The following is a 72,089-nucleotide window of genomic DNA, read 5'->3' on the forward strand; positions in this document are numbered from 1 at the left end:
CTGTTTTTCCTCCGCTCTCCAAAACTCTTGCTTTTGCCCACCCAGCAGCAAGTAAAATCCCATTATTGCTGATTGCATTCATTTCACCTCCCTGAGCACATGTGTGAAGTTTCCATGTAGCAGGTGGTTGTAATTAGTCTGGATGCAGCTTGGCTGCCTAATTCCTTCCTGTTCATTGCAGAATTTTGCTGTTCCAGTCCCAAAACCAAGGTGGGTAATGGTGAGAGAAGTCTGGTAATTGTACATGCTCTGGTAAAAATCTTTGAGACTTTTCTCTAATGCAGCTGGTGCTCTGAAAGTTAAAACATCCAGGTTTTGGGATCATAGCTTAACCTAAGGATGGTTTCCATAAATATAATGAATAAAATACAAAATTCCTTGTTGATTTTGAGCTGGCTTGTATGATGAAAAGGAACATTTAAAAGTCAGTTGACATCTCTAGCTTTAAAGTGGGAATTAGCCAAACTTTTGTTGGTTTTGTCCTTGGTTTTGAGGCATGTTCTGTGTTGGTCCATATAGACTGAGAATATAGAAAAGAGAGATGCTTGGAATCAGGTGAAATTGTAACAGAAGTCATTCTGAAATCCCTTGTGGAGGAAACTTCCCATGAACAGCCATGTAGAAAAGATGTTTTACACTCCTGCACAGAGAGGTGTATGGGCATTGATGTTTTAGTCCTGAAAACTGATGAAAATTGGCCTGTCCTCAAGGAATACTTTGGAGGCTGTCCCAATTCGTTGACCTTGCCAAAGAACCAGTCATAAAATCACAGAAACTATAAGATGTAGAAGCAGTAGAAATTCAGGTTTCCTGAAAACTGAAATATTGGGTGACACAAAATCTGTGTTGTACTTCAAATCATCAGTTTGTTTATTAAAATATCTAGATGTTGTCAACTGTACAATTTTAGCATACTTTTAAAGCCTGAATTTTCAAGGGAAAATTGGTTTTTTTTAATATGATTGAGAAGTTCAGGTTAGTTACACCTTCGTTAGGTGGCTACATATCTACTAATAAAACCATAGCAAAATGCAGTATTAATTGAATTGGTGAACTGAAGAAATTCAATACTTTTCTCCTCTCATCCCCTAAACTATTCTGTGGGCTTTTTTACTTCTTTATTCCTAACCTGTAGATGTAAAACATGGAAATCTAAACTCAGAGATCAGCCATTCTAAAACTTTTTCTAAGAACTCTTGCAGTTTGTGTAGTCATGCATTGAAGTTACTTGTGTTGGGGTTTTATGTTCCAATAATTTCTCCTTATTGGTAGAAAAAAATCTAAAATATTAGGAATAATAATATTTAGCCATTTTAGCTTGGTTTGTAGTCTGAAATTGGCTTTCAAAAATAGATGTTGAGTTACCTCAGTGTTAATTGCCAAAGATACTTGTAGTGGTGATATTCAACCAGAGGAAAAAACCTAACCAAAAACCTTAGGGAAAATTATTTTCCTGACTTTTCTCTTAATTGGGCAATTTTATGGAGGTAAGGTCATTGAATTAGGTATCTCATGCCTTATTAATTAGTCTGAGGGTGTATTCAAAGCAAATGAATTTGGCGAGCTGGTTATAAGTTCATTTTTAAGTATTAAAGTAGGCACTTTTACTTAAACTTGGGAAGGGGAAAAGGCTTGCTTTTTGCTTAGAATCACAGAATTGGCTGGGTTGGAAGGGACCTCAGAGATCATCAAGTCCAACCCTTGATCCACTCCCGCTGCAGTTCCCAGCCCATGGCACTCAGTGCCACATCCAGGCTCTTTGGAAATATCTCCAGACACGGAGAATCCACTCCTTCCCTGGGCAGCCCATTCCAATGCCTGATCACCCTCTCCAGAAAGAAATTCTTTCTCATCTCCAACCTAAACCTCCCCTGGCACAACTTGAGACCCTGCCCTCTTGTCTTGCTGAGAGTTGCCTGGGAAAAGAGCCCAACCCCCCCCTGGCTCCAACCTCCTTTCAGGGAGTTGGAGACAGTGATGAGGTCTCCCCTGAGCCTCCTCTTCTCCAGCCTCAACACCCCCAGCTCCCTCAGCCTCTCCTCATAGGGTCTGTGCTTGAGTCCCTTCCCCAGCCCAGTTGCCTCCTTTGGACCTGCTCCAGGACCTCAATCTCCTTCCTGAGCTGAGGGGCCCAGAACTGGACACAGGACTCAAGCTGTGGCCTCCCCAGGGCTGAGCACAGGGGCAGAATCCCTTCCCTGGACCTGCTGGCCACGCTGTTCCTGAGCCAGCCCAGGATGCCATTGGCCTTCTTGGCCACCTGGGCACACTGCTGGCTCCTCTTCAGCTTCCTGGCAATCCAGACTCCCAGGTCCCTTAAAAGCTTGCTTTTTGCTTGCTTTTTTTTAGTATTTTTTGTGAGAGTGAGGTTCTTCTAAGTATCATTTCCAGAAAGTCAGAGTCACACAGCACTTGGAGAACAGGACAGAAAGGAAAATTGGTACTTCCCAAGCTTTGCTGATGACTTGCTCTGATAGCCAGGCTTTATATTTCTGTACTTAAATGTACCCATCTGTAGAGCTGTCATAATCTCCTTTTCAGGGGAAAAACATGAAAAGCAGATTTATAAAACTGCTTTTATACCTTCTGATGAGCCCTGTGTTGGGGCAAACATAGCTGCATCTTGGACACTTGTGAAGTATTTACCAGTTAGTTGCTTTTTTTTTTTTTTTTTTTGATAAAGCATTTCAGCAAACAAACATTTCACGTGGGGGTCATGGCATCATTTCTTCTTGGGGGGATGTGTAGGAATATTTTGTAGCTTCCCTGTTAGGATAACATGGTCATGCTGGGATAATTCTTTCTTGCTGTTTACAAATGGTTTACAACCAGCTGGTAAATCCTTGGCAGTGGGAACCTTTCTGGGTAAGAATTCATTGGAGTGAATAAAGATGTCAGTAGAGACACCTGTGCCTGGGATGATAATGCTGTGTTTTCTGTACAGGGCAGGCAGGGATCCAGGCACTTTTAGGGTACAACCTACCTGGGGTATCTGCAAGGAAAAGATGAATTATTCCCTGGAAGTGCCTGTCTGTTTCTGGGGACAACTGTGAAGAAACTGGGATTCCATCTGATGCAGACATCTGTACTGCACCTGCCTAAGGTTAGGTGAGGCAAATCCTGGCAAAAAAGAGTCATGAGAAAAGCTGTAATGTGATGTTTATTGCAAGCATTTATTTGCTTCAGTGTTCTTTGAAACCTCTGAGATAGCTGGAAATAAAAGTTCTTTTTGTAGACTTACTAGAAGCAGTACTATGGATGGGTTTTTTCTGGCAACGATACATCTTCCCTCCTACTTCAGAAATGTGTGGTTTGGGTTTTGTGCTACTTATTTGATTTCTTAGTCCCTAGAATGTTAATGTATTTATTGCAACAGCACCTGAGGGGCTGTGGTGAGGAATTAGGAGCCTTCTGTGCCTGTAACTTTGGAAGGGATAGAACACAAAAACCCCACATCCCAGCAATCACTGTCTCTTATTTATGAAGGAAAAGTTGCAGTAAGGGAAAACAGTAGAGGGAAAAGGTGATTTGAGAGACAAATGACAGTGAGCAAGCACACACTTGGAACAATTTGCTGAGTTCTGTGCAGTTTATTTATAACCCATGTGCTTGGATTTCAGGAGGTTTTTTTCATCTTGTCTTTTGTATTTAAGGAAATGCTTCCATTTCATATTTCCAACGTTATCTTTCTTTTTCTAGGAGATGAAATGTTTTCTTTCCTTCTTTTTGAAATTCATTTGCTGTTTGCTGTTCTCCCCAAGTCCTTTGGGGGGCATTGGCACCTTGAACATCCAAGTGTAGCTGTAAAAATAGCAATTTTGCACCCCATCTCTCTTTTGAGAGCACTGGTAGTTTGTGGCACAGCAGAGTGCTCAGTTGTGTTATGTTCTTAGATTTGTTTTTTAATTTGTCTGAAATAATACCAAGGAGATAAACACCCAGGTAAGGAGTTGCCAAATATAATAATACAAAGACTATTAGAAAGCTGAAGTTTTTTAGAAGAAATCAGTTTTTCTGGCAGAGTAGTGGGAAGGTCAGATGGAGCAGCAGCTGACAGTTGGATGTTGTAGTACTTGCAACTTTTTATATGACTTTTCATGGCAGTTTTGTCACCATACAAGGAGAAGGAAGTCTGGTTTTGCCAAAAAAGAAGTTCTGTCTGAAGTGCAGGCTTAAGGAGAGAAGGTTGCCAAGACTTTTTCCATAACACTGCTCCATGATGCAGACAAATAACTAAGGAAAAGAGGAGGCAAAAATGATGTGTGATTGATATGTGTGATGCCAATATGCATAAGTTTGCCTGCATGAAGTAAAATCCCTATATTAAAAATACCAATTGTGCACATAGAATTTGTCTCTATGCCATGGAAGATAAAATTTTGGCATCTACCAATTGCTGTGTTCCTTCCTTTTCTTCAGGGACAAGGCCAAATGAAAGCTGTTTTGTTTAGCTTCTGGAAAGAGGAATCCATGTGCTTGGTATATGCTTGATTTTGCTATTTAATATCTGTCTGTAATCATGATTCAGGGAATGGAACATGAAGAGAAATAACAAGCAGCATGGAGAAAGGAGGAAAGCAAAATAGGAGCTTAAACAGTTTCAGAACCATCAGTACATCTCGTTTAGTTGTTGCAGAAGTGGGTAGGAAAAATAAGAAAAAGGAGACAGATGAACTGGAAGAACTATTAGGTTATGATGTCCTTTCATCATAACCTATGGAGATAAACATATGGAGATAAACATTCAATTAAGGATAGTAGTGGTATTGTATCAAGACTTTGAGGATTTGTTTTTGAAAATACCTACCACTATCTTCTGTTTATTTAATAAACAAAAACCCCACAACCTCAATTTTAACCTGTAGACAAAGGATAATTTTAGGATCTGTTCCTGAAATCAAAGCTTGCTAATGAAAAGAAAGGTTATTTTCAGACAGATGTTCACACTTCCATGGGAAAACATTGAGAATGTCATAGAAGATGAAAAATGTTCCTTTTAGAATAATATATCTGCAACAAAGCCCCAGTAGAGCACTAAGTGAGCTAGCATGACCCTTACAGTTTGAGTTTGCCTGACTAAAGCAGTAGAACTACTTGCAGTAAAGAAATGTAGATTGTTTTTTAAGAGGAAATGTTGTTTCTGGACCTCAAGAACTGCACTGATCAGATATATCTTTTCTTTTGAAAAAGAATCCCAAATAATCTGAATTTTTATTGTCTATCAAGGTACCATTTGCTTTTTTAACTACATCCTATTGTCTTAGTAAATGATCCATCCTGTGGTCACAAACCTTTACAAACTATTGAGACCTTCCCTTCCAATCTGTATGATGGAATAGACTCTACACTCAGCTTATACTGAAGCAGAAAACTGCAGAAAACAGATCAGTAGGTGTTGGTTTACAGACAGTTCTGTATAATTTTATCTTGCACAAAAAGAGCTTGCTCACTCTCCCTCAATAAATAGTTTTTAACAACAATATAACCACAGGGTATCTCCAGTGGGCACTCTCCAGATGAAGTCCTCATTAGGTTAATGTAAGATCAGTGCCTTTAGCCTGCATTTTATTGTGTATAATGAGTTCTTTTTCATACAGTGAAACCTTATGAAGGAAGAAATTGTTGGCTGGTAGGGAAGAGATGGATGGATATAATAAGGCTTCTGTTGGAGGGATTTATGATGTATATTTAGCATTGCAGACAACACAGTAAATCACTGCCACAGCCAAGGTGAAAGATGCATTAGTTGCCATTTGTTTTTTACCAGCTTATCTAAGTCCTTTACAGTTGTCATGCTACAGATTTATAAATCAGGCTCATTTCATGTTATTAAAAAGTCTATTACACAGTATAATGCAGCTCTAAAACATGGCAAATTATTTTGCTTTCACTAGGCTTGTGCCATTACTATCTCCTCCTTATTTCAAGATACTTAACCTAGAAGGAAGAAGTTCTGGTGCCAGTATTATTAAAACAAGACAGTAATTGGAAAAGCAGATAAAAATTCTGGGAGAAACACAACAATCATAAGTTTTCCCCAGTTTCCTGAGATGTCTGTGTGAGGTGATACTACATTCTTTGGTCACATGCTGCTGTTGAAGTTAAAACACTGAAAATAAACTATTTATTGGGAAATAGCTGAGAAGAGCAGGTTCTGTATTGTGGTACCTGAGCTGTGCCCATGGTGTTGACTGCAGCAAGTTCTGGATCAGAGAAACGTGCAATTGGATTAGGATTTTTCTGGTGAAACTTGATAGGAACAGACAGGGAGGGGACCTTGGAGTTTGGATTGCCAGGAAGCAATCTTCTGGGGGGAAGTGTGGATCAGCTGGAAGGCAGGAGGGAGTATTTTATATAGATTTGTATAGTATCTAAATATATATACTAGCTATACTTATATGTATATACACGTATACATGTATATATTGAATATATATCCCATATAATGTATCTTTCAGCAATCTCAGAGGGCTGAATGTCAAGCAGTGGTTTCAGTCAAGGAAGAGGAGAGTCTGGATGAGACCAGGGTGTGTACTGAACTGACATGGCAAAAATGGATAAATACAAGTTTCTTTGTAGCTCTCAGCAAAAGGTGGAGAATCCCCATCAGTGCCAGGTTGGTGTTTTCTGCAGCAATGATATGCTTGGGCTCTCTCAGCTCACCTGGGATCTGTTTGCCTTCAGTGCATCAATATATAGATGGGCAGCTAATAACAGTGCAGGGTGTCTGCAATTCTTTTCCAGCCTGTTTGAACATGTTCTGCCTTGTTTTCTGCAAAATATTCCTCTTTGCAATGACTTCTTTTCTCTGGCCTGTCAGAGCATTCAGTGTGATTGGTTTGCCCTCTTTACTCCCTGTTTTTCAACATTCTTATTTTAGATTAGTTTCGTCACACCTTGTCTGTTATGTGACGTTATTGGACAACTGGAAATTTTGCCTGAATGAGGACAAAAATATTGGTTTGTTGTTAAAAGTTGTAGCTGTGTGAGGAGTGTATTCATACCCCTGAACTGTTTTGAAGTATTGCAGTTTGAGGAAAAAAAAGTGTTTTGCTTGTTTTGTTAGATTTAACTTAGTTGCTTGGCATTTAACTTAAAGAGTATTTTAAAAATTAAAATATTAGACTGTTTTTTTGTAGATTCTGTTTCATTATGTGTAGGAATATATCAATATCTATCTATATATGTGTGTGTGTATATATAGATAGATAGATAAATAGATATGTGTGTGTGTGTCTATTTACCAAAATAGGTTTCTCATGAAACTGTAACTACTGCTGGACAATTCCTTCTTTCTAATATCTTATATCTAATAATATCTTTCTAATATCTTATATCTAATAATATCTTTCTAATAGTATCTTTCTAATACCATCCTTTTTTATTTGTTGTCCCTTTGTAGGAAAAAAAAATAAATTCATTAGCTGCTATGTTAAATTCTGCATAACCTGGTCTTCAGATTCACAGGCTATGGAGTTCATAGATTTCAAATGTGGAAACCTGGGCATACATTTATAATCAAAATGAGGCAAGCTGGGCTTAAAAGGCATTAATTAATCCTTGTGATCAGAAACCTGTGACATCAGGAACCCTGATGGGGTTCTGGTTATTCCTTAAGGAAATATCTCAGGAGGCAGAGGAGCTCTCTGCAGTAAAACATGGAAAGCTTGGTGTCCTTGTCCATCATATTCAAAGGTCACTGAAACCTTCTAGGAAACTCCTGAAAGAGTTCAAGGAATCTGCCCCAGTTTCAGTGCACCCAAATGCAAGCATTAAATGAGATTTTATAAATGAGGAATTTATTGTCCTGAGTCTTTCCATAGATACACTGGCTTCTTCAGGAGTTACTCAGCATCTCCAAAGAAAGAATTGGTCAGATTTATCCATTTACCAGGTGGCTTCCAGATGTTTGTTTGTTCGTGGCATTTTTTTCCCATTTTAAATTAACCTTAGATAAAACAGGAGCTGTGTTAATTGCCCAAGGTAAATATTTGAAATGGCTGGCCAAAGAAACTTGTCACCATGGTGAAGAAACTTGAGGTCAAGAGCTGTTGTAAGAACAGATTTATTTGGTTTTTACTGTCACAGAGGAAAAATTAATGCTTTTGAAATGTGGATTCTTTTGAAGTTTCTGGTGCTTTTCTTTGGGAGGTCCAAGAGTATCTCTGTGGCCTTAAACATGGACATGAGTTTGAAACTCAGTGGAAATGCCAGAGAGTTTCTAGGCTGCTGAAAAAGGATGCCAAGCATCTTTTTTTTTTTAATCTGAGCATTCTGCACTGGGTGGTGTTAAATACTCCCAATACCCCAGGTCCATTTCCCATCTGAAGGGAAGGGAAGGGTCTCACCCTTTGGACTCTGAATTTCCTTGGAATGCTGAGGATAATTATGCAAGCATCATGGTAAAAGTGAAGGAGACCCAGCAGTCAGCCTTTCAGTCTGAAAACCCACTTTTTGTGTTTTTCTTTAAGTTTTGAAGAAGAGGTACAGTTGTTCTGGTAATGGGAGTTTTCTGGATATTTGCAGTATCATTACTGGTAGCTTCCTGCTTCCAGGAGGAGTTCCCTCTGAGGATGGAAATACTGCTTGGTCTTGATTGCCTGAGGACAAAAACCTCCAGGATAAGCAAGATAATAGGAATAAAATATCTCGAGTCCCATTAGCTCAGCCCATCATAAAGCATAACTAATGCCCACTCAAACCAATCATTATTTATAATGAATTCTGAAAATAGGATAGAAAGCCTGAAGCCAAGCTCAGATGAAAATCAGTGTGATGTCACATCAGTACTGATGTGGCTTTTGAAGTCAGCATGTGAAGCCAAAAGTGATCATTAGGAATATATTCATTATAATATCAGAATTTGTATTTTAAGAAAAACACTGATCTGGAATTGTGTTATGCAGAGAACATCAATGTTTGAGGCTGGTGATAAAACCTTTGAGCTCTGGTTTGCAATGTTACCAAGATTCATTGGGGGGAAAAAAAGCCAAAACACAGTTGCATCTTATAATATTTTCTTGAATAATTTCCAGCTAGATTAGTGTTTGAAGTAACTTTTTGGCAAAAATGATTGAGGGAAGTATTTCTTTCCCACAATAAGAGAAATACTACCATTTATCTGACAGAGGAAGGTGATGACATTGCCATGACCATTGTTGAGGGACAAGGTGTTGGTGCTGCCATCATGGGCAGCTCAGTTGAGATCAAATGGCTGAAATCATCTCTGCAGCCCTGCCAGAGTTCAGCAAGAGTCTGAGTGATGCTTTTAGTCATAGAGTTAATTTTAGGTAGTCCTGCAAAGAGCAGGGAGTTGGACTTGATCCTTATGAGTCCCTTCCAACTTGAGATATTCCATTTATCAGTTCTCAAGAAATCATCTTTCTAAAACTAAATACAGAATATTTGGTTTCTGAGCCAGGTACAGACTTGGAAAATACTGTGTATTTTAGTATATGTTCAGCATGGAGAATTTAAGAGAGTTGTGATTTGTTTCCTCTTGACTGGCAGCTGCTGGTTCTATCTTGTAATCAGTGATATTTTATATACCAGGTATTTAGTTTCCCCAAAGCTGTATTTGGGCATCTTCCTGGTAAGTTTTCATCATAACTGTATCAATGAAATAATAATCTCTCCCTTTGAAAAATATATTTTGTATATTCAGGGCCAAAGCATAATGCTCAGCAGTAATGAATCTATTTCTTAAAAAAAAAAAAAGCCAACAAAAAAAGGATGTAGCAGCGTTTAATTTGTTGCATTTATTTAGTTGTAGTATTGGGTTGTCCCATTTCTCTTCTTTGATAAATTTTGCTGTGTTTTCCTTTAAATTGAGAGTTAACTGCAGTGAGTGCAGTTACCCCAGTGCCTTGTTCAAGACTGCTGATTTGAACACTTTTCCTCTGGCAGTCAGAGGCTGCATGAGGTGCAGTTTAAAGGAAACATGGTTTAGACAGATGCATACAGAAATCTTTATTTTGTACCAGTCATTCTGGGAAACCACCAATATTAATTTTGTATGAAAATTATGCTGCCTCAGTATTTTGAGTAGAGAAAAATAAAAAAAGCAGGAGTGAAAAAAAAATCATACTTTATGCCTCAGCCCAGTAATGAGTTTCCAGGGGCAGCAGGATTGTTTATTTCAGGGCTGGGGATCTTCTGAATGGCCACTTAATTTCAGCTGCAGTTTTTTAATGAGCATAGCAGAAGTTACATTGGTGGTCAAGTTCATATACATCCCAAATAAAGCTCTTGTGCTGCTACTTAGTGGGAATGTCTGATCAGGTTTTCAAAATGCAAAGAGAAGTTTCCATCTCAGGATCTGAATTTTCCATCTCTTTCCTATGAGACTGAAGTCTTTGGTCAGGCTTTAGGAATAATGGGAGTTAGAGTGTTAGTTATATGATGTACAATCTGTGCTCTGTATGAGATGATCAAGCTCTGTCTTGTCTGCAGCTGGTTTCCATCTCTGATTAAATCATAAGTTTTATTTCAACTATAAATCCCTGCAATTCAGAAGGGGGTTAGACCCTTGCCCTGTAAAGAATTATAAATAAATAATAAGATGAATGGGTTGGCAGCTGAAAAGCTGCATTTAAATTCATACTTAAAAGCAGTAAAAACACAAGCACATGAGTTCCCTAGCACATGAGTTGGTGGGCTTAAAATGGTATTTCTATTTCCTACCTCTTCCAGAATAGAGATCCTGAGGACTGGTCCCTTACACTGATTATCTGGGGGAATATCTGGATATTTTATCCTTCTTTAGATCTATGACCATGGCCTAGGTCTGCTCTCAGATGTCACCTAACACAGAGAAGCTTCTCTTGAGAAAAAGGCAGAGCCCTTAAATTGGGCTTATGCCCTGAACTGCTTTCTGGAGAAGTCACTTTCCATATTCCTAGTGAAATGTGCACAAGGAAATAATAGAAATAGCACATTCTACTGTGCTGAGGCTTTGCAGTGTGTTGTATTTGCTATTAAAAACATAAGTCTGTTGCACATGACCATTCCTAGCTTTAGGAGGGGAAAAAAAAAAGGGAAAATAAGACAAGAAAGTCTCATAGTAGTCAGATTTCATTTTTCATCATGTACTTGCACTCCACTTCAGTGCAATGGATAATTATTCAGTGAGTGAAGCTGCTAGGAATGAAGTGGGTGTTTCCAAGTGCCAGGCAACAGAAAAATGATAAAAATGTTGCAGAACCTTTATATCTCTGTGCAGATCTAGAAAGTGAAATGAGGTGGCAGCTGCATCCCCCTCAGCCAAGCCCCCTTAAGTATTTTAAATACTTAAATACCTTTAAGAGGTGAGAATGAGAATCAAATGTTGAAGTCCAGAATAGGTCAGTGTTTTGTTCTATCAAACCACATCAGTCCCCCAGAAATGGTGCCACATATTCCTATTAGAATTTAGGGCCACTTTCTCTGTCTGTCTCCACAGTGCAGTCTTTTTTAATTAGAGAAATGTAATTAAGTGAGTAGGAAAACAGTCCTTTCTGCCTCCAGCTACCTCTAGGACATTTTAATTCACATGTAATTTCAGGATGTTTACTGGTAGAGTTCTGATGACTGGAAACTTTCAGGTATTTTTCACATTCTGGGTATTTCTTACTGTTACCTGTTTCTGTGTCTATTTTTTTAGGGTTTTCACTCTTTAATCCCCTAGGAAACCAAACATTGGCCTCTTCATTACAACTCTTTGTTCAGGAGATAAAAACCTGTTGCATAGCTTGCTTTTTCTTGGTTTCCTCTAAGCAAGGCAGGTGCCTTCTGACATCCAGGCTTCCAGGTCCCCCTTCTAGATCTCAAAAAACCTGAAAACAGATTTGCAACTTTTCCTTCCCTGATGACTGTGTAGCTGATAGCTTGGTGAATACAACACCAGCATCTCTTGGGTTCTGTAAACCATCCTGAGGGTTGTTCTGAGGTTGTTTGTAGGGTTTTTATCACTCTGGTCTCAGAGATGCAGCAGATGAGATGCTGGTACCCACACTGAACCCTCTGGTTCTGCCTCTTGATGCTGGAAGTTCCTCTCCTTTTGTAAAGAGATGAAAGCTGTTGTGGGGATGCTCATCCATCAAACCAGACTTTTTCCAGTGTAAATGGTTCCAGTTTACTCTAGAGAGAAGTTTATCTTGGCACACAAACATAGTCTGAGCACCTAGGGATTGAGTTGATGTTTCCTTAGCAATGTGACCATTTTTTAGCCTTTTTTCATCATTCTGAAATTCCTTCTACTTCATCTTTATGCTTCCTAGACACTGCAGCTGGTAAAATGCAGCTTTTTCTTAGCAGCTGAAAGAAGTTTTGGGGAGGAACTGGCTGCAGACAAAGTGATTTCATTTCACATCCTCCCTTTTTGCAAGAGTGAAAATGTCAGCCATGGAGAGACAAGAATTAACAGGTGAAGAACAGATGATTTCTACCTTGCCCTGGAAAAACAGGAGGAAATTCATGAGTGCAAACTGTGGCTGGTTTGAAACAAAAAAAGCCAAAAAACCAAAAAGAAAACAAAAAAATCCACATTTTTCCTACTGTCACCTGAATTTTCAGTGCTCAGTTTCTAAGCCTAATGGTCTTGTACTATACTTTTTAAGAAATCTAATATCCTAGTAAAGCTTGCTAGATGAGAAATGTCACCTTTAAATTCTGTTACCTTTATTTATTATTTATTACCTTATTGTTACCCTTAGATTCTGAGAGAAGGCATGGATTCTGCTCCTAGCCTTAACATGATGTCTATGCAAACACTTGGTCATATCAATAAGGTTTGCTCTTATTTTGGGGCTAAAAAAGGAACAGTGCTTTTAAGGGTCATCCATTTGAAATGCACTGGAGTTTTTTAAGGCATCCAGATGAAAACACAAGCTCTTGTTCTGTGAATTCTGCTATGATCAGCTTAATGGGTATTAATTGAGGAATCTAATGGGATAACATTATCTTTTTCAAAGATTCCCTGGGAGGCTTATTTTGGTTAATTCCCTTTTCACTCCCAACTGTTGTGTTCAGTGAGGGCATTGTGTTAGACGTATGGTTTCCTTTCAGAAAGGAGAAAAATGGCCAAATGAGATGAAATTAATGGCTTGCCTTCATCTCCTTGCAGCCTTTTTGTTGGGCTTGATTGATGTTTTTCCATTTTCACATCTTGCTCCAGTCCTTGACATTTGAATGATTTGTTAGCATTTTAATGCCTTGAATACTCTGTAAATTACAGCAGAGCTACTCCAACCTTCTTTATGTATGAATTTTGGTGCACCTATCTGTTTCACATCCCTTTCAGTGGTAACTTTACTAACTCCTAAAGCAGTGAAATACATCACCAATCAAACCCCAAAAATGTTTAAAACAAGGCAGTGACTTAATCTGTTATTGGTGGCATGAAGTACTTTACCCCAAACCCTGTTTTAAGTGGCACTGAGGATATTTCTAGGAAGATTTCTCTTCATTTCTAGGAAGATTTCTATTAATTTCTAGGGATATTTCTCTTCATTTCTAGGAATATTTCTCTTCTTTTCTAGGAATATTTCTCTTCATTTCTAGGAATATTTCTCTTCATTTCTAGGGATATTTCTCTTCATTTCTAGGGATATTTCTCTTCATTTCTAGGGATATTTCTCTTCATTTCTAGGAATATGTTTATCTGCTATTTTGTTTGGGGTTTTAGCAAGCCTGGTTTGAGTACCTCCAGACTGTCCTCTGACTGGGAACTATTCTGCTTCTTTTTCCCTGGAATAAAGACAAAAAGGAAAAAACGAGAGTATGAAGGAAGAGCCATGGTCCCCACTCTCTGGTGGAGGAAGGATTGGAGGGGCAAAAGGGAAGCTGGATTGTATGGTCTGTGGGGAGGAGGGACAAAGGGAAAAATCAGGGAAGAAGAGAAGGCAGAGAACATAAATAGAAGGGAAAAAAAATTCCCTTCAACCTTAAGACTAATCCTGCTTAAATGCTTTTCTTATTAGCCAGGAAAGACATGGTGGAAAAAGCAGTGCAGTGATTTCCTTTCCCAGCTCCAGAACTGTGCAGATTGCTTCCCCTTTCACTGATGTTCTGGAATTGCTGAGCTGATCTTGTCAGTAGCTGTGATGAGACAGAAAGAGCCTGACATAAATGCCTGGTTGGAATTCTGTCTGTAGCTCATGGTGTTGCTTGTACCTGCAAATGTATTTTAAGTAAATTGGAATCTTTAATGGTCTGGAGTTGGCAGACAGAACTTAATGTGCAGAGAAAGTGGTTTCATCAGTTCAGTGGTGGGGACAGCTCATGTATGACAAGAATGAAACAATTCTCAATGTATGGCCTGGTTCTTATTATCAGAAGTTGTTTTTTTTAAATGTAGAAGTGTTCTCAGTTTCTTTCTGGTATATTTTGTGCAGGCTTTGGGGTCGTTTCTTTATCAGGGAGTTGAAAATGGAAGTGAATTTGAATAGTACTGGGCTGAGCTGAAGTACCTGGCTACAAAAGGCATCAGGTGATGGAGACTGGAGCCTGGAATGTGAAATAAATTGTGCCTCTTTAGTCTTGAAAAAAGGGCTGCTGTCTTTTTAGGGTGAAACTAAACAGTGAAACACAGGGCAGTAGAAATTACACCACTTAGTTTAATAATTATAATTCATTATAAGTATAATTAATAAGAAAATGATGTTCACCTAACAGTTTCATGGTTTTTTAGAAAATGAATCAACATGAACACCTAAGTGGTGATTACTTTTGATTATGTCCCTACTTCTTTTGTTATCACTTTGTGGATCTGAGCACTGTAGCTCTGCCCTACTTTAGCAGTCAGGTGCTTGATTTCTTTCTTTCTTTCTTTTTCTTTCTTTTTTTTTTTTTCCCCTGCCACATCTTTGATTACACCACCATCAGAATGAAAGGAGCTTCATCAGATTTTAGTTTTGGTCTGGGGATTTTTCCTAGCTCTCGAACCTGACTGAATATTTAAGCAACTCATATTGCAACAATTGTTATTCCAAAGGAAAAATACAAAGCAGTACTTTGGTGAATATGACAGTAGCCCAATGAAAAGGTAACGGGACCTCTGCAGAATCAAATCAAATCAAATCCTAATTGTTTTTGGTCAATTTAACTTGCCAGCGAGTCATGTTTTAATCTCTGCATAAATTAGAAGGTTTTCCTCTGTTCAAATTCCTGTGGGGTTGCTGTCTTTGGCTTCTGTCTGCTTAATTCAGCTCAGCTACTGAATGCTTATGGATAATGTCATGGTATTTCCATGAAAAAATTCAAAGTTGGTGAGAAGAAAGGTGTCAGACTGCTGCTGCTCAGTCCAGATGAGTTTCAGTGAGAAGCCTTTGGTCTGGCAGATCCCTCAAGCACTATAAAGGATTTTAGTGACAAAAATGAGGTGCTTGATGCCAGGCCAGAGCTGTTTGCCCTGGCACACGTGTGAGCAGAGAAAGCTGGAGTTTAAGTTAAGAAAATGAAGTTTTTGGTGCTGGGGGCTGATGAAGGAGAGGGTGGCAGTGATTGCATCGCTTTGGGTGGAGTTGGGAGGAGAAATTAACATTTATTTAATTATTAATTAACATTTATTTCTGAAGGTAAGGTAGGTCATGGGAGAAAGTACTGATTCCTGAAGTTATGGACTTGATCTGCTCTTGGTCCAGCACCTTCTGCTGTTGCCTTTTTTTTTCTACTCCTAAATATAGTGTATTAAAACATTCTCTCCAGTACAACTGCTAAATAAGTTCCCTCCTTCCTTAAGAGTCTCATTCAATAAAGAACTGCTTTTTTTTTTCCTCTTTATGGAATGAAAGATGTGTAAGCATGTGGAAAGTCAGGTCTCCAAACCAGTTCATCATTGGCATAAGTTCTGATCAGTGGAACATAACTAAAATAAAAAAGATGCAATCCCTCAAATACTGAAGTGTAATTGAAGCAGGTAATTTCTGTAGAGATCAGAAAATATAATATACAACCATCCAAGGTGCAGTTTGTCACTTGGTTTGTTCAGTCTGAAGGGTGCAAAGATTCAAGTATCTTAATAATAATAATAATAAAAAATGTACAAGAGCTTTTTTCTTTTGTGAAAACCCCATTGAATACTTGTGTAGGCACCCCAAAGTTCACCCAAATCCTGCTGTTTATCAGTCTGTTTGGATGACCTTGAGATGCTATCATCCTGACTCCAATCAGCTGTATTCTTGGGGTGATGGAGGGGGAAGATCTGGAGGGGAAGCAGTGGAAAATGTGGTTAAGTAAGAAGGAAAAAAATAAGCAAAATGTTCTTTTCTGAAGAGCTTGAGTTATAAGATTAGATTACAGCTAGTAGAATCAAGGGCACATAGGCATAGCACATGATGATTATGATTTATGGGAGCATTAAAAAGGAAGAAAATCAATATGTATTCTAAAAGTTCTGTTTTGCTCAGATTAATCTAAACCCCTTCTTTGGGTTCATGATGACAGAACAAGGCTCTGTTGATAAGAACTTCCCCTCCCTCCCAATACTTCCAATAACTGTACAAATCTGACTTTAGGAAATAAACCTTTTGTAGCCTTTCATTTGAAAAAGTAAAAGTCAACAGGTACAAAATGAAATAAATTCAAGGTCAGATGTGACATTAGATAGACATCTGCCACTAATAAACAAAGTAATAATGCAGAGCATGAAAATTCTATTACCAGGATAGAAACCCAAAAGATTAATGTCTCATTAAAAAGATTCTCCCCTTCAGCTCTTTCCACCAGTTATTTTCTTTGTTGTGATACTTGTAGCAAAGTTGTATATTCAGGTGAAGATTTATGCTGGTTTTATTTCTATAATTCAGTGTATTATAGATCTTATCAGATAGAAGCTATTTAAAAGATGTATCAAACCTTTTTGTCTAATGAGTGCTACTTTATTCAGTTTTCTTAGGTGATTCTTAAATATTATGAAACTTTGCTGGTTTTAAATACATATATAAGCACCTGTTTTTCCAATAATATTAAATGTGACCCTTCTAGGTATTCTAGAAAAATAAAAGGGTAAAGGTAAAGGAGAGGAAAGGTAAAGTTAAGGCTCCTCTGTTACCAAAAGGCTTTTTGACTAGAAATACTAAATTAATAGTGTAGTTTTTCTTAAGTGTCCACATAGACCTCACTGGTACTCTGATATTTAAAGTACTGCCTTGGAGATGATGGGGTTGTTTTTAGCAGCTCCTTTAAAACAAAATGAAATAATCAAGCAACCAAATTCCTCTTAAGCAGCAATACCCTCAAAATAGGCAGATAAAGGGCTGTCTCACTGGTTTTTTTGTGTAGCACTAACTTGTAGAGTTGACAAAGGATGCTGATCAGAAAACCTACAGTAAAGCAGATGCCACGTAACAGGAACATCTGAAGGAGAAACAAATTTTGGGAATAGTTAGAGATGGCCCTCACCCCCCAAAAACCACAAACTAACTTCCACTATAGGATGTTCCACATGGAAAAGCCTTTCCCATACTTCAGTCTTTAGTTACAGAGTTCAGTATTGTCTCTTAAATGTCACCAAAACTAAGCCCAACCCTTGGAATGGCTGTAGGAATAGTTACAGAGACTACAGGGCTGGAGTTACTGCACTGCAGAATATTAACAAAATTGTGGGCTATAAAATATTCCTACTAACTCTTCTTTGCCACTAAAAAATAGATTTGTGTATTTATATTTATTAATAGTATTTAAAATGCAAGCATTTAAAGGGTTCAATTTAAAGGTGTCTATAAATGGCACTAAAACCTGCTTTAGGAGATTAGGAATGGAAGTAAATAATGAATGAGCTGAGGTGCTGGGAAACTCATTGGCAAATAAATGCTGTGGAAGTATCAGTCAATGAAGTTTCTATGGAGTAGAGAAATAGTAATTATTTCTGCATTTCAGCTATTTCATTAGTATATGGCATGTCTCAGGAAGCCTCTTTGGAACTTTGGTGCCAGTCTAGTCTTGGAACACAGTATTTAGATAGCATTAAGTTTTTGCCATAAAAGTTCTTCAGATATTATGTCTTAGAAATAGATTTCCCTTCTCTTTTAGTACAATTAAGTACTTCTCTTTAAGTACAATTAGTTCTTAAAGCTCATGTGTAGCTTTATAATTAAACTGAGCTTCTTGGGTAGCTTGAGGAGTGTGTGTTGAAGAATAATACGGTGAGAAGAAAGGATAGGGATATCCTATATATATGTTTTATGATACAGTGCCTCTCCAGATGAACACTGCCACTATTAAAAGATACCTGGAAGCAAAACAAGTGTGGGAGACACTCAGATTTCCCAGGAAATGTGTTGCCAAATTCCCAGCCTGCTAGAACCCATCAAACGCTGGCAGAGGGCAGAGGCTGCAGCCGTGCGTGTGGCTGGCATGAAGTTCCTCCAGAACAGAAATCAATAACACAGCATGGAAGGAAAGTCACAGTCCCAGTAAATAAGCAAGGTTTGGAATCTTGTACAGTTCCTGAAGAGCTGGATGAGCACTGGATGGCAAGCAAATCCCCTGTTCTGCTGAGATTTCCTACCAGATGCTTTCCTGCTCAAAAAAATTTTCATTGTGTTTGTCTTCAAAACCCAGAGAAATGCTGTTCTGATAAGGAGTAGTCAACTAGGAAAAGAGGTAAATAACTTAAAAAGTAATTAAAAAGGCTCTTTTCCAAATCTCTTTGCAGTGGTCAGTCCTGAACTGGACTTCTCTGATGCACAGAAACAGAATCCTAAAAATGGATAAGGTTTAAGTAAGGGACAGTGCTTTATTCTAGGAGATGCTTCAGAAAGTCCTTGTTTCCCATAGTAGATAATTGCACTTCTGTCCTAAATATAGTTTACTGTTCTAAAATACATAATTTGCCATAAGTATCTGTTTATTTTTTAAAAATCCTTAAACTTTAATGCACTTCATTATCTTTTTGGTTATTCTGAAAACAACGTAGGCAATCCTTTTACAGGATAAATAGAGAAATTTGGGCTCAAAGCTATTTTGTAATAGCAAAATATTGTGAATGGTCCAAGAATGCTGATTCAGCAACTGTCTGGGGGTATTTAGGACAGCCTGAGGGTAATTAATTGTGAGCCTGGAATTACAGGGAAGAACACTAAATTATTTTGCAATATGAAGCATGGACACTCACTGACTTCCCTGGTCTTCATCTTTCTTTTACAGTAATACACATTCTGTTCAGCTTTTTGTCAAGCTTAAAATCTTCATTAAAGATCAGAGTTTCCTGAGAAATGACCCTTTTTTTGTTTTCAGAGCAGCAGAATCAAGAAAATGTGGGGTTTTTTTTTTCTGAAATGAATAACTGTTGTCAGGTATTTGAAAGCTGATGTATGAAAGTGAATTACAGCTGCTTCCATTATCTGCTATTTGCTCTTTTTTGGTGTGCTCCTGTTTAATTGCTAATTCACATAGGTTATTTTTTAATGTTTATTATATTTACAAGGGTTTTTTTATGCAGATAAGGTTTAGTTTTCAGACTGAGTATAAATGAAACTCTTAGACTGTGAAAGAAATTAATTTTCAGTCACTCTGCTTGTATTGGCACCTCTTCAGATTTATCATTCTTAAAGGAGTCTGAAATCCCTGGGAGAGAGGAAAAAAGCCATTTTCAAGTGTAGCCCAGAGAAAAAGGCATCCTATGGGGACAGGCTTCAACATTTCCTTGTGTTTGAGACTGCAAATTGAAAAATCTCTTGCAATTTTTTAATACTTTGATCAGATAAGGGAGAAAAATTGAAATTATCTCTTACACAACCTTCAAGATCAAATAGTGAGAGAGTGAATTTTGTTATCTCACACCATAGGATGAGCTCAGTGGTAACAGGAAAGGAAACATCCATTCTTATTTTCTCTGGATTTATTGGCAGTGTTTCCCCCTTGGAATTTTAGCATCATCAGCTAGAACTAACCAGATAATTCAAGATTCAAGTCATTCAAGTAATTCAGTTCACAATTTCCATCATTCAGATCACTTGCTATACATTCAGTAACACAGGTTTTATATTTCCAGTACTCCTCCATCAGTTTAATTGAGCAATTTAAAATAATCCACTAAACAATTAATTTCATTTTGCCATTTTGAACTCTGAAACAACAAGAAACCATTCCAAATTCTTAGATGTTTCTACTTAGATTCCTTCTACATAAGGACCTGATAAAACCATGACCAGTACCAGTCCTCATATAATACTGCTAAACAGTATTAAACTTTATGTATATATAAATTTATATAAATTGTATACATATATAAATTTATATAAATTGTATGTATATATTTATATAAATATAAATGTATATACATTTTATATAAATTGACTTGTATATAAAATTACTGCTAAGAGAATAAATAAATAAAATACAGCAGTGTCAAGCATGACATTAGATACTCCTTGGCTGCTCTTCTCCAAGCACAGTTGAGGAGAAAGGAAGGAATTGGGAACTTAACACAAAAAATGTGTTACTGACATATTAATTATTGGGTGGAATCACTTAAGAACCTGAGTGGTTGGGAACAGACTTCAGATTTACATCTCTAGGTCTTCCAGGCCTCTCATTTCTAAGAGTTTACTTGGGATCTGAGGGAAAATAAATAAAGCTTACTGCAGAGTAACTTCAGGGCTTGTGATGGGTTTTGGGGGTTTTTTTCCCCAGTTTGAACCCAGTGTTACTAAAGATGTCAGATAATACTCTGCTGAATTCTCAGCTGTTTCTGTGCCCTTCTCACATTGATCATTTTACACTTCTGAGCATCCTTTAAGACTGGAAAATGTGGATAAAAATTGACTTTAGAAACAAACTATCAGCTCTGGCAAAATGAGGACTTAAATAAACCTGTAACTAGGAAAAGTCCTGACTAATAATTTTTGTGTTAATCCTGTATTTTGTTTGCTCCTTGTGGCTGATGCTGTTTTATTTGTTCACCCTTTCCAATTCTCTCCACTGTACATTGAGAAAGCCTGAAAATCAACCACTTTACCCTTCTGAAATTAATGTTTCAGTACCAGTGTGCATAAATTGCATGCTAAATATTTAATTTCCTGCAATAATAAGACCAGACAATGACATAATAAAAAAAAGCTATCACATAACTTAGGTTTCTTGCATATCAGAGGAGCTGACCTACATTTTGCACGCAGTGTTTAGATGCTTGGGTACCATGACAGCTTTTTGCCAAATATTGACAGTGGTTAAACAGAAGGACAACATCAGGGGAAGCAGAGGGGACCTTCCAGTTTCACTGTGAGCTTCTTTAGTTGTGTTGTAGGGTAAGAGAGTCTACGTGCAAGTTGTATCAGGGAGAATGCTTTGGGTTATTGAGCCATCAGTTGGATGTAAATCCAATACTTCGTACTCATTTCAAGGCCATTTGGGTTAGAGGAAAAACCAAACATTGGCTCATTCTGTGTTTCACTGAACACAGACTCTCCTGTGATGGGTTTTGGTCTCATCAAGTTAAGTCGGATGAAAATCTTTTACCTAGTGACACAAATTCCTTCATTCTGCATTTTGGTAGCAAGCCCTTATTTGGATTATGTAAGTGCTGAGCTTTTTGATTTAAATGTTAGAAGGAAGGAAGATAGCTGCTTGATTTAATAAAAAAAAAAACAAAACAACCAGGTTTCTGAATACTTAAAACTAGTGCTTTAGTTTTAGATGTTGTTATTGTCCTTCCCTCACAAGTAACAAGAAGCCCCAAAAAACCCAAGACCCCAGATCAGTGAAAAATGAAACATTCACAGTATTTTATGAAAAAATACATTTTCCTACCACTTTAATGTTCTTGGCTGTGTCAGCTTCTGGATTGCAGGTGAGCAGGGACCAAAGGAGATAAAGAAGGGAATTAAAAAGAGAAAAGGAAAGGTGATCACTTCCTTCTGGAGAACTCAGGCAGGATGCCAGCAACACTGACAGCATTTGCTGTACCTCATTCATGACCCATCAGTACTGGCCATGTGGCAGGGTTCTAGATGGAATGACCTTGCTAAGGTTGACCCTTTATTTTTCTGTACCTGCTTTTTATTGACAGAAAGGCAGCAGAACTTCTGGGATGCAACCACAAATGGATGTCTCAGGTCATTCCCACTCATCACCTTGCACTGTTTGGTTGAGAAGTGTTTCATTCCTGGGCAAAGAGGTCCTGGAGGAGAAAAGTGACATGGTCCTGGTGAGTTAGCACAGAAGTTACAAGTTGTATTGTAGTTTCCAAGTAAGCAAATGGTCTATTCACTTTATATTAACTTTATATTAAGCCAAAATTAACTTTATAAATAAAGCAAGTTGTGACAGGTTGGATATGAGCCACTTCTGTGACTTTAATCATGGTACTGCCAGGTACAAAAGGTGGAATACATATGGATGCAGAGAACTATGATTTATAAGCACACAACTTCTGATCATGGTAAACTCAATAAAACCAGTGTTTCCTTTCTTATTTTTTTATTTCATCACGTGTATGGAACTAAGTAGAACCCTGTTTTGCTATTCTTCTGATTATATTACCTTAAAAGTGCTCTGGACCATGAAGAGGAAAATTCCAACTCATGGAAAATACAGAGTGAGCATGGAAAACCAGATCTGTGGTTAGACAGGCCAGACACAAACTTGGAATTGTGTTGCAGATGTGGTATCCTTAGAAATGCCTACTTCCTGCATCAGACTTAATTTAGGAAGACACCAAACAACCTGTGGAAGATATTAAATGTCTCCAATGCTTACTAGCTCAGTAAAAGTTGAAGATAATCCTCAATTTCAGTGTTAGCCTCTTGTCGTATTGACAAGAAACAGGCATGCTACCTTTAGTAAAAATAACTATCCAGAAATCTCATTTTAGTATTAAATAGCTCTCCCAATAAAAGGATATTTCAGTATTTATTTTGCTTTATTCTTTAGTCCTTTGTTGATAGATACATAGGGGCAGATGAGTCTGAGGGGAAAAAAAAATCTAGTTTTTCTTTGCCAATATCTATGAAACTTCCTTTTCTTTTCAAAGAGAATTTGGCAATACAAGTATTAATTTACAAATTAAAAATAATGAGGATGTATGGCTAAGGGGGATGAAAATATTTCTGTGGACAAAGCACACTGTGATGTAGTTTAAGAGTGTTATTTAGCAGTCTGAGATGCCTCCCAGGTTTGTTTTGATGGGCATCCCTGACCTATGATTTTTAAATATACTCAGATGAATGTCATTTTATCCCCATGAATACGTCTGTGAAAAGGGGTCAAGCCTCAGGTCCTTTGTCACCTTGTGTGATTGCCACGTGCAGGGCTGAGCTGTGGCTCTGAAGTGATGCTACTTGGCTTTTACAGACCCAAGTTCCTCCTTTTTGTGCTGTTTTAATCATAGAAGCAAAAGAGAGTGTGTGAGAGCTTGCAGTAGTGCAGGAAATAGCCTGCAGTGGGCTCTGTGCTGTAGAATTAATTGGATGAGGGAGACTGCAGCATGAATGAGCTGCTTTCCCTGGGAAATTCAGTGAATGAAAAAACCCAATTTTTCCTGGAGTTAGACCTCAGTTAAAGAGGGAAGTCTCAGCCAGGCAAGGTGCTACAGGTTAGTATGGAGCCTCAAAATCCACTCTTGGCTCTGCTTTCCTACCAGAAATCAAAAACCTCTGTGGACAGAGTTTGTTAATTATGCTTTCATAGTTTATGAATATAGCATATTTCATAGTTAAGATCAGCAATCTACTCACCTCTAGGTGTAAGGTCATCTTATGTCTATGAATTAAGTCCCTGCATTTTTCACTTTTAGGTGGATTGACCATTAATTATATTCTGATTTTGATCTCAAAATCACTGTCTCAAAAGTCATGCCCTGTGTATAAATAGGTCTGCTGGTACAAAATGCTGGAGAAAAAAATGGAAATTATCTTCAATTTATAACCTGAAGACTTAAAAAAAAGGGTAGGACTGTGGTGCTCCATCTGGATTTAGAGTGGAAGGGCTCTTGGCACAAGGCACCTGTAACCTTGTTGAGGGTAAGGACTTGATCTGCATTAGAGGTGGAAGTGCTTTTAAGACATTAATCCACTTTGTGGATGCACTGGGGTCAGGGAGGTGCAAGGGTGTTAAACTGGTGACACCCCAAAGTGATGAGTGACCTTATGGATAAGTAGGAAAAAAAAAAAAGTCAAAGTTAGATGGGGCCCTTGTTGGAATAAACAAGGAAAATACAGTAGTGTGTCTTTATCAGAAGCTGAAAGGGTCAGGAAAAGCCAAAATAAGACAGAGTTTCATGCACTGCTTGGCATCAAAAGTAGTTGCTGATGTCAGAAACCAGAGAGAGGTCACTGAAAAAATTATTTGCTTCACCTTCCTAAGCTGAGCAGAAGAAGCCAAGGCAGGTGGTAGGGAACTGGCTTGAGAAATACTCAGAAATACTGTCTGGTCCTGGCTTCATCAGCATCAAGAGCATTGCAAGGATGAAATTGTCAGGGATGCTGCTCCTAGGATCAGGAAGGCAGGTAAAGGTGTGAGCAGCATCCTGCTCAAGTTGGGAAGAGAGAAAGGTGCTTCAGGATTTAATGAACGTGGGGTATTGATCTGTCCCAGATAGCTGGAGCTGCTTGATAACCATTAAGATGAAAATGGTGTAATAGTACCCAATAATTTTTAATGACAGGGAACAGAGTCCCTGAAGAAAGCTTGGTTTGAAGATGAGGAGAAATCAATGGAGCAGCTTGATGAGGTTGGTTTGGGGTAACTGAGTGCACAGTCACTTGTATTTTAAATGCCATAAAGATGTTAGCATCTCTCTGGAGATGAAATTGATATCTTTATTATATAATTGATATCTTTATTAGCCATTTGTAGGGATTTTATTTATTTTATCTCAGAATTCTTTTTTGTAAGTCAATATATCTGGGTTATACATATGGATTCATGTTCTCAGGGTGAGGTCTGGTGGTCTAAATACCAAATGTTAGCTTTGGGCAGGTTGCAAAATAAGTTGGATGCTCCTAGTAATGTGCAGGCACACAGGTGGGCTGCAAACTGCTGAACCATCAGATCTTGGTGTTGAAATTGGCTTTTTTCTGTGGTATTTAAGCCAAATCCTCTCTAATCACATAGAAACTTTTTGGAATATTTGATCCCTTGGCATTCATTCTGTAGTAGCAAAGAAGTGGTCAGGTGTGTGTTCTGGTGCAGACTGATCTGTTTTCTGGTTTTATATTTAAACACATTTTTAAGTGTTTCATTACAGGTCTGCTTTCAGGGGTGGTTTTGTCACAGAGCTGGAGTATTTCAATGATCAGTTCTATGTTCATTTGATCAGCTGCTTGGCAAATGAGAGATTTTGAAGATATCTCTCTCTATATAGATATAAATAATTACATATATAGATAGATATAAATGCATTTAGTCCTCTGTTTACCTCAGATGATGTTCTTACACTCCCTTGTTCTCTTTTCTCTAACTTACATGACCTGCTAGCATATAGTCACTTGGGTTTTTTTCAGTTTTAGGAAGTTTCAAATCTTTTTGCCCAATATCAAATGCACTGTAGTAAACACTAAAATCTGGTTTTAGCTGCATTTTACTCAAGTGAGGACTTCATGAGATCAGGAATACAGGATTAGATGTCCCCTTATTCTTTCTCTTTACTAAAAGAATCCATTAGATAAAGATTAATTTTATTTCTCTTTTTTTTTATGGCATCTAAACTATCCAAATTAGAAGAACTCCTGGAAATGAATTATGAGAACAATATGCTTTGATTGTTGACTCTTTATTAAGCCATGCATCTTGATTATACCTCAGGAATGGTACCTTTTCTATCTGAAATAGTTTAAGGCTGTTAATTGAACTTTATTGGTTTCCTAAGATAACAGTGAACGTGAAACTAATCCTGCTGATTGACTATTAGTGCAAATTATATTGAAAACTTAACTGAAGACTTTTTCCTCTTAACATGACAAATGTTTTTTTCTGAAAGTATTGCTCTGTCTTAATAAAATGCAGCTTTTTTTTTTTTTAATTGAAGCACATCAAGTAATTGCAGTAATTTCACTTTTCATGGTTTTGTGCTTGAAGTGGTAGAACAACCAATAACTCCTGGTTCTTGTCAGAAGTTTGCAGCATTTTTATAAATAACTAATAGAACAGAATGCTTATTACAACGTGGGAAATATCAGGTCATGCAGAATGTCATAAATACTCCATAATATTTTGGAATGCTTTCATTTGAGCTGCTTCTTGAGGTTCTCCATAGACCTTATTCCTATTTCACCTGTGACTGAAGGGTGAATTTACATTTGCTTTGCTGGACATCCAGGACCTTCTGAGTGTTAAAACACCTGGATTTTGTAGAAAACAAAATGACTGAAGCATCAGCTGTTCTTTTGGATGAGGCTGGAATAATTGCTTCCATGTGGCATCTGATAAAAAGCTCTTGCAACCCAGGCTTGATGAAATGATTGCTTTTATTCCAGATGGCCCAATCTGCATTAATATTAAAAGTTTAAGTGTTTTCTTTGAGAATCAGCTGAACAGTGTCCTGGGAGGCAGGAATCTCTCTTCTGGTTCTTGTCTTTCTCTTTCTGTCTCAAATCCATTTTTGGTTTGGGTGTTTTTAATTGATTTTTGTATGTGCTGACACACTGTGTTTAGATTGGGGACTTGTTGGGGAGCAGACATTGGAACAAAAGATTTACATAGAGTTTCCATACAGATTGTGAGTAAAGTTGCATTTTAGATAAATATAACCCACTTTGCTTCTAGCCAAAAAGAAATATAAAGGCTGAATAAATACTCAAGTGAAGTCAGTCAGTCTATAGAAAGCATGTAAATTACTAAGATAAATTGCCTTTGTATTCAACTTTTCTTGCATAAAAATCCTTGGAGTAGCTCATTAAAAATACCTTCTGGGTAAGTTTTCTGATAAACCAAAATCCTGCAGAGAAAAGCTCTAGTAGTAGTAGTGAGTATTTAAAAAGTTTCCTTTTTCCTTGTCAATGAAAAGCTTCATTCTCTGAAGAGCTTGGATCTTTCCATGTATTTGGATAAATTATTATATTTACTTGATGTGCAAGGAGAAAAATAGTGTTGATTGAGCTGCTCTGTTTGCTTTAGAACCACCTGAGGATATTTTCTAGAAACTCACTCCATGTTTCAATCTCTACTGAAAACCAGCAGGCAAAACAGGTACTGAAATAATGCCCATTACATGGGAAAATATCTGGGTTTGGTTTGATTTTGTTTTTTTTTAAACTAGAAGTTGGTGTCAGCAGCCTGTTCTATTGACCATTTTTATTCATTTTTAATGTTATTATTACTCAGGACTTCAAACAGCAAACATGAAGTCTTCTTGCCATGCATTTTTTTTTTTCCTGAATATTCCACTGTTTTGCCCTGCAGGCTCTTCTGAATTAAAACTTGTCCCATTTGTGCTCCCAGCTGCAATTAATATTAGACACAGGTTTAATAACTAGATGTAATTGTTCTTTTTCATGCCTCGCCTTGAAAAATATCCTTAAATCATTGCAGAGAGGCCATGCTACTGATTTCTGCAAGTTAACTAACAAGCTTTTCTTCTGCCATCTCCTAATTTTCTACTGATTTCCCCTGAACCCTTCTTCCCACGGGTGAGCAGAGGTTGGGAGAGATCGTGGTCAACTCGAAGTCATCCCAGAAAAATGTCTCTACATCAGAAAAAGGAAATTAGTCTGTATAAATTTCTTTTTTTGCAGTAATAAACACCTCATTTGTGCAGGGTGAGTTTCTGATATTTAGGATTTATTGGCAAATGGGGAGCTTTTTTCACCAACAGAGCAAAGTTTGGGGTAACTTTCTGGATGGATGAAGAAAATGAGTTTTATTGGAGGGTTCATGTCAGTCATGGGAAATAAAGGAATATCCTGCAGGGGAAAAGGACTTTCTCCTACAGAGAAATCATCTGCCCAAGAAAAATACAGATAGATACAGGTACAGATTTCTCCTAGAGAGAAATCATCTGTCCTGGTCACTCTGAGCTGACTTGTGGCTGCTGCAAAGAAAGCACCCAGTTACATGGCCACAGAAGAAAACACCAACTCAGAAATCATGCAAAAATAAAAAACCAGAAGGTTCTAAGTGATGTTACAAAGCAATTAAGTCATATATCTAATAGCTTGAAACTCCCAGAAGCTCAGAGAGAGTTATGTATTAACTTAAAACCTGGGGCCTATTCCCTATTTAACAAACTTTGGATTTCAATAATAATAGAAGGGTTGGACTTGGAGAATCCATGAGGTCCCTTCCAAATAGGCATTCTATGATTTTAATGCAAACTTAGGATTTATGTCTGTGTAAACAAGGACTTGTTGCATGCATTTATTACTCCTGACTAAGAGTAAATTTCATGCTTGATTAAGTACCAGTTACATCCCCCAGATCTGTCAGCATTAACCCCTGCACGTGTGTTAGATGAGAGCTGGATAAAGAGCAGGCAAGGAAGGAAGATCAGCTCCTTAATAATCTTACAGAGTGGAATTGCAGGCAGAATAATCTGCTGAATACATTAGCACGTACTTAAGATGAGAAGCTACAAGGCTGAGGAGCACAAAGCATGCAAAAGGGAGACTTATGTTAAAATGATACAGGTGAAAAAATTCCCCTTATGGTGACATATTAAATGAGGTAATTATTAAAATGTCAGCATAAACCTAAAAGACTTCTGGGTTAAATTTTTGATGTTTCAGTTTTCCTAGCTCTCTAGAGAAGCAGCAAAGCCTGTGTTTATTTGATTGCACAGCAGACTAAAGAAGAAATCCTATTTAGAGGAGCAGTATTTGCAAACTTGATGTCTGATATTGGTCAACAAGCTACAGAAGCAGAGAATTTTATTCCTTTGCAGAGCTCATCATGCATCTCCAAACTGCTTGTAACACAATCAGAAAGCACTGACCCAGGAGCTGCAAAAATAGCAGAAATAAGACATTCCATCTTAGTAAATCTTTTACTGGAGACAAGTGGTACTGATAATATAGGAATTATCTTATTCTGTCCTCTCCATTACCCTGGATGTGGCAACTACCCAGAATATTATGGATATAGATGTCCAGCTCTTTAGTGTTTCAACACTTCAGTTCATTCACTGAATTGGTACATGTTCATCACTTTTTTTTTTTTCTTTCTTTCTTCCCTTTTTTTTCCTTCTTTTTTTCTTTTTTTCCTTTCTTTTTTTTCTGGTTTTAAATAATCTCAGAGCCAAAAATTGACAGTCAAGTGTGAAACAGCATTTGTAAAGATACAGAAGTTTTCTGATGATCTGCCTTCATCATTCTGGTGCTTGTTTCATTCAATACAAAGTTGTCTTGTTAATGAAAGTCAATAATAATAATAATAACTCCTTGAAGAGAAGGGTAAGAGCCTGCTTGCTGACACTCATTTATTTTTCTCCTTGTGTCTCATTTTAGTAGAATTCAGATTGCAGGATGACTTCTGCAAGGGTAATGTTTTCCTATAAATGGGGGAAAGTGACAGTGTCATGAAAAATGTAGCAAAAAACATCAAAACCCAGCTGTAATAAGCCAGTTATTAACTTCACCAGCATTCTATCATGGAAATATTATTGCAGAAAAAGAAAGCAGTGCAAAGCATGACTGAGCTGCCCTGCCAAAAGTACTTTATTTCTGTGTCTTGCCCCCTCCCTGCCCCTGTGTTCACTGAAATGTGCAAGGTAAAACATGATTTTCATCATACTTCTGTCTGAAGTGTGTTTGCCCTAGAAAAATTTGTCATTCCTGGGTGAGTTAACTAATCATTTAAAAAGTTAGGATGCTCTCAAGAAGCTTTGAAGTGGTGTAAAAAACATGACTCTTTTCACTTTTAACCAAAAAATTAATAAAACTTTCAAATATGTACAGAACAGTAATTAATTATGGGGCCTCTGGGTTTTAAAAATACTGTAATTTTCTAATTACAGAGCTTCCCAAGTCATATATTCTGATTTGCTCTTAGATACATGCATATAACTTCACTAAGGTTAAGAGAGGTAATAGATAACTTCAGTAGAAGGAAAATAGATCCTGAAAGCCTCTCATGTCTCACACACAGAACAGATCATAATGTATAATAGAATCAGAAATATATTCCTTTTTATGAGAGATGTTAGCATGAAATATTACATACTCAGTGTCTAGACTTTGGAAAAAGCTCCAGTGAATATATCTGAGGAAGGAAAAAGGAAGACACAAGGAGGATTAAAATGTGATCACCCATCCTAAATATAAGTGAGAAGAGTTTCAAGGTTTCTGGGGTGTCCAAGAGTTGGACAACTCCATTCTGATTTGTCTCACACATGGTACAGGTGACACTTTCACCTTTATTGCCTTGGGAGAGGCAACAGAAGGCAATAAAAATTAAAAAAAAAAATAAATCTGAGGATTATTCAGAGCTGATGTTTTGGAAGTGTTTGCTTTGTGTCTTCTGCTGTGCCTACAAGGATTATTGGGAAAAAACCCAAAGGTGCAGGGAGTTAAAAACTGTAACAGGTTTTGTAGCTGTAAGTGAAATTGATGGATTGTTATGACTTTAACAACAAAAAAAGTGTATTTAATCCCCTTTAATTTGTGATACTGCTCAGCCAAATGATTTAAGTCAATAAAATGGTATTAATGCAAAAAATAGACATTCTTTTTCTATACCTATACCCTAATCTTTTCTTTAGGTATTTTGTCAGCAGTGCTGTAAATTAATCCCAGGTCATCACCTAAAAACCATCTAAAATTATTCCAATTTCATTTTATTTTAGGAACAATATATATGATGTACTTCCAGGCTCACTTAGGCAATATTTTGTTTGTTGTGACCTTGACAATCTGCTTAGGAGTAACTGAAATGCTAAGTAAAAATCAAAAAATAATCATTCTACTCTTAAATGCTAAGATTGCTATTAAAAGGGATATGTTGAGTTTTAGTTTGTATTACCAAATTATATTCATAATATTATAATAAATTAATCAAATCTGAGACAGTGGATTAACCATATTGGTCCATAGTCTGAGTACAGATTTTAGGGTTATTTAGTTACACAGTGTACAATGGAAGAAGAAACTGTTTATTGGAAGTAACCAAGATTTTTTTCCTCATTCTGTCCCCAAAGGATACTTCAAACCAATTGGCCCTATCCAAGAAAGAAGCTGAGTGATTTGCATTAGAACAAATATCTTTCTAGCATCTGCCTATTAATTAAAAACAGTAAAGTATATGTCAGATATTAATGTTCTTTTCACAGGTGTGACATAAAGATCATGGAATGGGAGTGAAAAGCAGCAGTAGGAGATTTAGGAGCTGCAGAAAATCTCAGCTTCTTCTAAAAGACCTAAAACTTGGCAGGAATCACTGTACCTGCTGGAGAAGTGGAGGACACCCTGATGGGATCTTGGTTTTTCTGGACCTAAACTCATGTCCACCATCTGAGGAGCTGTGAGAAAAACTCTACACATGTAAGTGGGAAGAATGACTAAAATTATTAAAATTAGAATTATGAAAAGCTTCTCTGGGTGATGTGCTGACTGCTCTTGCAGAGTCACAAAGGTGGGTTGCAGAAGTAAGTATTTTATTGAGCTGCTTTGATTTACATGGAGAACAACAGCTTCTAATTCAGGAATCCCAGCTAAAATCAGCCATAAGTCAGTTAAATGCACAATTACAATACAGTGCTGCAGGCATCCTACTTCTGACTCTTTTAAAAACATGAATGATGCATCATGATCTTCTCCACACACTAGTTTGATTTTCTGATGACTCCTCCTTTTTTCAAGGAAACCATCAGGAGGAGTCTAAAAAACCCTCTTCTACAGTACTTAATTAAAAGATGTTCACTGAATTTGATGTTTTGTTAAATATTTATGTACACCTCATATTTCATCAGGATTGCAGCCTACAGTGGATGCTGTAGGATTAGTTGCATTTTTTTTTTTTTCAGTTTATAAACAGCTGACACCTCTGTGATATTCATCCCACTAATTACCCAGTGGATAATGGATGTTTCTAACTTGACTATAAATGAAAGAAACTGCTTTGCTGGTAATTCAGATGTTCATAATCTGCTTCTTAAATGTAGAGGCACTCACTGAGTGATGCTTGGATTCATTCACTGCTGGGTTTCAGGTGAGGAGCTGCAGTGTTTGAAGATCTAGAGACTGAAAAAGTGAGCAAGAGCCACTGTGGGAATCATTGTGTTAAATGAAAAAATGTTGATTAACAGAGGGAAAACTCCTTGTTACATGAGCTGGTCTAACCTATAACAAAGCTGACATATCATAAACCTTTCTTTGATTCCCTTAGAGGTTGATTTTTGTTAGTGTGGTGTCTCAGGGCATCCATCCAAGTGATGTCCAATTATTTCTGTTAAAGTTGGCACGAAAGGCATAAGAAACCACATTGTCTACAATAAATCTTACAATATTACATAGAATCTTGGAATGCCATGAACCAGCTTTTAGTGTGTACTTACCCATTAAGGCAGGAAATTCCATAGGGAAAAAAAATATCCTGTCTGTTTCTGCTCCATCTCCACAGCTTCCCAGATGATGCTTTGCTTTGAAATTGCTTTGGAAAAAATAATTAACATTAGGAACACTTTAGCTGTACATGAATTCTGATGGAGTATGCTAATTAAAAGTCAGTTTGGTTACATATGTATATATGTTCAAGAGGATTCTGATATCTTCATAAATTGCTGTTCTCAGACGTTTCTGCTTCTTAACCTGCTTCTTAATTCTGTCTGTGGAATTAGGAAAGCAGTGGGGGAGCCAGGGCTACCTCTCCCCCTCTCTTATGGGGAACAAGCTGTTCTCTAGCTGGACACTCCAATAGATTTTAAACGGCTGGGGTTATATTGTTTATATTTTAAATTTATAATTTAAATTTATACTTTAAATTCAGGCAGGAGGGCTCTGCAGAGGGACCTGGACAGACTAGAGAGCTGGGCCCATTCCAACGGGATGAGGTTCAACAAGGCCAAGTGCCGGGTCCTGCACTTTGGCCACAACAACCCCATGGGGAGCTCCAGGCTGGGCACAGAGTGGCAGAAAGGGACCTGGGAGTCTGGATTGACAAGAAACTGAACATGAGCCAGCAGTGTGCCCAGGTGGCCAAGAAGGCCAATGGCATCCTGGGCTGTATCAGAAACAGCGTCACCAGCAGGTCCAGGGAGGTGATTCTGCCCCTGTGCTCAGTGCTGGTTAGGCCACACCTTGAGTACTGTGTCCAGTTCTGGGCCCCTCATTTTAAGAAGGATGTAGAGGTCCTGGAACAGGTCCAAAGGAGGGCAACCAGGCTGGTGAAGGGACTCGAGCACAGGCCCTATGAGGAGAGGCTGAGAGAGCTGGGGCTGTTCAGCCTGAAGAAGAGGAGGCTCAGGGGAGACCTCATTGCTGTCTACAACTACCTCAAAGGAGGCTGTAGCGAGGTGGGAACTGGACTCTTTTCACAGACGACCTTCAACAAGACAAGAGGACACAGTCTTAAGTTGTGCCAGGGGAGGTTTAGGTTAGATATTAGAAAGAATTTCTTCACGGAGAGGGTGATCAGGCTATGGAATGGACTGCCCGGTGAGGTGGTAGATTCTCCGTCCCTGGAGACATTTAAAAAAAGACTGGATGTGGCACTCAGTGCCATGGTCTAGCAACTGCTCCGGTGGGTCAAGGGTTGGACTAGATGATCTCTGAGGTCCCTTCCAACCCGGCTAATTCTATGATTCTAATTCTATGATTCCCAACTGGGTGTTTGAATGCTGTCAGATACCTCTGCAATTCCTCAGCCACATTTGGAAGCTCTTTAACATTTAAAATACCATGCAAGTTTTTCTTCAAAACTTAAGTGGCATTCTTTTTTCTAACTGTGTGTAAAACTAAGGAGAGAATTTTTTTTTTCTTTTTCAGAAGTAACAAGCTATTTTATGCAAAAAGCCACAAACCATAAAACTTGAGCAGGTTATATTAATTAGAAGATGAAAGAATGATCAAATTATTCTAAATTCAAATGATCCTAAAATGAAAATGTATGGAAATGTTATGCAATGATGAGCTAAAATAGAAACTCTGCAAAATCTACTGCTCTAAATTAAATGGGTTTGATGAAAGAGGATCACTAGATGCCTAGGCCACTTTGAGAGTGGAAAAAGAATGATATTTTCTGGATCACTTGAATGAACATAAGTGTAAAATATTCTGTGGATAAAAAAAAGGGGGAAAAATTTGTTTTTGCAATGAAGCAGCAAATCAAATCAACATTCAGCTGCCCTGAATGCTGCTGTATGGTTTGCCTTGGTACCCAAATTTGGGTGTATATTTGGTTCTTACCATTGCTGTTGATAATTTTGTCAGACAGCAGTTTTGTTCAGTGTACAAGCACCTGAAGTTTTTAAGGCTAATAAAGACAAAATCTGCAGTGTAACTATATGAAATCTTATTCCAGAAAAAAAGCACATCACTGAATATAATAGCAAAGGTGTTCTCCCTGGCTTTTAGGTGTCAGAGTTCGGAGCAGTGTTTTACAGCTAGAGAAAAGAAAGCTTTTAACTGGCTCTTTAAGGTTTGGATTTTCTTTTTTCTTTGTTTTTTTTCATCCAGCTTGAAGGAGTTCTTTTAGTTTTGCCCTTGTCCACGTGGAAATGCCAGTGAAATCTCTGCCTTGTTATACAAAGTGGTTTTTAAAATGCTGAAAATGGGGATGGCCTTTTAGAGGGAACACCCTGCTGGTTCCTGAGGAGGAGGAGGAGGGCAGAGGTTTTTTTCTCAATCCCTCTGAAATTCATTTTGGAACCACTGCTCTTTGCAATGGCCCTGCAAGCCCTGGGCACTGCTGTGGAACCATTATCTCTGAGTTGCTCTCAATCAGAACCACACCACCATTTTGGTCATGCTAAACTGGTGTTTTTTCAGCCCATTTTATGTAGTTCTAGCCATGTGGCTGCACTTAGGTCTCACTTGCAGCAAACGGCATGGCCTAGGATGCCACAAAATGCAAATACTGACATTTTAATTGAAGATCACTATGGAGATGATGTATGTGTTTGATTATTCCCACATCTTCCTTTAGTAGGTCTTGTATTTTGGGTGGAAAAAAGGGAAATCAGCAGTATGAGCCCTTCTGGGATCAAAACCACTTTTAATAGTAGAAGATTTGAGGTGGGGACACAAACCCCACAGCAAGAAGAAAACCTGAGGGATGCTGCAGGAGCTTGGAAAGCCTGTTACATGTGGCTTAATTTTATTGCCCTCTTCTGGGATTCCAAGATATTGCAGTCTGACGTTTAGAAAATAGAGGAAAAAATACAGATCTGGGAGAGCCAGGACCTGGAGTGAAGTTGTGGGATGCTCAGCAGAATGTTTCTGGGTTTGGAAGGCAAAGAGGGACTTGGGTTTTCTTCTGCCCTGCAAAGGGGCAAGAGTTTTCCTTGGAAAAATCTGTTCATCTGTGTTTGTCACCTCAGTAACCTTGCAGTGATGCAAAGGGTTTATATGGGTAGCTCCATATCAGCCTTTTATGTGTAAAAAACCCTGTAATTAGTATGAAAATGTCTTGAGTAAACCACTGCATAAAATATCTGTGTGGAGCTGGAGAGATCTCCAGTGATTTCCAGCAACAAAGGTCACTTCTTCTCATGTCCTTGTTACATTCAAATAATTCAAATAAGTTAGAATTTTCATAAATTATTTAGTTGTGTGGTTAAATACTGAGAGCTAAGTTAATAGAAAATACTAAGTTTTGTAAAAGAGGACTTCCTGAGGACTGAGAAAGCTGGGTTTGGAAATACCTGCTACTTATGTTCCCATAAAGTAAAAATGGTCCAATAGTATTTTTAAGCAGTATTTTTAAGTAATAATATTAATTAATAATTACTTAATTAATAATATTTTAAAGTAATGAATAAGCAGTAAAATACACTATTATAAATAGGAATAAAAAAATAGGTGGTTGGTCTTCACTGTGTCCCTTAGGACACTGAGAAAAATGGTTCCAATATTTATTTAAACTGCTGAAAAGAAGGGACTTCCTAAATTCCAGTTAGTGCCTGCTTGAGATACTCAGAGGTTGGGGAGATTGAATAATCTTCTCTTCAGCTGATACCTGTGGACTCTGGTCCTCACAATACCAGGAATCTTCTCATTGTATCTCAACTCAGTTGAAAAATTAATTCAGGTCAGTAATGAACTTGCCACAAAGTTGACATTTGAGTTATCATCTGTTTCCAGGATATAATTCTTATTTATATATTTATATATATATATATTTATATATTTATATAATTTATATAATTTATATTATATATATACTATATATTATAATATATTAATATATATTTTATATGGTATATGATATATAGTATATAAGAAATATATAAGCATATATGTAAGTATATATAAGTATATAATATATAAATAATATATTTTATATAGTATATATGAGATATATAGTATATGTAGTATATAATATATATACTATATAAAATTATTATAATATACTACACATATATACTTATATATACTATATATACTATATTTTTCTTATATATTATATGCTATATATACTATATATCATATATATAGCATCATATATTTATATAGTATATATACTATATATACTAAAAATAATACAATAATACAATACAATATATATACTATATACTATATAAAATAATATAATATATATACTATATATACTATATAAATATATTTTTATAGATAATATATATTATATTATTTATATCATTTATATAATTAATATATTATTGTGATTGTAATATATTGTGATCAATGACAATGTAACTGGTTTTCTCCCAGCCAATAAATATATAAAATATTAATTATATAAATGATATAAATAATATAATATATATTATATATTTATTGGCTGGGAGAAAACCAGTTACATTGTCATTGATCACAACATGTATGAGGCATGTGATGACTTTATGAAAAACAGGAATTCAATTAGAGATATTTCTGTCCCATTTTTTTAATTTGACTCCTGGTTTTCAACCATCTAAATAAGTGAGAAGTAGGCTTCCACACTTCTCTGTCATAAACCCCCCTGTGGATGATGTCTGGCATCCTATATCCACTGGGAGCCAGCTGAATCCTCCTCAATTCGAGGTCTGGGCAGCAAACTTCAGGCTCCCCTTGGCTGAGCATGTTTCATCAGAAGGGAATTGAGGCAGAAAACTGTTCCCCTGGAACCACTGGCTTCCTTTTTCTTCTTCATTGTCAATTTGTAAGAATGTCTTGTCTTGAAACAGCTTGCACTGCAAAGCTTTCTTAGTCCAAGATATAATTTCTCATCTAAATGGGGAAAAAATAATAAAATAAAAGGAGCCATCCAAAATCAGTGTATTTCAGACAGGCACTGGAGGCTCTTGGGCTTGCATCTCAGATGTGAGGAACTCAGCTACTGGATAATCTGAATTAACACAGAATTTTGGAGGATTTATTAGTCATTGTGTTTTGTAACCTTGACAGGAAGAAATAAAACTGGTGTTATCATTGGTAAAATGGGAAATGGTAATAAGGAATGCTTAATCCTGTTGGTTTTGCTTTTGTTTTTTTTTAAATAAAGAATTATACATAGCCTTTAAAATAATTTATGGCTGAAAAAAGGTTAAAATCTGATTCCAGCCCATTTAAAAAAAAATAATAAACATGCACACATTAGGTTACCAGGCTGAATACTTAAAGGCCAATGTCTAGGTTACTGCTTTTTGAAAAAAAATCCTGTTTTTTTAGGGTACTAAAGGATGCAATTAACCTCTAAGCATGCTCTTCTTTCTGGCTGGTGGTTTGATGTATTGAAATGTGTCAGGCACAGAGTTTGACCTCAGTCTTCCTGTTTCTTTCTGTAGCTTTAGGACCCACGTTTTCTGTTCCAAGTGATACAGGCACCCAGGTTGAAATACTTGATGCATCCTGCTGGGCTGAGCAAAATAGATGCAAGTTGCTAAAAGAAATATTTTCTTCCTTCTGTAAATGCACTGAGCTGTGAGCAGTCCTGGTGCTTTCTTCCAAGATTTTCCATTTGGCAGAGCAGCTGATTTCCAACCATTCCTATTTTTCATGCAGGATGAGTTCAGTTCTGAGCTCATACATCACTGGCCACGTGCTAAAAATGGAATCCCATTTCCATTTGATATATTTTCATCCTGTTTTATTCTTTCTGGAAGGCTTGTTAAGCTCCCATCCTCCCTTTCCTAGCACTCCTCCTCCTTCCTTTATTGCCTGGGGGTGCATTTTAAGGGCATGGACGTGGTTCTTGATGAACACTCTCTGCCCTCAACATGTAATTATATGCTGGGCTGCTGAAGAGACTTAATAGCCCTCTCCATGTGCAGACAAATACTTTTGAGAAAGATATAGAAGCCTAATTAATAAAAGGCTGGCACTTCAGCATCGTGTATCATCTTAGCATCACCCAATTAAAAATAACACACACAAAAATAAAGACATGAATTGTGACGTCCTCTGCCCAGCCTTGGCCTGGTTGATGTTGGAAGTGGCCCAAGGAGTTTTTTGGTTTTACTTGAAGCTTGTGTTAAATGCATCAAGGTAGTCAGGGGTGGGGGAAGCAGGTGCTTTAAAGATTTCATGGGTTTTGGAGACAATCAGGAGTTTATTGCCAAACTTTTTATTTTTTATTTCTGATTTCTAGGATGCATGTTGGTGTGGGTGATTGGACGTTCTGCAGCCCTGCTGTGCTGTTGCTCTTTGGTAGGCTAATAATGGATAACTCAGGATAATAAAAGGTAAGAGCAAAAATCCCTGGCATTCTGTCCCAAATTGTTGATTTTACCCATAAACTTGGATTCCTGGACTGTAATGAGTTGGGCAGTGGGTATGGTTGGTAGATGTGTGGGATGGTGTGTATGCTCTGAGCCAGTGCTGACTGCCAGTGCAGCAAACTCATCAGACCTACTCATGCTTAACTATGAATCTGAACACCTCTGAGCATTCCTAGCCCTATTTTTTTAACAATTTTGGAAATACAGAGAGTTAAAAGAGTAGCTGCAAAGGCTGAAGTCAGGCCTGGTAGTGTCTCCTGTTTCCTTGTCCCCAGAATGTGCACTTTTTAAACTCCTGTAGCTATAACATGATGGATCTTAGATGCTCTGAAATTGGAAATAATTGCTCTTTATTCTCTGTTGACAAATACATGTTTTTGAGCTACTGTTTTGCTTGCATTGCAAGAGTAGTTTTGCTTTAAAAAAATAGAAAAAAACCCAAAAAAACATTAGTAACTAAAATGTCTACTTGTATTTGGCATTCTATGTGAAATGAGTTTGCTTTAGCCATGTGTTTTGCAGCTTTGTTTCCTTATTGCAGGGACTCTTCTCACTTGATTTAAAAGGTAAGTTGTCCTGGCAAGAGGACTGTTCTTACTACATCAGTCTCTCTATATAATCTACTTAAAAGACAAATTGTCATTCATGAATTTAAAAAGAAAAAAAAAAAAACCACCTAAAAGTTACCATATATTGATTTTTATAGATTTATGTGTCATGGAATCTGTTCATAACAAGCAAAACAAAACTGCACTAAGGAGAACTGTTATGTGAGCCTGTGAGTTTCTGAGATAACATTTACATTTTCAGCTCAATCTTGTTTTACAAAGTGTTTCTTGAGCAGAACCACACAGAATCTACAGGATTCAGGTGTGCAGCAAAGTTTGGAAAACTTCCTTGTGAGTGGGAAATCTTTTTTGCTGAAATGTGTTCAGCTGCTGAGGTTGGTTGCACCTATGAGACATCCCAACTCCTGAAATATCAAATCTTGTTAAATAAAGCTTTGTAAAATGTGAAGTTCAAGTGTATTGGGTAACTCATCCTGGAAGTTGCAGGCAGTTGAAGTTTTAAAAGAAGAAATGGAGCAGCCAAACACAGATCCCTGCTTCTAAGCTATGGGAAGCAAAGGGCTAAATTATGCACCCTAAATATTAAAATATGCAAATTGACCTATCATATGCATAACAATTTGACTAGGAAAATATGTATGGAAGTCAGTGAAGAATGAGCAGGCTGTGCAGTTTGATGTATGCATTATGTAACTTGATCACCAAAGTAAATGAAATATTAAATGACAAAATACATTATTCAGATGAAGCATGAAAGAACACTGAAAAGACTGAAGTTCTGTTCCTTTAGAGGGGCTGTGGTGTTCTCACTGGTGCAATACTTGTTGTGGGGACCCAAAACCTTGCACTTTGGTCCCATTTACTTTAATTGCTGGGACTGGGAGCACTGGTTTGTTCTGTACACATCTAGGAGTGTCAGAACCTGGATCTGACAAACTTGATGGAGATAAGTGGCTGTCACCTGAGATTTAGCACTGGGGCTTTTCTTCCCTTTGCTTCCCTGCTCATTTTTTTGCTTCTTTTGTCTGCTTTTGTAAAGTGACACGTGAGCCTGTGAGGACTGCATGTACATGGACAAAACCAGCTGAGGGACTTGGGAAACTTCTGAAAGAAATCAGCAATCAATGACAAAAGATTTCTGTGCCCTTGGTTGGGGGAGGCAAAATGCAATGTCTTTTGTTTCCTCTTCAGCTGGGGCTGCTCCCTGGGGCTTTTCAGTGCCCTTCTGATTCCTACACAGGCTGCAGGGTGGATTTTTATCTCTTAGAAGTGAAGAAAGGCAGTGTACAATTGTAATAAGGCTCCTTTTGGGAGATTGCCAGTCCCTCTCATTTGAGAGCAAGGCCTTTGAAGTCTTTCAAAAGAGCTGTTTGCTATTTACCAACCTGGTTTGGAGAATTTTCTAGGGGAAAAGACAAATTTAGCAAGATTTGCAAAGCTCAGATTTGTTTGCTGCTCTTTGGTTTGTTTGTTGTTCTGGTTTTTTTGTGTTCTGGGAATCCTATAGAAATCATATGGATTGTATTAGACTGATTTCCTAGTGATAGGAGATTATATATCCTTTTCCTAGTGAGAGAAAATCTTATCCATGCCTCTTATGAGCCCCTCTCCTAGAACTGCCCCTCTCCTGGAGGGGGGGAAATATTATTTTCATATCTTTGCAGATCACTCTTCTCTTGTGAGGGTGCACAAGGAATCTTGAATGTCACTTCTTGGCACAATGCTCTCCATCAGAGCTCTGAACTGCAAAGTAAATCAGCACTTTAATACAGACACTGAGCCACCCCTGATTTTGTGTTAGACATCTGTTTTTCTCAGATGCTCATGACCTGAGCATAGGATAACTTTGTGCTAATAAATGTCCCTTCAGAAAATGTGATATAGGGAGGCCAGAAAGAGCTATTAACTACTCAGGGCATTGCTGGATAAGAAGGTCATTATTTTTAAATGTGTATTTTTAAATGTGTAAAAGGTGGGTTAATTTCAATGAAGTTCAAAGCATGAGAAAGGCACATGGGATCAATGGTCTTCTGGGCCACTTTCTGTCTCCCAGAAGCTGCTAGCTGTTTGGGAAGCTCAGGGAAGAGTTAAAGACAAGGCAAGCACATGGAGAAGCTTTGCAGAATATTCTCCAGGCTTCTGGAGCCAGAGGGGAATGGCACAGTGTTAAACACCCTTTCCTACATAACTATTCTGTTGGTTTGTCTAATTGCTTTGTGAATCTCTGCCAACTTCTAAAACTAAATTGAGTTCTGCAGTGCAGTACATACAGCCTGATGAAATAGCTCATTTTGTTTGTTGTGAACCTACCCCATGTTAATTTGTTTCATGCCTCATTTTTTATTTTTTTTCCTAGTAGAAAAGAGAGCAAGCAGCCCTGATTTCAGACTTCCTTTCTGGTGACTCCTCTCTGAGTTATAGTTATTTCTTCTGTGGCAGACATTCAAAATTCATTGCTGTAATTTCTTCTATCTGCATCTCATTTTAATCTATCCTTTTTTTTTTTTTTTTTTTTTTTTTTGGATGCTGGGCATGAAAGTGAGTCACTTAAGTGAGCTCCTGGCAGTAGGGATCACTTCAGAGGCTTTTATTGATAATCCCTCCTAGAACTGCCTGATGCTCTCAGAAGGGAGCTGATGAGTACATCAGGCTTTGTACTCTCTGCTCCTGCTCACAGCTGCACAGACCAGGATGGAGGAAAAGGCTTTGAAATATTTTACTAAATGCAAACTTTTCCAGCTTTTTCTGTTTCAGGATGAATTTTCAGTTCTTCTCTTCAGCCTTCCTGCCCATCTTCCCTGCACCAGTTTAGGAAACCCTTCTGGAGATGAGGGGTGCTGGGTCTGAGGTCTCTGTGCAGCCCAGGCTCTGTCTGGCTGCCCTTGTGGGATTTGTCAGAAGTAAGATAAGACTCTCAAAAGTAAGATAAAACTACCTCAAAGGTGACTGATAGCACTGATACTGATGGTACTCACTGTGTAGTCTTTCTAGTGCCAAAAATGAGAAGTTTTGGCACTTTCTAGTGCCAAATAACCTCCCAAACATGCAGAAGATGGTTGGACTAGATGACATTGACTGAGCACTAACTTGAGATACTTGCAGATAAGGTGAATTTATACATCTGTAGAATAAGGCAGGACTGTGCCAGCCCATAGTAGATCTTTGGCTGTGATAAAGACCCTATAGCTCTGCTTAAGGGACTTGCAGAGGATTTTCATGCCTGGACTTCTTTCTTACATTGCTGATTTTATGGCTACTTTCACACATAACTATACCTAAAATACAGGACTACTCTGTCTTTACACAGAACAGCATTTTCTGGCACTACATGATTAGTGAGGTATGTTTTAAGAATATAAAAACCATTTTTGAAATTTGGAATGGGACCAGGACAAACATAAACCAGAATATCCCTCGTGCTGCATGGTTTATAATTGAGTTTGCTTCTTTTTTTCAGTCTTGAACATACAGCTTATAAATTAGGAGGGCAGCAGAGTGAAACAGAGTGTAAAATATTTGCAATAAAACTGAACACTTTGTGTCTTCCTCTCTCACAGTGCTGATCATTACAGAAAGTAGTTATTAAATCTCAAAAGATTACTTTAATTGAATTTCTTGTGTAATGATAACTGTTTGTAGAGTCCCACAGATTTTTTTTTTTTAAAACCTTTTACACTGCTCTTCTTCATTCAGAAGAAAGCTGCAATTTTGAATGTTCACGTGAACAAACCTTTTATCTGCTAGGCACAAAATAGAAGCCCTATTTCAGCATCTTAGATGTAATTCATTTTAAATTTGTGTCCATCACTTTATTGCTGTTGTATTAATGAAGTTGCCATTTTCTTGGTGACAGTTTTATGTTTTGCCAAACGGTTAAAAAAGCAACAAATCCCCCACCAAAAAGCTCATTGCTTCCAGTTCCCCTGAAAATCCCTTCTCTGGTGTTTCTGTGGTCAGTTCATGCAAACCTGGGGATTATTTGAAACGTGGTTTCCATCCAGTGGCACCTTTTAAAATTTGCTTTCCATCCCCTAATTAAAACAGTAGTAGATGCAAAAGAAATAGATTAACAAGAAGTAGATGAACAATTAAAAAGAAGCAGATTAACAGCAGCACATATGACATGAGTAATTAGACACTTCATTAATGAACTATTGCAGATGTGATCCATAGACACATTATTGGCATCTAAACTTGGCACAGCAGGGATATTAATGAGATTTCAGAAGCTACTGGAATCATATTCTTGACAGGATTATCCACGTGTGTTCAAGCTGAAAAAAAAAAATCAGACAACAAAATAATTGCAACATTTGTGGTAGCAAATAGTTAGAATTTGTAAAACATAAAAATAATAAACCACATGGCTACCAGAATGGGTTTCTGTAATGAGGGTGACATCCTCAGTGGGAAGGGTTCTATAAATATTAAATCTCCTGTAATAAGTTGCAATGAACATTTTAGTAGCAAAAGACACAGGAACCAACATGTTTCATGTATCTTGATGGATAAATTAGTCCTTAGCAAGAAGACATTTTAGACAGAGCTGCTGTAATAAATAATAATAGCTCTAACAAGTAGTCATTGTGTTAAGTGCTTTTCTCTTCCCTTTAAAGAGGGAATTCCTATTCTAATATTTTTTTCCTTTTGTTTTTTTTTTTCCCAAAGAAAAAATCTCAACATTTGAGTGAATTTAATAAATTAAAATGACCCTTAAAGAATCTGATGCTAATACACTTCTTCATTCCAGGTGTCATTTATTTTCATCTCTCAACTGACACCAAGAATGACTCTCAGAAATAGCACCAGGCTCTTTAAGTGTTACTTCTGGTTCTCTGTGCCAGTCTGACATCCAAAATAAGTCATTTACTCATCCCTCTTGCCTCATCTCTGTAGGTCGTACAACTTGGTTCCCTCTGTTTGTTAACAGCTGTCTCCACTCAGTATTTTCTAAGGTAAGAAGTCACAGGTATTAAACATTTAAAAGCCAGCATTGCCAAGACATAGTCTAGGAGTTTTTCCAGTTAAGCTGGAATAAAATGTCAAGCTAGATGCTTGCTTTTGCAAGCAAAGCTGTCCACTGTCTGTGTTTTTGGGAAGAGTTAAATTATAATTCTGTGTGGTTACCAGGAGAGCAAGATAAAATTGATATGCATCTCAGAAAGATGTGCTCTCTTCATCTAAATAAGGACAGAGACAGAATCATCAAAGTCATTCTGTTTTCAAAGTCTCCCTCAAAAAATATTAATACTTCTGTCAAGTTAACTGATTGCCTGAATATGATTTGTTCATGGCCAGCATGATCATTCATTTAGAGAAAAGGAATTTACCTCTCTTTGTTCTGTTCAGTTTGGGTCTTTGAGATTACTGGCAGGATTATCCAAATGTGTTGAAGCTGGAAAAAAAAAATAAATCTCACATTAAAAAAAATTTCCTACATTTCCAGCAGCAAACAAGCTGGTAAAACAGCAAATACAGCAGTGGTGGCTTACCAGAAGAGTTTACTGAGCAAAAGATTCCAAGAGAATGTACTGAAGAGATACACAAAGTTGAAATAAATTGCATTTAAATTGGAAGTTTTAGCAAGGTGAATAATGACTTCACTCTAATTTACTGGAGCTTTTGTGGAGTCCAGCTGAATATAAGAGAGCCAGTCTTTTTCCTTGAAATGACTGGGGTGAGAGATCTTAAGATTTTGGCTTAATCAATGTCCCATTGAGCTCACTAAGAAATTTCCTCCTTCACTTGCTTTTTTTAATTAGCCCAGAAGTTTAATGTCTCTTAATGGAACGTCGAGCATCACCTCCTGCTGCAGGTAAATTGACCATTTTTCTGAAGCTTTTGTGGTTAATCCCTGTGTTACTTGTGCCTCTTTCCAACTCCTTCCCTCCAAATACATTCCTTAATTAGTATTTATAACAAGGGCTTCTTGGGGGGTTCAGAGGTTGGGGAATAGGTTAGTGAAATATTTTAGCTGCTGGCTGGTAAAGCCATTATTGCTCTCCAGAGGGGCCTTTCTATGATTCACTTAACAAACCAGCCCAAAGGTGAGTGTGAGGTGATCCCTAATAATGTTATGGGGAAGTTGCACTGAAGAGAGCACATCCAGGAGAATAGGATTGTCTGCAGGATAACAAGATTATCCCCTGCCAGATTCACCCTATAAAGGAGCAGGCGTAATATGCAATGGGGGAAGTGAATGGGACTTTTAGAGGTTTGAAAGAGATTTTAGGTTGCATGGTGCTGCCTTTTGAGAAAGTGGAACTTGGAAAAGTTTGGGTGTGAGGGGTTCAAGAGGTTGTAAAGTGTCAAACAAGATGCAGAGTTAAGAAGCATGTAGCATCAGGTTTAGTATTAACACTTTTCCAATAATCTTTCTTTTCAATGCTTTCAGCAATCCCAGGTGAAGTTTTTTCCCCACTCATATGATCCAGTGTAACTTGTCAGACAAATCATTTTAATATAATGCTTTTTTAAATTGACTGCCTCATCAAACAGACTAATGTTTTGCTGGCTCCACTTGTCTTGGGTTCTATAAGCCCATCTTCAGGGTTATATTTACCTCTGGGTATAAATTCCTGTAAAGTCTGCCTTCTGCTATTTATCTCAATACACACTGCAAATAAATTTATTCATTCATGCCATCAAGCACAAGCATTCCTGACTTCTTCCAAACCCAGTCACTAAAACTCTTACTCAAATAGATAATGTAATGTATTATAAGCTCCATGCCTTTGAAGAGCCTTGTTTTTCACTGTGGGTTCTGTTTCTGGGCTTGTCAGTTTCAAACAAAAGCTTTTAGGATGCAGTTTTTGATACCTTTACAGCTTGGGATGGAGACACATTCATAAGGATTTCTGGTCTTAATCCTGAACTAATCCTGCCAGCAGTCAGGACAAAGTATTATTTGCTTTGGGTTGGTGAGGCTTCATGTCTTCATTTTGTTCAGCATTTACTGTCCCAGAATAAGCTCTGGCTGTCTCCTTGCAGGTTTCTCTGCCCTTTGCCTCTCTCTGGAGGTTCACAGGAGGGTTTGGTACCCTGAGAGCAGGGAGTCCAAGTTTAGAAATGAGATGAAATTTACCTGTGCATCTTCCCTAATCATACATCAGTGTAAGCTCCAGCACTTGTTCCAGAAATAATTCATCCCTCTAAATACCATCATCTTCCCCAGAACATTTGCCTCTTGAGCTGTAATGTTATTGGCAGTGGCAGGCCAGCCAAGTACCCTTTTTCTTGGCTGACTTTTCCCACTTGAGCACTGAGCAGTTTAGTCTAATAAAAGAAACCCAGGCACCTGCAGTCCCTAGCTAGAGAATCCAAAGAAAGCTTTCCCCTTTTTAATTGCATCTAATATCTTAACAGAGGACTGCAAAGGGATGGAATCAGCAGCACAAAAGCAGGATGGAACTGAAGGCAAGATAAAAGAAGTGGCTTGTATCCAGCAGTCAATAAGTGCCACTATTCCTCCAGGGGCCAGACACTTGCATTAGGGTCAGAGGGTTAATCTGGGCATCAGGGGAATGGGAAAAAGAGTAACAGGGGGAGTTGGGCAAGGCAAGAGCAAGAAAAAATGGATGTTGACAGGGAAATCAGGGCAGGGAGGCAGAGATTGGGATAAATGAACCACTGGCATGGAGCTGAAGGGGTCATTTAAATGAACCAAGGGAGAAGCAGGACCAGAAGAATGGTGTGAGGCAGGTATACACAGGTGTCTCCAACCATGTTGCCCTTTCCCCAGGCCCACCCCACACCCCAACATCTTCATCTTTTTTTTAAAAAGTGAACTAAACCAGTTTTCAGACTAACAGGAATTACATCTTGCAGGCATTGGAAGACATTACCTTTTACAATGAATCATTTAAAAAATTAAAAAAGAAAAAAAAAAAAACCAAAAGCGTTGCATTTGATCCAGATCTGTTCTTATGCCAGGAATGTTTTACAGTCTCTTGGAAAACCACTGTTACCAACCTGAGCTCCTTTTATACCAACCTGAGCTCCTTTTATGATCAGGTGACTGCCTGGTGGATGAGGGGAAGGCTGTGGATGTGGTCTGCCTGGACTTCAGCAAAGCCTTTGACACCGTCTCCCACAGCATTCTCCTGGAAAAGCTGTCAGCCCCCAGCTTGGACAGGGGCACTCTGTGCTGGGTTAGGAACTGGCTGGAGGGCCGGGCCCAGAGAGTGGTGCTGAACGGGGCTGCATCAAAATGGCGGCCGTGGTGTCCCCCAGGGATCAGTGTTGGGCCCGGTTCTGTTCAATATCTTTATTGATGATTTAGATGAGGGGATTGAGTCCATCATCAGCAAATTCGCAAATGACACTAAGCTGGGGGAGAGTGTGGATCAGCTGGAAGGCAGGAGGGCTCTGCAGAGGGACCTGGACAGACTGGAGAGTTGGGCTGATCCCAATGGGATGAGGTTCAACACGGCCAAGTGCCGGGTCCTGCACTTTGGCCACAACAACCCCATGGGGAGCTCCAGGCTGGGCACAGAGTGGCAGAAAGGGACCTGGGAGTCTGGATTGCCAGGAAGCTGAAGAGGAGCCAGCAGTGTGCCCAGGTGGCCAAGAAGGCCAATGGCATCCTGGCTGGCTCAGGAACAGCGTGGCCAGCAGGTCCAGGGAAGGGATTCTGCCCCTGTGCTCAGCCCTGGGGAGGCCACAGCTTGAGTCCTGTGTCCAGTTCTGGGCCCCGTCAGCTCAGGAAGGAGAATTGAGGTGCTGGAGCAGGTCCAGAGAAGAGCAAGGAGGCTGTGAAGGGATCCAGCAGAATTCCTGTGAGGAAGGCTGAGGGAGCTGGGGGTGTTGAGGCTGGAGAAGAGGAGGCTCAGGGGAGACCTCATCACTCTCTACAACTCCCTGAAAGGAGGTTGGAGCCAGGGGGGGTTTGGGCTCTTTTCCCAGGCAACTCTCAGCAAGACAAGAGGGCAGGGTCTCAAGTTGTGCCAGGGGAGGTTTTAGGTTGGAGATGAGAAGAATTTCTTTCTGGAGAGGGTGATCAGGCATTGGAATGGGCTGCCCAGGGAAGTAGTGGATTCTCCGTGTCTGGAGATATTTCCAAAGAGCCTGGATGTGGCACTGAGTGCCATGGGCTGGGAACTGCAGCGGGAGTGGATCAAGGGTTGGACTTGATCTCTGAGGTCCCTTCCAACCCAGCCAGTTCTATGATTCTGTGATTCTATGATTTCTTGTTGCTAACCCCTTTATGCATTTCAGGTTTTTCTGGGGGTGCCAAAGGATACCTTCCTGTGAGCAGGGACTTTTGAATGCTGAGGTAAAAAACATCCATTGATTTCCATTGATCTATTTGAAATAAGTATTAAATGCCAAGTATACCAAGGTGCTATTGCTGGGATATGAGACCCTTCATTTTGATGACAGTAATAATGACTCTTCTTAAATCTGAACGCCTTGAAATATTAATTCTTCCACAGTTTTGTTTTATAAAACATATATAATTCAAAGGCACTGGCTGGTGAAGCTACTGTAGCAAATTGCAAGAGTTATTAAAAATTCTCTTTCAAGCTAATATCAAGTCATCAAAAAATTGAATACTCCTGACCCTTTTACCAAAGTGTAAATTAGCAGCCTAATGGCTAATTCAGATGGGCAAAAGAAATATAAGCTCCTTTTGATGAAAATAATATAAGAAAGTGCTTCCCTGCTGTGAATCATCTTAACACGTGGCACAGCTTTTTGGTACAGGGATCTCTGCAAAGGGCACAGCAAGTTGGGGAACATGGAAACAAAAGATGAAAGCAATTTCGTGCATCTCTTATCAGTGTTTTATTTTAATGTTTTTAGTTATTATATAAATCTCAAAGCACCTCTGTGTTTTACTTTAAAACCAAGAGACCAGCCCAAGCAGTAAGCTGTTTTCCTTACAAAAACACAAGTTATAGATACAAAACTGAAGCTAAAGCATACAATGTGCTTACCATACTTAGGGAATATTTCTTGGAGATGTTTTCATCTACCAATGATAGCTGCTTTTACTGCAGCATTCAGATTCACACTTTTTAAAAAATAAAGCAACAAGCTCTATGTTTGAAGTAGGATTGCCACAAAATTGTAGTAATGCTCCATTTTTCTTCTGTAATTCAATGTTGCAGGAAAATCTTAAGAAATTGAAGCACATGTTAACACAAAGGAGATTTTTTTTTTTTAATTCTGCACACCCACCCATTCACCTATTTGCTAAGATTGCCCATGGCAACCCAAAAATTGCCAAACCTTAGGTTTCTCCATGGTAGAAAATCCCTTCTTCTGTAATAACAGCTCCTGTATTATGCAGTAACTTTAGCTCTGTGATGCCAATTGGATTACTTTTGGTCATATGTGCTAATCTTCATACTTTTCACAGGCATGCAGGTAGTTTCCACGTGTAAAGCAAAGAACTATGTCCTTCCTGCCATGAATTTTACTTCTTTCTTCCATTTTCTTGTGGTGGATTCAGCTCCTGTAGAGCCACTGGGGATGAATCCAGCAAAACACTTGAGTGTGTGCTTAACATTAAGCAAGTGGCTGGAGTCAGTGACCTGTCCTGTCCTACCTGGGAGCTGAGGTGCTGAAATAAATCAGAGCTGGAGATTCTGCTCTCATGGAAATACGGTGTGGGCAGCATTTGTGGCACTGAGAGCCTTGAACTAATCCCAGAGATGAGCTGTGTGCTGGAGAGAGCTCTGCTCTCACATTCAACTCTTTTTTTACTTTTTATACTACAAAGCATTGTAACATACTACAAAATAATTATTTGTAGTGCCCTCTGTTTTTAAGCAAATGCAATCCTTACAGAAATGTGTGGTTTTCATCATATCTTGTCCCAGGTTGCCCTCCAAGCTTGCAGGTGATATTGATAAGAACTGTGATCAACAAAAAATGGAGTTTCGTTTTCTATCTTTATTTTGGCAACTGTGAGTGAGAGGAGAGTGTATTGTTCATGCTGATTCACTTAAGTACCTCTGCAGAATCCTTCTCTAGCTTAAATGCTTTTTCTCCTGAGGACTGATCTTTCCATCCACAGATCTCCACTTGTGCTCAGAAGAGCTCCTGAACCCAAGGAGGTTCTGCTTCTGCCTGGAACTTTGCTGCTGCTAAGGTGAGTACCTTGTATAGTTCTTGTGGTAGTTGAGACTGGTAAAATGAGAGTTTTCAGTGACTGAAAGACTGTGTTGGTTGTCAGGGAAAGCTGTTTTATAGATCTTAAAATCTTCAGTTTTTTAAACAGATGTTCTGCACACCAGCATGTTAAGGAGTTGGGCTGTAATTAGTTAAAAGTTCCAATCCACAGTAAAAGCAAAGAATTTGGAGGCAAAGGAGAAGAACCAGGTTAGCTGAGAAGTTGGAATCAACCACAGGCTTTGCTCATTGGAAGTAACAGAAGATAGAGGCTGAACTGGACTGAGAGTTCTCCTCTCCTCCTAATGTTACTCTGCTCCTGGTTCAGATTTTCCAGCTGCAGTGCTTGGGTAGTCCAGCAATCACTAAGTGTTGTTAGGGGATACAAACTCAACTCTAAACCAAGTAAGTTTAGTAAGATGTCTAAACATTGCTCTTGAGAACAACCCTCCTGAAAGCTCTAGGCTCTATGATGATGCTCTGTAAACATACATGGTTGAGTAAGTGGTCTTCATGTCCTTTATAATGGTGAGTAAACACCTTATTATTTTTCAGATTGAATCTTAGATCTCAGGCATGATGTATCACTGCATTTTACTGATGGTTCAGCTGCTTGTGCACAGGTGTTCGGGGGCAAAGTTGAGAGGCAGTGCCAGGATAAGGGCACTATGGATGTTTACATGTTAATTTTCTGGATTAAGTTTATTGGCTGCACTGGGAGGATTTCTTCTAATTTTGGATACTGTGATTATTAAAACAGATTTTGAGCTGTAAAGTTTGTCAGTGATTGTGTTTCCCAGAGTACAATTAAGCTTTGTACTAAAAATCATTGGCTACCTATCACGGATTTTGTGTTGTCCATGTAAGAAGGCTGAGCCATAGGTGTGAGAATACAAAAAGGGGTAAGAAAGCCTGAAAAGAAGTGGAAACATAATTTAGGCCCAGATTTTCAAGTTAGCAGTTCAAAACCAGGCATACTGGTGTGCATCTGGCTGTCACTGGTAATCCTGTAATCATTCTCCTCCCTTCTTTCTTGAAACAGCTTCTTTCCCAGAATTACCTCTTCAATCTTCATTAGCAATCTTACTTTTCTCATTACTTAGCGCATCTTTCTTTGGGACTTAATTCTCATTTGTAGTCAAAGGACACTTCTTACATATTACAAAAGACAAATTTCATCCTGTAGAGAGGGAATGCATCAGTCACCAGGTTTCAGAGCCCAACATCACCTCTGTGCTGGTACAAGATGGGAGGGCAAAGTCCAGGGAGAAGCATCCTGCTCCAAAACCTTTCTCGTTGGGCATTATGGTAATTAGCTCATCTGTTTAAATGGGGTCCATATGGTGATTTTTTTTTCTGTAAATGTTTTCTTTATTTGAACACAGTGTATTAATCTATTTACAGCTCCACATTGAAACTGACCTTGGAGACTGGGTAATTAGAATCTGAGCTGAGGAGCAGAACAGTATTTTATTAGTCAGGGCAAGGGGTGATGGAAATATTAGATGTATTATCTCTGATTCTGAGGTCTAGGAAACAAGTTAGAGATAAATGACATGAACCTGGCAAAGGAGTCATCTTCTTGGATTTGTTCTATTTCTGTTTTTCTGAGTACAGCAAAGGAAAATGTAAGTTAATTTGGGTTATTATTCTTTATTAAACCTACAGACTTTTCTTTCTGAAAAAGTGTTTGACTGAGCAGCAGACCAGGGTATGAAGCCAAGAAAAAAATGTTACCATTTCAGCTTGAAAGGTGACCAGTATTCATTCATTTTTTTCAGTGCTTTTTGTAAATTTTGTTCCTTCATGGCAGACTTTTGTTGCTTTGAGACTGAACAAAATATTTTGAACACGGAAATTGTTAGAAACGAGATAAAGGAGTGTTCTGACTTCCCCTTTTCATCTAATTCTTTGGCATGTGTTTTTTGCCTTTTCTGTAGCAGGCACAGAGCATCTATCAGTGAGGTAGCACTGAAATATGTGGAGAGGCCCAAACAAATGTTGAGTTTCCAATTTCATGTGATGGGCCAGGTTTTCAGAGGGCTGCCTGCAACCAAGTGCCAGAATTTTCTGTACCTAGGTAGGTACAGAAGTGCTCTGCTAATTACACCCATCATTTGCATAATGACTGATTGTGTTTGCAGTGTCCAACTCATTAGTGTTCAATACTGGTTCTCCCAGCCCTTGTTAGCAGGGCAATGGATGTAACACAGCAGCCTCAGGGGAGGAGGATGGTTTCAGAAGAAAGCCCCTCGTGTAGCCAGCACCAGTCCTATCTCAAAGCAAAGACAGGGGAAAGCACATTTCATGAAACTTAAGTGGATTTTTTAGAAGTGGATCCCTGATAGCTTAGCTGGGAAGGAAGATCAAGTAGCTTGATGCTTTCCTGAAGCACAGGCACAACCAGATCAGCTTGGAGAGAAGTCAGAAATCAAAAAATCCCCCCAAAGTTTGCTGTGAATGGGATACCACCTTTTGTTTCAACCTGCAGCAAATTAACCAAACACCCTGGTCCTTTATTCCAGCTGCTGCAAAATGTGCAAATCTTAGTTCTGGCTCCCTAGGAGCAGCTGGTTGGAACACAGTGTGTTTAAATAAACTTGAATCCCCCAAAACAACAACAACATCTCACTGCACTTTCAGTGGCGAGTGGTTAATGGGATTGTAATTAATTGTTATCACCTTGGAAATAATCAGAAGATAAAAGTGAGAAAGGAATCTCCTCCCTTTGCCCTCAAAACACAGTGGAGTGAGTGGAAATGGTCAGGGATTGTTTGGGAACCAAGCCTGGCATCAGGCTGCAGCTCCATGGCCACAGTGATGGTCCCAAGAGCCACCAATCCCAGGAGATTCTCAGTGGGTTAGCAAAGATAATCTTTTATTTCCTTCCAGGCAGAGATCTTTGGGATATCTGCTCCACTCCTAGAGGGGTGAATTGAGTAAATGAGGGTGCAGGGCCTCCCTGGGAAGTAAGGAATGGTTTCATGGATGTTGCATGGTGAGAATCTTTAATTACTGGAATATCTCAGCACGAGGGCTTTTTAAGATTTTGAGGCTGAGTTGCTAGGTTAGATTCTTATTTCTTTATGTATTTCACAGCTTGAAAGAGTTTCACCTGCTTGCCCAATTTAGGCATATTTAGGATGACTTCAGATCACTGCTTTTCAGATCATTACACGTCAACTACTCTGCATGGTTTTACTTTTTAAAAAAATGAAAATCTAAGACAATTTACTTCAAGGAGGTTTAGACCTGCAGTCTGGCTCTTTCCTGGACTTGTTAAAACTTCCATTCACACTTTTCTATTGTTTCTCAAAATACCTTAGATGTAGATCATACATTCTTTTCTTTTTTTTTTTTTTTCACCAATGTCTGCTGAGTAATTGTACTCTCTGCTCAATAGAGAACTGATTACATCTCCTTCACCTCTTGCTTACAATAATGATTCCTTCAAGAGGATGGAAAAACTGTATAATATAAATTTTTCCATAGGAAAGGTCAAAGTAAAATTCAATCACAAGTACAGTTTGTATCTGTATTTAAATCCAGCACTTGAGCAGCTCTTTGATATTCTGCTAGCATGGATAAATCCAAAAATCTTGGATGTCAGGAGTAACCCAAGTTGTAATCTAAGGAAGAATTACTTCAGTTTTGTTGGATGTACACTAATGTAATTAGGGCCCCTCTGGTACAAATGAAGCATTCAACAGAAGTATTTTTTATACTCCACCCTCACAGATGTCCAAGATTGGAATATGACTGAGGAGATACAATTATTTTTTTCCTTTCCACCTTTCTGAAACAGACCAGTGCTGGGTGTTTCTCTTTCCTGGTGACTTCCAGACGTGTGAGCTTGTTCAGCTTCTCCATTAGTGCCTGGGTCCTTTTCCAGGAGGCAAATACAGTGGGATAGATGAGAAACTTTGTCAAGAAATCTCTTATGCCTGAAAAGTTCCCTCTGCTTGTTTATTAAGTGCAGAATTCTTGAAACCAAGAATTATGAGAACAGGATACTCCTCAGTGTCCTGTGGTATTTGTTTAGCAAACATTTTATTTGCAGCTTCCCATAAAAGGTTTTAACACTTTTGGTTCACCTGAATAGTGAAAAACCTTTCTTCTTGCTCTTATCTTCAGTGCTGGTTTTCTGAGCTTTCCTTCCCACAGAAGGAGAAAACAAGAAACTCATCTGGAGCTGAGGAATCAACATGGATGCCCTATATCCATATTATATCCTGAATTTTCCTATTTACTCTCTGGTTTTGTGGCTTTCCACTACTTTGGCTTATGCCCCAGGGTCCAACTCTACTGAAGACTTAAATATACATTTTCTTCCAGACTTCTAGCTAACTCATCTTCTGTTACAGCTGCATCCCTTGCTTCTATGAAGAAAAATCTGAATACAAGATCACCCTTTCTGTCCATATTGTATCACACAAGGTCCTGTGCTGGATCAGGAGCATGAAGGCACTGTCAGCTTGGGTTGTGGGATAAAAATCAGTTTTTCACTCAGTAGGAGTGAATCTTCCAGCAGCCTAGATGTTTTCTCCTAGATGCCAGTGAGGATTTGGTGGCTTAGTAGGAACTAATTCCACCCCCCAGATTTTGAAGGCTTTTTCTTCAGTCTGAAAAATGCAGCAATTTCACATTTCTGCATCTTTTCCTTTTTAAGGCCACGTTTTCATGTGTGTCATTTCAATCCACATTATTGTCTCTCTTGGGTTTAGCAAGAAGTTCCAACTTTTGCCTCCTCTGCATGAATCAACTCAAAAAAAAAAAAAACCAAAAAAAAACCCCAAGAGGAAGTGAAGAGTTTCAGGAGGACCTAGTGCCAGCAAAGTGTCAGCATTAATGGTTGGCATTGCAGTGCCTGTTAGGAGAACTTGGTTCCAGCTTCAGTTCCTTCAGTCTTTCTTTTCTAATTAATGATGATTTTATTTGTTATGCTTGTTAAGGACATTTTGAAATGTGTTAGTTCTGTTCTCTCTTAAAACCTTTCATATTCAGATCCAATTTATCTGCAGTTTCCCTTTCTTTAATTTAAATAATTTAATAATATTCTATAAAATGGAACTGGAGTACCAGAGGTCAGAAGCTGCTTCTGCACATGTGGTGGACCTTCAGCTCCCTAAGGATATTAAATAGTCAGGAGTACATGGAGAAAAAGAGCTGTGAGGATGTAGAGTAAAGGTAACTCCTACTTCTGAGGCTGAGACTGAATGGAAAAGTGGTGCAGATATTCCAGATGGACCAAATAAAATTAAATAGCTCAACTCTGAAGAGGGGAGATATGGAGGAATAAATGGAAAGAAGAGAATGGTGAAGAGCAGTGAGAAAATTACCCATTTTGCATATAAATGATGTAATTACCCCCTCAGCTTCTCAGGCATAAGTTGACATCCCTAATTAAAATAATTTTACGATCTTCTGGGGACAGATACACAAAAGCATAAAGAAAAGGGAAAAAACCAACAAACACAAAATGAACCAACAGCAGCAGCCATTTTTACAAAATAATTTTGCAAGAGGACTGATGGTGTACATGCAGCCTCAGCTTTATAACAAATTATCAGGCTCGTATTTTATTTCAGATGATTCACAGGGCTTGATATAAAAGGCAGAAGCTGAATAAAACCTTTTCAGAGAGGAGAGTGATGAAACCACAATATGAGGCCAGGGAATTGAAAGCCTACTGGACTGAATTTCATTGTTTGCTTCTGATTAATACTGAAAATTGAAAGAGCCACTGTGTTTAACCTGTGCTGATGCTACAGTTGCTGTAATTAAGCATAAGAATATGGTCTTACAACTTGTGCATGCTGATTGTTTCCCACAAAGCACCTGGCAAATTTGCCAGTACATACACTACTAAACCTACAACAGCCACCAAAGGCTGCCAGTGTCATTTGTTTAATTGAGCTGCAGTATTCCACCACATCTTCACTTTCCAGGCAAGGCAGCACCTCCTGAGCCTTTCCCCAGACTGCCAGGCAGGAAGATGGTGCAGGAAGGAAGGGGTTGTGCTGCAGAGCAAGAGAAAACCCAGCCAGTGTAACCATGCTGGAAAATTCCATTACCATGTGCCTGCTCTTATCACTGGTACCATCTGACTGATTTAATCTTGCCAAGAGACCTGACAGACCAACCTGTTATCATTGCGTATTGCACAGAAGTGATTGATAAATCAATTGTTGCCACTAACTCTACTCCAGCAGGGTGATGCTACAGCAGTCACAAGTTGGCTGAAGGATAGGTTTGGGTACATGCAATATTTTTTTTTTCACCCCCACATAGCTGGTTCTCTTGTTTGCATTTTCTGAGTATTTTTGGTGATTTCACAGTAAGGTGACAAGCTAGGAGCTGAGAAAATAACATTATCCTCAGGCAGAAATGCCAAAAATCATGCTAGAAATCCCACAAAAACCATTGTTCTCGTTCTATAACCAATGTTTGTGGCAGTGCATAAGTTTAGGATAATGTAGAAAAGTCTTTCTTGAGGTATTTTCATGTCTAGTCCTTATTGATTAATTAATAAAAGCAAACAAGCATTTTAAGGCTCAGAAAAGCTTTGTGTTTGGTTCTGCTCAGAGGACAGGCATGGTGTCAAGTCCATTAGTTCTGAGCTGATTCATCCTGCCCTAATTAATACAATCCACTGATAGACCAGAGAATCTGGAATAACCACTGGGGTTTATGAGCTAATTAAATATTATCTAAGGCACCATGTGCTTGGTGCTTCAACTTGATTTTCATAGGTGAGAAGGGGAAACATATTGCAGTTATTTTCCTTGACAAGGGAGTCTCAAATGGCATAAAGATGAGGCTTTCCCTTCCCAGATCTTGTTCAGTTGTTTCTGTTTGTTTTGCAGCACAAAGAAGGACCAGGTGGGATGGCAGGACTAGTATGAAGCATCTCCCAGGGGGGTTTGTCTAGAGAATTTTTATCTAGAGAAACCTCTCTCTAGATAGAGAACTGGTGAGGTGGGCTGGAGGGCATTGGGGTCTGGGACAAGCAGGATGGTTTGGAGGGGTTTCCAAGTGAAAAAACCCCTTGTACAAAGCACCCTTCTGTGCAGGACTGTGAAAAAGTTCAGCAGAAGTGGTGGGCAGCTGAGGTGAAATACTGTGTTTGCAGGCAAATCATGACCTTTTGGGTTTGTGATGTGAGGGAGGGAATAACCCAGCTCTGCTCTTCCTTCTGAAGAAACAAAACCAGTGGCAGAATAGCACAACATAGTGTAGAGAGATTATTTCCAGTACAACATGGGAGAAAGGGGCTTCTGTGGATGTCGTGATCCTGAAAATACTTAAGGTGAAGGGACTGATTCTTGGGAAAAAAAGCTGAAGCACTGAAAAAGGTGTGGAATTGATCCATCCTTAACATGGCTTCTCCTGGCAGCCAGAGAAGGGTGCTCAATGCCCTCCTGCCAGAGCTCCTTTCATTTGGAGAATCAAGATTTCTTTGCAGAAAATTTGACTCGAAAATGAATAGATGGCTTTCTAGCTGCTTCTTTTGTAAAGCATCCTGCTGAATGAAGTGTGCAATCTGTACCAGGCGTTTTATTTGGTTCTGGATTTTAACATGTGAATAAATTAGTCTGTCTTTATCCCTGTTTCTCAAGAGATGTACGTGGCTGTCCACAGAGCAGCATTTATCTTTCTGGTTGTTGGTGGTGTGTGGATAATACATCAGCAGAGCAGTGGTGCTAGTTATGATGTATGACACCAACATATCATAAAAGCATTGCCACTTCTGTGATGTATTATTTAAAACATGGAATTAAACAGAAAGATCAATAGAATAAAGGCCCTTAATTTTTTTTAAGGTGGATTAGAAGGTTTTACATTAAACAATATAGGCTCAGGGGGGGTTTACATTGAGGCTCAGTACACTTCTTCTAGTGGAAGATGTCCCAGGGATTTTTTGCCTAGAGGACCTTTACAGGTTCTTTCTAAACAAACCATTCTATGGTTAACAGAAGCAAATGAGAACAACTGTTATTTCATATATGATCCAGTTGATACCAAAAAGAGATTAGTGCAAAACTTTTCACATCTTGCTCCCTACGTGTTTCACCTCCTCCCTGTCCTCAGCCACGGCACATCCAGCTTATTATCTCCTCCCACCAGAATTTCTCCCACAAAATACAGGCTTTGCTGAATCCACATTAACCAGTTCCCTCAGCAGGTTCTTCCATCCCTGGACCACCACCTGGTAGCTCCTGCTGTGCCCATCTCTGAGCTGCCTGAGGATAACTGGCTGCCCCATCCCTGTTCATTGACTTCCCGGCGAGCAGAGCAGAGCAGATAATGGTGCATTTATTTCCCTGCTTTTTGCACAATCAGAGCACTTACTTGAATCTCTCCCCTTTACTTGGCTGCTGATTACCACTAAACGTATTGAAATTTAGTTCCTATTGAGGAACTACCTCTTTGGGAAATACAGTTGGAATTAGCACATAGTTTTGAAAGTTTAAAAGGGGGAAGGCACGAAAAAAAAAGAAATCGGGGAAAAAGGGCACACATCTCATTTTCTTTGTGGCTGACTTATGTCCTTTGCCAAGAACAATATTATTTTCATGAGCACTTTCTGTTTTTGTGGATTTACACAGATAAAAATTGCATTTAGAATCATTCATTTGCTTTCCCAGCACTGCTAGTGTCATGTGTTCAGAAATCATAGCATGGACAGAAGTTGAATAGGAAATGTTTTCTTTGTTTCTACTTTTATTTCAGTTCTGCAAGTCCTTCCAAAATGCTTAGAGAGTATTTTCCTCTCTTTGATCAGAAAGGTGAAATGGCAAAGGAGGCTGCCAGGTCTTGACACGCATAAACTTTTAAGGCAAAACTCTAAATATTGCAAAATGTGATTAAAACTGTAACAGCTGGCACTCCCGGGCTTCTCTAGCTCTCATTTAAAGGAAAACACAGCTAGACACAAAAACTTTCTTTTCTAAACATCTCAGTAGAATAAAAACTGGGCATAAGTATGAATTCCCTGCTCTTTGCAGGCCCTTTTTATTGCACAGTTACAAGCAGTCTTCACCTTGTGCCATTTTCTTCTGGTTGTGGTGCAGCCACCTAACGTTTTACATTTATTAATCTCTTTAGCCATTTTTTTTTCTGCTCTCCAACCAAAATTTTCTATTTACAGTTTTAGGTTAGTAAATCCATGTCTTAGGTAACATACAAATTCCTTTTCCTGCCTTGATATTATTTCCTTGAAGATCCTTACCCAGTTTTATATCCCTGTAATCTTTTATTCTCCAAGCTGCGTAACTTAAGTTCCCTTGCTTGCTCTTCCTCTGCCGTATCCTCAGATGACCACAAAACCAGTAGATCTATTTCCTGAGGTTCAGAATATAAAAAAAGATGAAGAAGCCCCAGTCTGCCCCAACATGCTTCAGTTGTGCAAACCTCTTGTGTTCTGCCTTAGCCAAAGAGAATCACAATTCTTCTTGCGCAGTGTGGGCACATCCAGTTGTTGTCTATTTTTTTCAGGTTTTGGTAATATTCAAAGGGTTCCAGACACTATTTATGCATTATATACTGTATTTCCCAGCTGAAATAGCTTAAAATGGAAGATTTTCATTGTGTGTAAGAACCTCCTGGCAGAGACCCCTACAAAGAGAGCCACACAGCAAAACCTCTGTGCTATTTCAGTTCCCTTCGAGTCAGTATTTGTGACATCTAATGTTAGGTGATAAATGTGCTTTAGATTTTTAATGTATTTTGTCCTAAGAATGATGCTTTGGTAAGAGCATTTCTGGGACAGACAGAGGAGGGAAATAGTTGAGATTGTGCAATATCCAAAAGCTCTGCAGCTTATGGAGGTCATGGCAAGATGCATCTCTTATCCCCAGATAATACACTGACAAGTTCATTCAGATACAGATACAGGTAATTTTATCTAAGTCAGAGCAAGATTATAACATCAGAGCCCTGGCTGGTGATTTACAGTAACTGTCTTCTCTCTAAGGGAAGATACTAAATCTGCTAAAAATGTTTTTTGTCTGTCTTCAGGCCTGAGTCTAGACAAATCCATATGTGTGGTCAGAGCACTAGTGATGCCCAGGAGAAAGACATCTCCATAGACAGGCAGCTGGAGATGCACATCTCTATTGCACCTTTGCTGGCTTGGTGGTGTCATTGTAAATGAATTACCATGATGGGTAGAAGGACATCTTGGGTGGCTTTCACTGTCTGTGATGTCAAAGGAATTCAGTGTATATTGATGGAGAGTTTCTTCAAGAAATGTGGATAAAAACCATGGTAGTTTGGACATAGTCCAGAATTCCAAATTCCCGTAGCATAGAAAAGTGTGACAATTTAGTGAAAAATAACAGGTTAGAGCTGATTATGCTATTGAGTGCATATAAATGAACACAAATATACATGACCAATGTGACTGGCACTTGAATTCCTAGGTTTTCTGTTCATGTACTCTAGTAGTACCTGTTTGTGCACTCAACAACAGCACCATGGAGAACAAGCTAAGGTTTGGAAGCCTTTTGGAAAAGGTCTTGTGCAGACAAACAAGAGAATGTTGTCCCTTCTTGAAAAGGTGCTCATTTATCTCAACCATTAATCTATTATTTAGTGTATTGGCAAGAAGTTAAGAACAGTGGCAGAGTCTTTATGATAGTAAAGAAACATTAACTTTTTGGTGGTGTTTAATGCAAAGTTTCTCTGTAACATCATGTATCTGGTTTGTCTTGGACATCATTCCTTTTTTCCATAGCTACAAAGAGTCTGTCTCTTACTCAGCTTTAATGCAACCACCACCATTTTCTTCAAACATAACTTCCCTTTTGAGGATCCACACAGGTTTGGCTTTGGTATATACTAAGTACTAGCATGCTACTTTAGAGTGAAGAAGCTGCTTATGGTAATGTCAGGAGCATTCCAAATTATAGCCTTGTAAGATAATTATAAATATCCCCATCATTTGTCTCAAAATAGTGACTGCAGTGAAAGCTGGCTTTGGTGCAAATTTTGGAAGAACTACCTAAGATAAAAAGAGGGATGAATACAGTTCAAGTGACAATCCTAAGTAGAAAATATAATTGAACTTCCTTTTTTAGAGCTGCATTGAGGGTAAAAAGCTAGATGGGAGCCATTAGCTTTTAACGATTTATAATGCTTTTAAGAGCTTCCATACAATGAGCAAAGAAAAGAAGAAAGATATTGGTCTGTAATTTAGAGAAGGTCATTTCCATTTAGGCATAGAAAAAGTATCAGCTCAAGTATTTACCTGTAAACACAAATAGACGTCTGATCGAAGGAGCAGAATCATGCAGCACGATGGAAGGGACACAGTTAAATTCTCTGCTTTTGTTTTAGGAAAAAATAGCAGTGCAGACTGTGTGTTGATGGACGTTTTCAGAAAGATTCCTGGGCTGTTTCTGAGATTTTTTTCATTAGCACCTAGTGCTATCCAGTTAAGCCTAACGTAAAGTAAATTAACATATAGATACGTTGTTACGTTTCAAAAGAACAGAAATGGCCATAATATATAAAAAAAAATATATAAAAAATATAAAAATATAAAAAATATATAAAAATATATTTTTAATATACAATATATATATTTTTAATATAAAAATATATAAACCTGAAGCCAGTATGTCCCATTTCAGCCTAACTTAGTACAAAACTTAACAGGTAATATTCCTTGATAAAGGAAACATGAGCACTAGGGATTGATAAAAGGCCTTTAAATGGTTATTACTTTCTGTAGACCGTATCCTTGCATCCAAATAATGTTGTTATCTAAGGAAATGAGGCAAAAGGATAAGGAGTGTGCATTTGGATGCTGTGTTAGTGCTGATACATCCCTGCTGCTATCCAGAGTGTTCAGGGCCAGATTGGATGGGACTTTGAGCATCCTCTAGTGGGAGGTGTCCCTGTGCATGGCAGGAGGGTTGGGACTGGGTCATTTTTAAGGTCCCCTCAAACTATTCTGTGATTTTACCTCAAAACAGACACGAAGTCTGGAAATTCATCTCCCTTCTGCTTGCTGCACTGTGGATTTTCCTGGTGATCAGGTTTAGTCTTCCCCCATTTGAAAGCTCAAGGCCCTTCAGGTTGCTCTGTGTTTAGGTGCAGACAGGACTGCCCCAAACATACCTGATTTTGGGAGCAAATAGATCACACTGGGCTGTTTCTAAAAGTACAATGACATTTTTGCTACATTTGGCTGGTGCTCTGCTCAGGCTTTGGTGTCCACTTCTGGGTATCAGGCAACCTGCTTGGATGTGGACAGCTGCTTCCCACATAGGGATATTTGGGTTCTGTAATGTGCAATTTAATTATTGCCTTTTGAAACAGTTTGCTTGTTGGTTTTTCTGTCCCAGCAGGTCAGCTGTTGTCAACACCATTCCTAGGTGTCTAATTCTGTAATATGGATGACTTGGAGACCTTATTCTGTTGCCCTTTTTAGCACCTAAGCATAGATCTGGCTCTCATTGCCTCGTGAGTTTAGGTATTTCTTGTCAGCCTGAGATGCTGTCAGTGTCTTGGGTGATGGGATTCATATCTGGGAAGCAGCAGAATGTGGTGCCATGCACCTTGAAGAAACCTATTACATGACTTTGGGTGGAGTCCTGGAATTTGACAACTATATGGACTTGGTCCAAGCAATTAAATGAATCTCTCTTCAGAGCATATGGTGTAGAGAACATGTCATGTTTGAGAAATATGGTTGGCTTCTAATCTTGATTTTTAATTTTGTGACAGAACAATAATTTGGCACAGCATAAAAACCTTTTATTTTTTTTTTCCTGTTAAGTACAAATGTGTTTTCTTCAAAGACAAAAATCAGGAAAATCATGTTTTCCCTTGCATATCATAGATCCTGCTTATTGTTTCAGTTCTTTTGAGCTACAGTTTGGAATTAATGGGACCATTTTTATTTCCTATTGATACTAAAAGTGTGTGATGGAAATTAAAAATCCAGGCTCAGCTATTCAAGATTTATCTGCTGGTCTCTACAAAGGGCTTGGCTGGTACTAAAGAGATGATGCTGGAGATGAAGGACTTGTTTGATACACCCTGAATTTAGCAACCTATCCTCTTCTCCTGCCTGAGATGTGTGCTGATGGTTGATAACCCCAGCAGGGTGTAGGCTGGATGCCTGAGAGGTATGGTACTGAGCTGCACAAAAAGTCTTGGTCTCTTCAGGCTTCTGGAAACATCTCAGCTGAGATCCTGGATCAGGATAAGCCTGGACCAGGGGCCTGCCATCGGTTTTGGTGGGACAATCCCTCATGTGCTGAGCAATGGCATCATAGCTGATGACTTTATGTGACCTCTGCCTGCCCCTCTGGGCTGTTCCTGACTCATGGACCTGTTTTGGGTGAGATGAGGAGCAAAAGCTTCTTTCCCACCTGGTGCAGAGTATGGATGGGCAGCTCAGCCATGCCCAGCCAGGGCTCTTCTCTGAGGAGCAAAGGGGATTAGGTTTTGAGGGGAAATTTAAGAGGATTGCACATTTAGGAGCTAGCCAAAGGGGGCACATTTATAGCTTTTTAATTAAAAAATAGTTTGGCTCAAAGGCTGGAGGGATTAAGGAATCAGTAAAACCAAGTTAAATGTCAAACGTGGGGTTAAAGCACAAATTAGGCATATTTCTAGTGGAGCTCCAGCTTCTAGCATTTTTTGTTTCCTGAGATTAAACAATCTGTAAAGCTTATTAAGGTCATTTGCTATCAATCTTCCTTTGTCACCACTCCTCCCCTCCTGCACATATTTATGGCACTGCAAATGCATTTAAATCCAACACAAGACTTTGGACGGCTGGTAAGGAAGACCTTGAGCAGACTGTGTCACACTCACATTTTTAAAGAAAAAGATTGTATTTTGAGAATAATAACCTAATCTCCATTTTCTAAGCATAGCTGTGTTTTAATATTTAAATGGACCATCCTTTTCTTTGTTCCTTTTATGTCTGCTTATTTTAAATGATCCTCTTTATATGAAAGTCAAATGGAGAAGCAAAGTATTGATCAGATTATACAAGAGAAGCTCTCAGTGGCCTAATGCAAAAAAAAAATATCTTCCTAATTTTCTCCATAAACTTCTTGTCACTGTACTATTGAGTCTTGTAAAATTATTTCCAAGTGCAAGTGAAGGTGTTAAGTCAAAAGAAGTAATTTTAAGTTTTTAATTATTCTCTGAGTTATGCCCTACAGCACATTTTCTTAAAATTGTGCCTTTTGTTCAGCACTAAACTGCATGAATTACTTATAAGTTAGGCAGATCAATATCTCAGAATGTCTTACAAATAATAATTTAATTCTGCTGGGATTTTTCCTGTTGTTGCCTTTCGTTCACCAACATTTTATTTTCACAGTGTTAATAGCAAAAATCAGCTTCAGAAAGTAAAGGGCCCTTCTGGAATTAATCTGTGAGCTCAAGGACACATCTCATAGTGGCACACAAGTGTTTTCTTTCAAGCACAGCAAACAGGATTGTCCTGAGTTGTGTTGCCTGATGCCTGAAGTCACTGGAGGTGTCGTGTAAATTCTTACTGGTTGAACTGGGTGTCAGCTGCCTGATAGCACAGCTGAAGCTGATTAATCCTTTCCACATCAGAGCCACACACAATAAACCTGCTCTACAGCTCAGTATGCTAAAAAGAGTACAGGACTACCCACTAGAGAAGTCTGTAACATATTGCAGAGTTTTGACTGTTGCAAGCTGCTTTGTTCTTGGACTTCTTTATTATTACAGAGTGGGAGGGAGACCACTTTTTAATTTGTTTTTTATTTTATTTTTTTTCTGAACCTATTGATAGGCTTTTTAGGTGCTCACCCAAACCCACCCATGCACACTCTTCTGAATGCTGAGTTGCTAGCTCTATGACCTAAAAAACCCAACCTATTTTCAATACCCAATACCTCTTCCTTTGCCTTTACTACAATCTAATTTTCTATATGGAATAAAGGCTGCTGAAAACTCAATGAAAAATAATCCTAAATATGATTTAACAGCTGCTGGCATCCCGACACTTTCAAAGCATGAAAGGGGTTACATTGGTATTAGTGCAAATTAGTATTTCAGGTACAGTGCTGGCAAAATTTGACAGGAAGAGTGTCCTGTGTATGACAGATGTCTGTATCTGCTTGAGGTTTCAGTAAACTCTATTATAGTGTAAATTTGTTACATTTGTTAGGCTGTGCTCAGTCAGGAGCATCTGTAAAATCATCTGCTGTGAATATCTTTTGAATGTACCACCACAAGGTTAAAAGGAAAAAACCACCCAGGAGCAGAAGAGCTAAAACTCTGGTTTGGCAGTCACAAAAATGATCTGGTTTTCTAAAAACCAAGCAGAAGATCCAATACAGTGGTGGATGCTTCCTTAATATCCACAGAAGGATTTTTGTCAGGACCCTGTAGCTTGCACGCTGCTTAATGCCAGCGGCTCAGCTCCCTGGAACAGATTTAATCCCTGCAGCCCCAGTGCTTGCTCTGCAGCAGAGGCCAAGCCCCTCAGAGCTAGGCAGGGCTTTGCTCTCTCCTTCCTGACGTTGTTCATGTATATCCAGAGCAGTGCTAGGTTCTGCCCTGCTCCAGAAGACAGGAACTTCTGACCCGATTGCTCCACGCGCCTCGGTTTGTAGAATTCGTGCATCAATCCTCGAGCAAAAACCTTGTTGGACCCCTTTACTTGGGAAGTTCTTTGACCTCACAGATGGAAAAACAGCTAAAAACATGTCTGGCCACTGTTTGCTCTCCCGGATGTTTTGAAGAGATGGGGCAATCAGGCTCCCTGTGTTTTGCTTTCCAAACTCATGCTGTTCAGACTCCTGTTTACTGCTAGCAAAGCTCCTGGCATTTCAGATTTCTTGTTTCAATATCAGTGCTTCTCTACATAGTATAAAGGTAGAACTGGACTGCAATGGCACTGAAGTGTTGAAAAGCTTTTGTAATTAATCCCAGCATCATTTTCTCAGAGGAGGAGAGCCCTAGGGACTTGCCTGCCCAGTCTCTGTGATTTCAGAAGGCTGCCTGGGCTGGGATGCTCCATCTCTGACATCTGGAATAAAGGCTTCCAGCCCCTCCTTTGAACATGGATCTTGCATACTTAAAATCTCTCACCTGGGTTGTGATTTGGTGCTTCCTTGTTTTTCTAAAGAATCCCATTGCCTGTCACCAGCCCAGTTGGTTGTGTCCCAAAGCATTTTTCTTTGCAAGAGGAATGATTTTCTCTTAGTTTGCCAGTCCAGGGGGAACTGGGTTGGGCTCAATCTTGCTCTGATTTGTCTTTGCAGTTGGGCAAGGTTAAATCTCTATTTAATTGGGATCTTTTTAGATTTATGTTGGTACAGCTCTGCAGGACCAAACTGACCTTGGCACATTTTCACTTGATCAAAGGGTTATGGGATGGGGTGCTGCTTGGTTCTTCCATGATATTCTTCTCCATGAGCTCTTGCTACACTTTCAGTAGGAATGGAAGAATCATTCCTACCAATATGTGGCAGGATAATTTCATATTGATTCCTGATTATGATGTTTATTTCTGTTCGCTTCTGCGTAATGTCTCTATTTATATGATTATTGAATGCTTTGGGATGGAAGGGACCCTAAAGATCATCTAATCCTAACCCTTCTGCCATGGCCAGGGACCCCTCCCACACCTCACAGCCCCATTCAAGCTGGCCTTGAACACTTCAAGGGAGAAGGAAGCCACATCTTCTCTTGGCAAGCTGTGCCAATGTCTCACACAAAATAATTTCTTCCAAATATCTAAGCAAAGTCCACTCTTCCTCCTGTTTTCATTAATAATTCCACTCTGTATTGATAGCTGTTCCGTTGGTATTGATCTGCATCAGGCTGCCTTTAGACACAGTGTGATGTTTTAATACCAATAACATCAGTCTATAAAACACTCAAGCAGAACAACCTGAAACCTCATAAAAACACCCGATTAACATTTTTTACAACACTCTTCTCAGCTGAACATTCCATACTGGATTTAAACATCTGCTCCCCAACAATTCTTGCAGGGGAAATGACTTTTTTTTTTTTTTTCCCCTTTCTTTTCAAATGCTGGCTATTTTTTTCATCAACTTCCCCACCAGGGCCCAGCTGTTGCTGCAGAACACCACATTTTCCTGCCTGAAACGTGGCTGATGCTCACTTCTCTTTACTGCTCCCAGCCATAGTTATGCAGTGGGTACAATTCACAAAGACAGACATCTTCATCTGCTTTAAAAAGACATCTCATCACCCTTTAGAAAACAGACTTTTATTTGTGCTTATATAATAGCTACAAAATCTGCTTCAGTCCTCTGTGTCTCCTGAACAGAAGTCTGGAGCAATTTCTTTTCTTAAAAGGGATGGACAAAGGAACAGACTCCCTTTGTATGACCTTTTCCTTTCAGGCATTATATTATGTTTTTTTTTTTTCTTTTTAAACCAAGCCTTTAGCTTCCCAGGTTGGCTGCATCAGTTTAAATTGGTCAAAAGAGTGCAGTCTGCAACCACTCATAACATGTGGTGTGTTTTTTTTTTTTAAAGTCCCACAAATACCTTGTGTTTCTAGAATGCTAGCTATGAGAATTTTGTGTATCAAAAAACCTGCCACACAAATAAATCTAAATACAGCTTTTTTGGGTGGAGAATTTGATATTTTAATTTTCCTAGCCCTGCAGCCTGCTAGTCCTTGCACATTTTGAAGTGGTCATATAGGAGAAGCAAAGCCTTAGGATGCTGTGGCTCTGGGCTGTAGACAGATAAGGTTTGGTTTTGATAATTCTGATTTGTCTTTGTGCATACACTTCAAGATCCTGAGCTTTGCAGTGGATTAGCATTAGATAAACAGTTCAGCTGCTTTTTCTGTTATGCTTAAGGTTGTAGTTTAGGTGGCCAATTCTTTTACACCTGGCTCTTTTTAGCCTTTAGCCTTTCCCCATCCCTTGTCTCCTCCCTGTGTCCCATGGGCTATCTTTAAGGAAAAAAAAGAAAAAAAAAAAAAAAAAGAAACTTTGTTCAGCAGCAGCCTAAATTATGAGAGAATAGTGGGGAAAATCATAAGAGGGCCCCATTCCTGTAGGAACTGTTTCTACTCAGATTTTCTCCATGTTACTCAAGGATTTAATTTTATAAATATTGTGATTTAATGATAAATCATCTAAGAATGAGCATTGAAAATACAGATAAAAGGCAGCAGTGATTACTATAAAATTTAAAACTGGACTAGCATAGTCTTCTGAGAATGGGACAATAATTACCTAAATTTGGGAAGGAATTTTTGAGCAGCTCCTACTTCCCTCATTTCCACTGAGAAATGAGAACCCTCTTCTATCAGCCTTTACATCCCCATAGAATGGGATTTAAATCAGACCAAAAACATCATGTAGGACTTTTAGAACATTCTGCATTTCATCTGATGGGCAGCCCAGTGCAATCAGCAGTAGGTTGTCAGTCAGACCTTGGTGGCCTTCCAGGCTTCTGTGGAATAACAACTCTTTAATGGACACAGAAAATGTGGGGATCCTTGGGGATTTTGCCTCAGACCATGGACTGACTGGTTTAGGTGTCAGCTGAGGTGAATTCTTTTTTTTTAATTGCAAACACAGCCTGGATGCCTTAGGAGCAAAGGTAATTTCACTGGCTTTTGGTCTTATTTGTAAGAAGAGGCTTTTTAGCCAGAATGGACTAAATTTTGTCTTCATGACCACATCCCCAGCTAAGTCTTTGGGTACCTAATTTCTCTCCTCATCTTATCAGCAGTGGAAGGGGAATTTTTCAAGGAAAGCCCTGTGTTCTCAATGCAGTGGGTTTCCCCAGTGTTAATGGGACTTTTAAACTCATTTTATAGTGTAGCTAAATGTTAAGGAAGTTGTACCATCCACATTTAGCTATTCTGCCCCCAGAAGCTGAGTCTCTCTCTGCCTAACCTGTTGCAGTCTTTTCAGTGGAAGATCTTAAAGTACTTGGAGAAGTATTAATTAAACTGCAGAACATGTCAAATAGTTTTGTTCCAGTTTTACAGAAGAGAAAATTGAGCTATCATTAAAATTCCCTCAGTGAATTCAAGTGAAAATGCCTGTGTGCAAAATGCCAGCTACCTTAGTTGATATCCTTATATTGGGAGAGTTTTTAATAATATATCAGTAAATGCTCTGGACAGAGGCAAAGGAACACTGACAGCAATGAAGATATTTCAGAATTATATTTGAGAGGGTTTATGGTGTTTATCTGCCTTGCTTTTGTCTATAAGTATTCATCTGCTCTATTTTTCTGGAAATTCAAATTAATTATTTTTCTTAGATTCCCAAGATGCACTGCACTCCATTTATTTGTTATATTACTGACCATGATTAATGACCAACTACAGCTTGAGTTATCTCATTTTTAATGATCATGATAAATTGTAGCCCATCATGGCAATTTAATATGCTTATCATGCAAGTTCTAAGTTAAAAAAACCTCAGTTATATCATAATTAGGAAGCACATCTTAGATGATAAGTACAAGAATAGTTTGCCATGAGAAAACCTGCAGTTCCTCACTTTGCTGAAGGGGTTTCATAGTGGATCACCCCAGCCTGTGCCCTTCTTATGGGATTAGAGGTCATGAACTTTTCCATATTGGATCTCATCCTGCAGGAGGGTCTCTTTGCAAACACTTTGCATTTTTCTCCTGACCCTGATTTAGGGGACTGAGGAGAGCTGATGTAATAGGGCAGGAAAAAAGCCTACCAGGGAGCATGGTGAAACCTTAAAGTCTTTATGGTCTTTATCTTATATCATAGAATCATAGAATTGGCTGGGTTGGAAGGGACCTCAGAGATCATCAAGTCCAACCCTTGATCCACTCCCGCTGCAGTTCCCAGCCCATGGCACTGAGTGCCACATCCAGGCTCTTTGGAAATATCTCCAGACACGGAGAATCCACTACTTCCCTGGGCAGCCCATTCCAATGCCTGATCACCCTCTCCAGAAAGAAATTCTTTCTCATCTCCAACCTAAACCTCCCCTGGCACAACTTGAGACCCTGCCCTCTTGTCTTGCTGAGAGTTCCATGGCTACATGCCTGACCAACCTGAGCTCCTTTTATCATCAGGTGACCCGACTGGTGGATGAGGGGAAGGCTGTGGATGTGGTCTGCCTGGACTTCAGCAAAGCCTTTGACACCGTCTCCCACAGAATTCTCCTGGAAAAGCTGTCAGCCCACAGCTTGGACAGGAGCACCCTGTGCTGGGTTAGGAACTGGCTGGAGGGCCGGGCCCAGAGAGTGGTGCTGAACGGGGCTGCATCAAAATGGCGGCCGTGGTGTCCCTCAGGGATCAGTGCTGGGCCCGGTTCTGTTCAATATCTTTATTGATGGTTTAGATGAGGGGATTGAGTCCATCATCAGCAAATCACAGATGACACTAAGCTGGGGGGGAGTGTGGATCAGCTGGAAGGCAGGAGGGCTCTGCAGAGGGACCTGGACAGACTGGAGAGTTGGGCTGATCCCAATGGGATGAGGTTCAACATTCCAAGTGCCGGGTCCTGCACTTTGGCCACAACAACCCCATGGGGAGCTCCAGGCTGGGCACAGAGTGGCAGAAAGGGACCTGGGAGTCTGGATTGCCAGGAAGCTGAAGAGGAGCCAGCAGTGTGCCCAGGTGGCCAAGAAGGCCAATGGCATCCTGGGCTGGCTCAGGAACAGCGTGGCCAGCAGGTCCAGGGAAGGGATTCTGCCCCTGTGCTCAGCCCTGGTGAGGCCACAGCTTGAGTCCTGTGTCCAGTTCTGGGCCCCTCAGCTCAGGAAGGAGATTGAGGTGCTGGAGCAGGTCCAGAGAAGAGCAAGGAGGCTGTGAAGGGATCCAGCAGAATTCCTGTGAGGAAGGGCTGAGGGAGCTGGGGGTGTTGAGGCTGGAGAAGAGGAGGCTCAGGGGAGACCTCATCACTCTCTCCAACTCCCTGAAAGGAGGTTGGAGCCGGGGGGGGTTGGGCTCTTTTCCCAGGCAACTCTCAGCAAGACAAGAGGGCAGGGTCTCAAGTTGTGCCAGGGGAGGTTTAGGTTGGAGATGAGAAAGAATTTCTTTCTGGAGAGGGTGATCAGGCATTGGAATGGGCTGCCCAGGGAAGTAGTGGATTCTCCGTGTCTGGAGATATTTCCAAAGAGCCTGGATGTGGCACTGAGTGCCATGGGCTGGGAACTGCAGCGGGAGTGGATCAAGGGTTGGACTTGATGATCTCTGAGGTCCCTTCCAACCCAGCCAATTCTATGATTCTATAGGCAAAAGCAACCCATTAACAGGATTTTTAAAATTCAGTATTTTGTCAGTAGAAGTCACTGGATGGTAGATTTTTAAGAGTGGTCTCTTGGTGGGACCAAGAGAAGAAAAGTTGGTTCTCTGCCAAAGCAGAGTAAGGTTTGATGATTTAGTAGAGTCAGTACTCCTAAAGGGAGATGACAGAAGTTGTACAAGTCCTCTAAAAAGCATCTTAATAGAAGTGGGTCTTGACAGAATACCTTATGATGGACATGATATAATCACAAAAAACTCCATGATATAACAAAGAATATTTTTAAAATGGCTTTGACAGTGGAGACAGTGGCATCAGCTCATGCAGTGTAATGCAGAGGTCAAAACTAATTTCAAATATATATATATATATAGAGAGAGAGAGAGAGACTAGTTTATCATTCCATTTTTAAAATATTCAATTTCAGTGCCATCC

Source organism: Calypte anna, chromosome 4B (assembly GCF_003957555.1).
Source record: "Calypte anna isolate BGI_N300 chromosome 4B, bCalAnn1_v1.p, whole genome shotgun sequence".
Lineage (NCBI taxonomy): Eukaryota > Metazoa > Chordata > Aves > Apodiformes > Trochilidae > Calypte > Calypte anna.